Source organism: Hyla sarda, chromosome 4 (assembly GCF_029499605.1).
Source record: "Hyla sarda isolate aHylSar1 chromosome 4, aHylSar1.hap1, whole genome shotgun sequence".
Lineage (NCBI taxonomy): Eukaryota > Metazoa > Chordata > Amphibia > Anura > Hylidae > Hyla > Hyla sarda.
Window position 1 is genome coordinate 63,383,726 of NC_079192.1, and position 72,089 is coordinate 63,455,814.

At 43.3% G+C, this 72,089-nt stretch overlaps 1 protein-coding gene across 1 annotated transcript; it reads left to right on the top strand.

The window, feature by feature from the left end:
• Positions 1 to 4,405: 4,405 nt before the first annotated feature.
• LOC130368023 (all-trans-retinol 13,14-reductase-like) lies at positions 4,406 to 39,751 on the top strand. Its single transcript, XM_056571200.1, has 11 exons — positions 4,406 to 4,636; positions 10,379 to 10,561; positions 12,321 to 12,562; positions 15,118 to 15,319; positions 21,345 to 21,542; positions 25,980 to 26,102; positions 27,601 to 27,739; positions 29,143 to 29,252; positions 30,206 to 30,372; positions 31,894 to 32,053; positions 36,941 to 39,751. Exons 1-11 carry the CDS (start codon positions 4,480 to 4,482, stop codon positions 37,084 to 37,086), a joined length of 1,827 nt encoding a protein of 608 aa, XP_056427175.1. The 5' UTR covers positions 4,406 to 4,479; the 3' UTR covers positions 37,087 to 39,751.
• Positions 39,752 to 72,089: the final 32,338 nt, after the last annotated feature.

Genomic DNA, 72,089 nt, shown 5'->3' on the forward strand with positions numbered 1-72,089 from the left:
AGGAGGATCAAAATGGGCCCGGGGTGATCTGTCAATTAATACAGGATCTACTACTCCCATCATGGAACAGTGTGTTCCATGCTGGGAGTAGTAGTACCTAAAAAAAATTACAAAGTTAACAAAGAAAGTGAAACACACACACTACATTTTTATTATTGTCGTCTACATTTTTAGGTCCCTCCCCGCCCACATAAATTGATCCCTGTTTAAAAATGAATAAAAAATGTGTTATAAAAAAGATACATTTTGTTAAATACTGTTTTTTCCATCACTACTGTATCTTTTTTATTTTAATTTTTTTTAATGGTACCCTACTAAATTTTATTAAAAAAGGTATCTTTAAAAAAGAATAAAAACTGCCTTGCAAAAACGCCAAAGTTAAAACCCACATGGCGTTTTTTTTTTTTTTTTTACTCCTATAGACTTCTATGGGAGAAAAACACCATGATTTCAGGAAAAAAAAAAAGCCAAAATCTCAACATGCTGCGACTGCAGAACTGCCAAGGAGCTGAAAAACGCCCAAAAAAGAGTGAAAAAATGCCAAAAGGATTTTAAAAAATGCCAAACTGAAAAAGGCAAAGTGGAAGAAGAATTTTTCGTTTTTTCATTGAATTACAGCTAACATCTGGCCGCAGCGTTTTTTTCAATGAAAATGCGGCATGGGGCAGTTTTGGAGTTTTTTGGGGGGCAAAACGCCCCCCAAAAAAAAAAAAAATATATATATATATATATATATATATATATATATATATAAAAAGGGGAAACATAGCCACTCTTTGGTATTGAGTTTTATTGATCATTCAGTCGTCATTACAAGTCATACAATCACTGCAGTTGGCACTCATTCCCTCGGTGCCCTTGCCCTAGTTCAGGGTTTCCCAACCAGGGTGTCGCCAGCTGTTGGAAAACTACAGTTGTAGTTTTCCAACAGCTGGAGGCACCCTGGTTGGGAAACACTGCCCTAGTTTGAACTGCACATTTTATTAGGGTGCATGTACACCATGTTTTTGCTATACAGTTCCCGTATACAGTTTCAAGTTAAAAACCGTACAGAACCGTATAGAAAACCGTATGCATTGACTTAACATTGTAAACCGTATGTCAAACGCATCATCCGGTTTAGTCCGTTTTGCATCTTATACGGTTTTGTCTGTTTTTTTTTTTTTTTTTTTACCGTAGTCTACCACGTTTTTTGGTCCGGGTGAAAAACTGTATTAAAGGGGTAGTCCAGTGGTGAAAAACTTATCCCCTATCCTAAGGATAGGGGATAAGTTTGAGATCGCGGGGGGTCCGACCACTGGGGCCCCCTGCGATCTCTCTGTACGGGGGCCAGGCTCTCCAGCCAGATAGCGGGTGTTGACCTCCGCACGAAGCGGCGGCCGACACGCCCCCTCAATACATCTCTATGGCAGAGTCGGAGATTGCTGAAGGCAGCACTTCGGCTCTGCCATAGAGCTGTATTGAGGGGGCGTGTCTTCCGCCGCTTCGTGCGGAGGTCGACACGCCCCCTTCCCGCGGGCTGTCGGGGCTCCGTACAGGAGATCGCAGGGGGCCCCAGCGGTCGGACCCCCCGCGATCTGCAACTTATCCCCTATCCTTAGGATAGGGGATAAGTTGTTCACCACTGGGTCACCACTGGACTACTCCTTTAAACCGTATATGTCTTTTTTAACATGGGAGTCAATGGGAACCGTACAGAACTGTATGTGCGTACGGTTCCATCCGGTTTGCACCATACGGTTTTTGACTTAGCACAGTTTTTTTTCTTGGATTTTCAATCAAACAAGTGAAACTTTATTCAAAATGGAGTGAAAAGTAAAAAACGTATATGTCTTTTTCTTAAAAACGGATGCAACTCGACATCATTTTTCAAACCGTATACGGTTTTCAACCGTATATGGGTTAAAATGTGTACACACTTTTTGATATAGTTAAGGCTGCATTCACATCTCGTTTTTGCAAAACGGTTGCCGTATCCGGTTTCATTGGAAAAAACGCATCGAACCGTATTGCAAACTGTATTGCAAACCATATATATAGACATTTCACTGTAAACATTATGCCAACCGTAGCATCAGGTTGTGTACGTTTTGCATCATTTACGGGTTGATACGGTTTTTAACGGTACACAAAACCGTAGTCTACTACGTTTTTGTGTCCCGGTCAAAAACCGTATCCAACCTGTATACGGTTATTTTAAAATGGAGTTCTATGGTAACCATATTGAATCATATGTGCGTACGGTTACATCCGGTTTGCACAATACTGTTTTTCATTTTTATTTTTGGGAATTTTTTGGGGAAATTCAATATAAAAAATAGAACTTTATTTAAAATGTTGACAAACATAAAACCGTATCCGTTTTTTTTCAAGGAAAACTTATTAAAACGTAGAAAACAGACATCCGTTTTCAAACCGTACAGTAACCCCCCGACATGCGATGGCCCCGACATATGATCAAATCGATATACGATGCTTTTATATGTCGGGGCCATCGCATTAACTGCTATCCGACAGCGCAAAATGCTTAAGCTGCTGTCAGATAGCAGTTTAAGCATCCCGGACAGGTTCACTTACCTATCCCCGCTGCTCCGAGTCCACTTCGCGATCCTCCGGTGTCTTCTGCATCTTCTCCGGGGTCCGGGCTTTGCTTTCCGGCGTCGTTATTACGTCGCTGCGCATGCCGTCCCGGCACCGCAACGTAATAACGTCACCAGAAAGCGAGGCCCGGGCACCGGAGAAGATGCAGAAGAAGCCGGAGGACCATGAAGAAGACACCGGAGCAGCAGGACAGCATCGGGAGCCCCTGGGACAGCATCTGGAGCGGTGAGGACTCGGTCCGGAGCGGCGGGGACAGGTGAGCATTAAATTAACTTTTTACATTGCACCGATCCCTCAACATACGATGTATTCGACAAACGATGGGTCGTTTGGAACGAATTACCATCGTATGTTGAGGGACCACTGTATACGGTTTAAAAACGTGAGGAGGCATATACGGTTGCATATGTTTTGGTCCGGTTTGGAGACATACGTTTTTTGTACAGAAATGGGATACGGGACCCGTATTGCAGAAACAAGATATGAATGCAGCCTTAGTCTGTTTTGCATCTCATACGGTTTTGTCCAGTTTTTTACGCGTACCCAAAACCGTAGTCTACCACGTTTTTCGGTCCGGGTGAAAAACTGTATTAAACCGTATATGTCTTTTTTTTTTTTTATGGGATTCAATGGGAACCGTACAGAATGGTATGTGCGTACGGTTCCATCCGGTTTTCACCATACGATTTTTGACTTTGCACAGTTCTTTTTTCTTGGAATTCCAATCAAACAAGTGAAACTTCATTCAAAATGGAGTGAAAAGTAAAAAACATATACGTTTTTTTCTTAAAAAATGGATGCAACCCGACATCATTTTTCAAACCGTATACGGTTTTCAACCGTATATGGGTTAAAATGTGTACACACTTTTTGATACAGTTTAGTCTGGGTTCACACTACGTTTTTGCCATACTGTTTTCAATCCGTTTTTCTAAAGAAAACCGTATGGCAAAAAAACGGATGAAACTGTATGGAAAAAGTAAACCGTATGCGGTTTTAAACAGTATACTGTTTTTAAAAGTGCATACAGTTCAGTCAGTTTTTATAGAGAAAAAAACCCCATACGTTTTTGAAAATTTTGTCCATTTTTAATGGGAGGGGTCTTGGGTGGGGACTTTAGGATTCAAATGCACATCTGCAAAGTAAAAACTTATACGTTTTTCCCGAATGGAACCGTATACATGTGCGTTTCCCATTGACGTCCATGTTAAAAAAAACGTATGCGGTTGCAGTACGGTTTTTAAACCGGAGTCAAAACTGTGGTTGACCATGATTTTGTCTCCGGTTTAAAAACCGTACTGCAACCGCATACGTTTTTTTTAACATGGACGTCAATGGGAAACGCACATGTATACGCTTTCATACGGGAAAAACGTATACGTTTTTACTTTGCACATGCGCATTTGAATCTTAAAGTCCCCACCCAACACCCCTCCCATTAAAAATGGACAACATTTTCAAAAACGTATGGTTTTTTTTTCTTTAAAAACTGACGCAACTGTATGCACTTTTAAAAACAGTATACTGTTTAAAAACGCACATGGTTTCCTTTTTTCCATACTGTTCCATCCGTTTTTTGCCATACGGTTTTCTTTAGAAAAACTGATTGAAAACAGTATGGCAAAAACGTAGTGTGAACCCAGCCTAAGGTTTTGTGGAATCCGTTTTTCATCAAAAACCTGATACGGGAACTGTATTACAAAAACGTGGTGTGCATGCAGCCTTATCCTCCCTGGTGTGTGGACACTGGAGGAATAGCAGCGAGGACTATGGAATAGGTGGAGCTACAGGTCAGATCCAGCCCATTCTCTGTGTAGAAGAGGAGAACCCTGACAGGCAGCTTCTCATAGCTCCAGCAGCACACAGATAGCCGCAGACATGTGGCTTTATGTTGTAGCCGGGATCATCTTCATCTTCATCGTCCTGAAGTCATGGCTGGGAAACCGGGGTCCTAATCCATTTGCTGTGGACACCAGGAGACCCCCAGGACCTGTCGTGTTCGATAAGGCAATGAAGAGGAAAGTGATTAAGAATGGTAATGAGATGTCACTTGTGTAATGATTGCTATACAGATGTAGCAGAGCTGAATGGGTGATTTACCTTTGGGGGCTTTGCATTGTTTATGTAACTCTTTATACTGATACTGTGTTGTGTAAATATCTTTGCTACATTTGTATATTATTATTTGCTTACATTGCACATACTTCCTCTATAACCCTGGTGCATTGAGGATACATAAGTAAATGAATGCAGAGGACACACTTGTTATGTGTTGCACCTTTTATTAGGCTTTGTTATACATTGTATAAAGGGTAGAACGGTCATGTGACAGATGACTCTGGTGCCAAGTGCATTATGGGTAATGCTTTTAGTTCCTATTAGTTGCAAACACAAGGGGCAATAGAGCTCACAGGTAATACAGCAATGACACATTGTACCTGGTTGTGTAAGTCAGCATAAATCGGTGGTCTCCAACCTGCGGGCCTCCAGATGTTGCAAAACTACAACTCCCAGCATGCCCGGACAGCCGTTGGCTGTCCGGGCATGCTGGGAGTTGTAGTTTTGCAACATCTGGAGGTCCGCAGGTTGGAGACCACTGCGTCATAAATGCTCGCCAGCTGTTGGTGAACTACAACTTCCAGCACGCCCAGAGTGACAGCCGATGGCATGCTGGGAGTTGTAGTTTCGAAACAGCTGGAGAGCCACAAGTGAGACCACTGACTTGCAAGGAATAATGTGATAAAATCAGCTGTAAATATTGACATTAGTTTTTTGAAAACTATTGTCAGCTGTTTCTTAGTTGTATCCAGTTTCTGGGAAAGCTGGGTGCTGATCAATATGGTCACCGTTGGGCTACGAAAAAATATGCCACAAAAAACTGCCCCCTCAGTTTGCACTCCCAAGATGCAGTTTTTGTGACTTTAAAAAAAAAAAAATTTTAATAGTGGATTTAGACTTGGCGTTTTTTTTAACCCCTCCCGTGTTTTTATCATTACAAGTCATGTGATTAACCCCTTAAGGACCCAGCCAATTTTCAGAGTAGGACTCGGCCATTTTTTGCACAGGAAGTCAGGGGCCATGTGCGTTTACAAAGCCCCCCGTGGTTCCAGAACAGTGAACCCCCCCACATGTGACCCCATTTTGGAAACTACACCCCTCACAGAATTTAATAAGGGGTGTAGTGAGTATTTACACCCCACTGGCGTTTGACAGATCTTTGGAACAGTGGGCTGTGCAAATGAAAAATGACATTAGTAGGGATATGAGGGGTGGCACTCCTATCCCTTCAGGGGGATCGTGGGTGTCTTGGACAACCCTGATCCCCCTTATTTTCCGGGTCACCATAGACCCGTAATTACGCAAATCGCCGGTTTGAATTGATCCCGACATGGGATGACCCTCCTGGGCATTTGTGCGGGGTGCCTGCTGATCGATATCAGCAGTCACCCCGGTCGTACACGTACGTCATGGGTCCTTAACTACCAGGGTTCCATGACGTACTGGTACGACATGGGCCCTTAACGGGTTAATTTATCATGTGACTCAAGATTTTCTGTAATAAATTGGAAACAAAGAAAACACACTCACACAAAAAAAAAAAAAACATTTCGTTTTTGTTGGGGGAAAAACACCAAGATTCCCTGAAAAAAAAAAAAAACATAGTCTCAGCATACTGCGATTTATTTATTAAATTTTTTTTTAAAAAGAGAATCTGTCATTACTTTCATGCTGCCTGAGCCAAGAGTCTTTAGGGTGGTCCCTGAACAATCGATCAAGGGGATTGAACGAACCTTAACATCATCATGGCTTCTGTTCCTTTATTTTTTGCAGACATGGCTAATGTTATAGGGCAGGGGTCTCAAACTGGTGGCCCTCCAGATGTTGCAAAACTTCAACTCCCTGGACATGCCATTTGCTGCAACTAACGGCTGTCAGGAATGCTGGGAATTGAAGTTTTGCAACATCTGGAGGGCCACAAGTTTTAGACCCCTGTTAGGCTGCGTTCACGCGGCCGTCTAGACCCGTCCCGTCAAAAATAAAAACGGACTTTAAAAAAACGGACAATAACGGATGCAGACGGATGTTATCTGAATTTTATTAATTTATTAATAAACCCCCCAAAAAAATTTCTTTTGTTCTGAGCATGCTTAGAAGTATAAATGGATCAAAGAACAGATGCAAACGGATGACATTAAAGGCTCATCCGTTTTCCATAGACTTCATTGTTAAATTTACTGTATCCGTTTTTTCTTCCGTTTTTTTGACGGAAGAAAAATACTGCATGTGCCGTTTTTTCTGCCGTCAAAAAATCTTAAATGAGCGCAGACGGGTACAAACGGATGTAAACGGATTGTAAAAAAATCCCAGTGACATGAATGGGATTTTTTTAAAAGCGTTTTTAATCCGTTTACAGCCTGCAAGAACGGAACTGAAACGGGGATTAAAAAATGGGGACAGACGGTTGTGTGAATGCCCTTATAGGGGGAGATTTATCAAAACCTGCGTAGAGGAAAAGTCGACAGTTGCCCATAGCAACCAATCAGATCGCTTTTTTCATTTTTCAGAGGCCCTTTAAAAAATGGATGAAGCGATCTGATTGGTTGCTATGGGCAACTGTGCAACTTTTCCTCTACGCAGGTTTTGATAAATCTCCCCCATAAAGTCTGTAGAGTTATTCATATATACACATAAGGCCCCTTTCACACTACTGTCATGAACTCCTGTCACAAAGCCCATAAAATGTCCGTCAAATCATCTGATTCATTTCAGTGGGATTTTTCGACCATCCTTCATGATCAGTTACGTCCGTTATTTTTGACGGGGCAAATAATGTTACATGCACTAATTTTTGTCCCGTCAAAAATAACAGTGGAATAACGGACGTGAAAATCTTAACATTGAAGTCTATGGGTGACGTATGTTCACAACTGACATCTGTTATGTTCACAACTGACATCTGTTATGTTCACAACTGACATCTGTTATGTTCACAACTGGCATCTGTTATGTTCACAACTGGCATCTGTTATGTTCACAACTGGCATCTGTTATGTTCACAACTGACATCTGTTATGTTCACAACTGACATCTGTTATGTTCACAACTGACATCTGTTATGTTCACAATTGGCATCTGTTATGTTCACAACTGACATCTGTTATGTTCACAACTGACATCTGTTATGTTCACAATTGGCGTCCGTTAATGCCCATTTTTTTTTAACGTCCGTTATGATTCGTTATTTGTACTGCGCATGCTCAGAACAGCATCCCAACCAGGAGGTCACATGGACATAAAATAACGGTGCATGACGGATGAAATAACGGATGATAACAGATGGCCCATGTCCATTATTTTGACAGAATGTCCGTCAAAATTAGTCATCAGTTATCATCCGTTGTATTCAGTTATTTCATCCATTTTTTTCATGACCCGTTATTGATAAATAACGGGTGTCAGAATGCAGGAACATAACGGTAGTGTGAAAGGGGCCTTAAAGGGGTACTCCACTGGAAAACATTTTTTTTTTTAAATCAACTGGTCTCAGAAAGTAAAACAATGTTTAAATTATTTCTAGTAAACAATCTTAATCCTTCCAGTACTTATCAGCTGCTGTTATGATCCACAGGAAGTTCTTTTCTTTTTGAATTTCATTTCTGCCTGACCACAGGGCTCTCTGCTGACACCTCTGTCCATTTTAGGAACTGTCCAGAGCAGGATAGTTTTTTCTATGGGGATTTGCTCCTACTCTGGACAGTTCCTAAAATGGACAGAGGTGTCAGCAGAGAGCACTGTGGTCAGACAGAAAGGAAATTCAAAAAGAACTTTCTGTGGATCATAACAGCAGCTGATAAGTACTGGAAAGATAAATATTTTTTAATAAAAGTAATTTACAAATCTGTTTAACTTTCTAGCACCAGTTGATTAAAAAAATAAATAAATTTCAGTGCGTATTTAGAAAATGCAGCATCTGCTACTTTTATCCGTTTTGTGGATGGATGATACCCATGGGGAGGGAATTTCATCTGTATTGCATCAGTATTTCATCTGTATTTCATCAGTATTGTATCAGTATTTCATCTGTATTGTATCAGTATTTCATCTGTATTGTATCAGTATTGTATGTGTTAAGATGTCTAGCAACAGAGTACCCCTTTACAGTGCCCTGATCATGCACCTTTTTAATGTTTCTTGATACGCCCTTTTGTTCCTGAGATATGAGGGTCCATAGTTTGTATGGTAATTCAGTTTATAGTCAGATGGGCGTGAACTTAATTTTAATAGTGGGAGTGACCATCAGGTAATGGGCCGGATTGCACAGTCAGGGGGTGTGAATGCTGTATATTGAGGGGCAGGAATGCCTAATACACCCCCTGATTATAATCCCGCCCATCACCTGATATTCACTCCTATTTAAAAAATGTAAAGCTTCCGCCCACCTGACTATTAAGCTGATTGTCAGACAAACCATTAACACGAATATCTTGGGATTGGGAGGGCGTATCAAGAAACTGTAAAAAGGTGTGTCAGGGCTGCCTAAGATATATTTAATGATACTAACATCTATTTTTTTTGGAGTGGATACATGTCCTCTTTAAAGAAGTACTCCCCTGTAAAACAATTTTTTTTTAATCAACTGGTGCCAGAAAGTTAAATAGATTTGTAAATCACTTCTATTAAAAAATCTTAATCCTTTCAGTACTTATCAGCTGCTGTATTCTCCACAGGAAGTTCTTTTTCTTTTTGAATTTCCTTTCTGCCTGATCACAGTGCTCTCTGCTGATACCTTTCTCCATTTTAGGAACTGTCCAGAGCAGGAGAGGTTTGCAAGGGGAATTTTCTCCGGCTCTGGACAGTTCCTGAAATGGACAGAGGTGTCAGCAGAGAGCACTGTGTTCAGACAGAAAGGAAATTCAAAAAGAAAAGAACTTCCTCTGGAATATACAGCAGCTGATAAGTACTGGAAGGATTAAAGGGTACCTTTTGATATATTATAGATTAATGTATGCAGAATAACTTTCCAATTGCATGTTATAAAAAAATATATGCTTCTTTCTATTTAATTTTTCCACTTTGAAAAAATGACCACTAGAGGTCTCCCTACCAGTCCTGGCCGCAAGCCCTTTTTATAGATTTCAGACTCATGCTGGAGTCCTAAATCTCAGACTGCAGCCGGGACACAGACAAGCTCAGCTGGCAGCTCTTAATCTTCTCCTCTCTGTTTACAACTGCATGTGCAGAGAGAAGAAAGATCAGAGCTCAGATAGTAAAATGAATGAGGGCATGCAGTAAGGCGGAGTCAGGAGTATGCTCTGATGTGCTATGAGCACAGTGCTGGCTCCTGCCTGTCTGATTGACAGGCAGGGAGCAGTGCTGAGCTTGTCTGTGTCTTGGCTGCAGTCTGAGATTTAGGTCTCCAACATGAGTCTGAAATCTATAAAAAGGGCTTGCGGCCAGGACTAGTAGGGAGACTTCTATTGATCAGTTTTTCAAAGTGGAAAATTAAATAGAAAGAAGCATATTTTTTATTAACATGCACCGGGAAAGTTATTCTGCATACATTAATCTATAATATATCAAAAGGTACCCTTTTAAGATTTTTTAATAGAAGTAATTTACAAATATGTTTAACTTTCTGGCACCAATTGATTTAACAAAAAAAAAAAAAAAAAATGTTTTCTGTGGAGTACCCCTTTAACTCCAAGTAACCTGTCTTGTTTTTTCATTGTGTGCAGCTTTCTTATTTCCATGTCTCTTCTATGTCTTTTTCTTTAAGTTTTCTCTCCTGAAAAAGTTCCGGAAAAGCTGGATGCCATAGTTATCGGTAGTGGAATTGGCGGACAGGGAGTAGCTGCCATCTTGGCCAGAGCTGGAAAACGGGTGCTGGTACTGGAGCAACTGGGAAAACTCGGCGGCTGCTGCCACACCTTCAATGAGAAGGGCTATGAGTTTGATGTGGGTGAGTATGACCATGGAATAGATCAGAGGTCTCAAACTGCGGCCCTCCAGATGTTGCAAAACTTCAACTCCCAGCATGCCCGGACAGCCAACGGCTGTCCAGGCATGCTGGGAGTTGAAGTTTTGCAACATCTGGAGGGCCACAGTTTGAGACCACTGGTATAGATGGTTGTAATTAGAGATGAGCGAACTTACAGTAAATTCGATTCGTCACGAACTTCTCGGCTCGGCAGTTGATGACTTATCCTGCGTAGATTAGTTCAGCCTTCAGGTGCTCCGGTGGGCTGGAAAAGGTGGATACATTCCTAGGAAAGAGTCTCCTAGGACTGTATCCACCTTTTCCAGCCCAACTAATTCATGCAGGAAAAGTCATCAACTGCCGAGCCGAGAAGTTCGTGACAAATCGAATTTACTGTAAGTCCGCTCATCTCTAGTTGTAATGAATGCAATAAATAGTGTTTTGTGTGTACAGTTCTATGCAGCTAAAGTAATACGGCTGCCATTTTCAAGGAAAAGCGCCACTCTTGTCTATGGACAGAGTCCATATTAGAATGGCACTGAGTTGCAATACCAGATACAGTCTATTAACGGGGGTGGCGCTGTTACTAAAAAAAAGACATCCATGATTATAATCTCTCATACTACCCTTCTGATAACAAGGAATATTTGGATAAGGGAGTGTATCTATATTAATATTTGTATTTTTGTGAACACTATATAGGGGGAGATTTATCAAAACCTGTGCAGAGGAAAATTTGCCCAGTTGCCCATAGCAACCAATCAGATTTCTACTTTCATTTTGCAGAGGCCTTGTTAAAAATGAAAGAAACGAGCTGATTGGTTGCTATGGGCAACTGGGCAACTTTTCTTCTGGACAGGTTTTGATAAATCTCCCCCTATGTGTTGTACCCTGTACTCCATTCCACATAATAGAATAGGGAGGGACAGTTTTAGTTAGGTAGGACTAGATTTTATGTTAGAGTAGGGTTGTCACCTGTACCCTTTCCCTATCCCCACCATTTTTTTTTTGTTGGTCAGCACAAACCTTTTCACTCTATGATCACCATTGTCATAGGATTTTTTTTTTTTTTCAGAGTAAAAGTTTAAGGGGTTATCCAGGAAAAAAAATGTGTGTGTGTGTGTATATATATATATATATATATATATATATATATATATATATATATATATATATATATATATATATATATAAATCAACTGGCTCCAGAAAGTTAAACAGATTTGTAAATTACTTCTATTAAAAAATCTTAATCCTTTCAGTACTTATGAGCTGATGAAGTTGAGTTGTTCTTTTCTATCTAAGTGCTCTCTGATGACACGTGTCTCGGGAACCGCCCATTTTAGAAGCAAATCCCCATAGCAAACCTCTTCTACTCTGTGCAGTTCCCGAGACAAGCAGAGATGTCAGCAGAGAGCACTGTTGCCAGACAGAAAACAACAACAACTCAACTTTAGCAGCTGATAATTATTGAAAGGGTTAAGATTTTTTAATAGAAGTCCTTTACAAATCTGTTTAACTTTCTGGAGCCAGTTGATATAAAAAAAAAAGTTTTTCTCTGGAATACCCCTTAAAGTTTTATTTTTTAATCGAGCCTTATTGGTATTATTCTGTGTTGTGTTGTGATTAAAGCAATTACCAAGGGCAACCATATCTAGAAGGTTGTGGATACCCTTGATTATTATCCAGTTCCTGGTGTTTCTTTCTGATGACAAGCATTACCATTATATTTCTCTCCCAGGTATTCATTACATTGGTCAGTTGAATAAAGAGTCTCCATTTCGGATTTTGGTGGACCAGCTGACAGATGGGCAGCTGCAGTGGTCTTTAATGGACAATCCATTTGATGTGGTGGTGCTGGGGGATCCCAAAAATGGCCGTCGGTATAACATGAGAACTGGGGCAGAAGCCTATACTGATGAACTGAAAAAAGCGTTTCCGGGAGAGGAGAAGGCGATAGAAAATTTTATGAAGCTGGTTAAGGTGAGTGCTGTGCTAGAGACCTTGAGTGTCTTACGGTATATTACCAAACGGTATAGATGAGGTACACAAAGCCATCTCACCATTTCAATGAGTTCCTAAATGTTTCAGATGCCATCCATAGCACAAATCCGATAATCCCTTCACTTGTGGCTGGTCACCCAGCTGTAAACTGATGTTCTCTGCTGCCAGGGCTGGTGCAAGGATTTTTGCCACCCTAGGCAAAAGCTAATTTTGCTGCTGCTTGACACGCCCCACCTTACTACTGGGGTGACACACTGTAACAAACGTAATCCTCATGTAATCACCTTATTACTGGGGTGACACACTGTAACAAACGCAATCCTCATGTAATCTCCTTACTACTGGGGTGACACACTGTAACAAACCTCCTCTTCATGTAATTTCCTTACTACTGGGGTGACACACTGTAACAAACCTCCTCCTCATGTAATCTCCTTACTACTGGGATGACACACTGTAACAAACTCAATCCTCATGTAATCTCCTTATTACAGGGGTGACACACTGTAACAAACCTCCTCCTCATGTAATCTCCTTACTACTGGGGTGACACACTGTAACAAACCTCCTCGTCATGTAATCTCCTTAGTACTGGGGTGACACACTGTAACAAACTTCCTCCTCATGTAATCTCCTTACTATTAGGGTGACACACTGTAACAAACCTCCTCTTCCTTGTATTCTCCTTACTACTGGGGTGACACACTGTAACAAACCTCCTCCTCATGTAAGCTCCTTACTACTGGGTGACACATTGTAACAAACCTCCTCCTTATGTTATTTACTTACTACGTGGGTGAAACACTGTAAAATACCTCCTCTCATATAATCTCCTTACTAGTGGGATGACACACTGTAACAAACCTTCTCCCCATGTAATTACCTACTACTGAGGTGACACACTTCAGAGGGGGGTGGGGTTATGGTGGTGCTGTTGGCTGAGCTGGTTAAGAGAGTGGTTCGGATGCTGGCTGTCTAATTTTCTTGTGGGCAAAGCGGTGCCCCTATCAAGAGGGTACTCTAGGCAGCTGCCTATTTTGCCTATAGGCAGAGCCGGCTCTGCCTGCAGCATTGGAATCAATAGGCAGTCAAGGTTCTCAAGCCAAGTCCTCCATTAAGAAAGCCATTACGGGAGGTATGGAAGGAGGTCCAGACTGTTGAGACCCAATTAGCTCCTAGCAGGCTATAACTACCCCTCCCCCTTATTACAATAATTAATTAAATAATAACTGACACAACAATAATTCAACTTTTCCGTGGGTGGGAATCTGCCACAGCTTTATTTCTAAAATTACTTATATAAATAACAATTTAACAGTAACAAAGACACCGATTGGCTTCTTGCCAACCCGAGAGGTGCTGCCACACTGTCCTGTGTGGAGGTCTACCCCGGGTTGACCCCGATTTCACCGTCTTCTTACCGCCAAGCTGTGACTTACAATAAACAGAGATACAAAAAGGGAGGGAGGGAGGGCAAAACTCCGGGTCCTGGGCAGATTGAGGGGGGAAGGGAGGCACCACAGATATAAATACCCAGGGGAGGGCTCCTGAAAGCCCGGGAAACTATTAAGCCCCTGATTGGTGCACTCCTTCCCCCCCACCCATGGGACATACCACTGTAGCCACTGGCAAGTTTTTACAGGCGGGGGAGGGGGCTAAAAAACCTTGCCTGTACATTTCTTCACCCCTTAACTGCTCACCAGTCAGGGGGCAAGCTAGTTATGCACAGCTTGCCCCTCCAAAGCCAATGGTTTTCTTCCTTTCATTATGTACGGATGCTTTCTGGATCTCCAGCAGTCACATAGAAGGTAAATGGAGCAGCAGAGTGCACACTTGGCTGACACTGTATTTCAATGGGAGTCTCAGGACACCCGTGAACTATGAGGATGCGCGCAGGCTCCCTGGCCTCGCACGCCGGCCCCGCCTCGCAGAATTAACACTGCACTTTAGTCTTTTTTCCAGGCGGGCAAAGGAGGGGGGGGGGGGGGGAGCGGGTTGCACGGCAGGGTTCGGGGGAGCAGGATGTGCGACAGCTGCGACCATCGCAGTAAACAGCTGGAGGCACCCTATATAGGCGAACTAAGAGCGGAAGTTGACCCCCCCCAGCAGGCATCAGTGACATTGTGCCTGCTGGGGAAGTCTGCCTGGTAGTGAGCACACTACCAGGCAGACAAAAAGGCATTTTTTAATATAGTGAAAAATTTAAAGGCAGTTAGGGGGTTAGGGGTAGATGGGCAATAGGCAGGGACAGGAAAAAAAAAAAAAGGATGGTGGGAGCAACTCTTTAAGGCAGTGGTCTCTAACTGTGGCCCTCCAGATGTTGCAAAACATCAACTCCCAGCATGCCCGGACAGCCGTTGGCTGTCCGGGCATGCTGGGAGTTGAAGTTTTGCAACATCTGGAGGGCCACAGTTTGAGACCCCTTCTTTAAGGTGTCATTATGAGCACACATTTTATAATATTTAGGGTTGGTGTAAAAAAAAAAAAAATGGATTTCATTGTCTGCTAAAACTAATAGCTTTTTCACCTTTTAGAAAGTATCTGGCCGGACGCAAGACATGGTCATCCTGAAGATGCTCCCTTTGCCAATCTCCCGCTTCTTGTGTCGTACTGGTTTGGTGAATCGGTTCTCCCCGTTTTTCCGCTATGCTTCACGCAGTGTGTCTGAGGTTGTCGGCGAATTCACCAAGAATAAAGAATTACAGACTGTACTCAGCTACATATTCGGGACATACGGTAAGTGTCCGCAAGTCTTTATAGTAAATGTTAATTGGGTGATAAAAAATACACAGATTGGGGAGGATGATCTATCTGCGTGAGTGACACGGACTGTAACAAGTTACAATCTTTTGCGCAATAAAAAAAAAAATCCAAGCACTCACCGAGAAGGATGCAGGAAAGGGGCGTTTCGGCACAGCAGGCATTCCTCAGCCTTTGTTTTGCGCAAAGATTTTGTGAATTTTGTGCAGTTTGGGCCACTCATGTCAAGGGGGCAAAAGCCCTGTGTGGGCCTGTTTTCTTATAGAGGTATTCCTCTGGAAAACATATATATCATTTTTTTTTTTTTAAATCAACTGGAGCCAGAAAGTTAAACAGATTTGTAAATGACTTCTATTTAAAAATCTTAATCCTTCCAGTACTTATCAGCTGCTGTATACTACAGTGTAAGTTCTTTTCTTTTTTAATTTCTTTCCAGTCTGACCACAGTGCTCTCTGCTGACATCTCGTCCATGAGACCTCTGTCCATTTTAGGAACTGTCCAGAGCAGGATTGGTTTGCTATGGGGATTTGCTCCAACTCTGGACAGTTCCTGACATGGACAGAGGTGTCAGCAGAGAGCACTGTGGTCAGACAGAAAGGATATTCAAAAAGAAAAGAACTTCCTGTGGCGCATACAGCAGCTGATAAGTACTGGAAGGGTTAAGATTTTTAAATAGAAGTAATTTACAAATCTGTTTAACATTCTGGCACCAGTTGATTTAAAAAAATGTTTTCCCGCAAAGTACCCCTTTAATCCCACTCCCACTGGATTTCTGACCATTACTGCCCTCTCCCGCAAGGTGTGTGTTTCACTCCTGCCCATTCTCACAACATGTGTCCAATCCCGCTAGCTCCTGCAAACATTTTTTTCACAGCTTTTAGAAATAGTTCCCGCGTGCCATTTTATCACCCCTTTATGCCATTTCATCAGCCCCCTGTGGCATTTCAGAGGTTTGGGGGACTGGGCGTGATTTTGCAGTACCCGCTGTATGTTCTGTGATCACCCACTCCAGCTTGCAACACCCTCATTACCGCCAACTCCCGCAAGTTTTTTTTGGGTCCTGCGGGATTCTAATCCCGATGCAGGGCTCTAAGGAGTGCACAGCCTCAGCACACACCATATTTTTTATAATTCGCACCTGCATGCAGTAAATTGTCACGGAAATCCATGCCAGCTTCCAACTGGCTTACATTTCTGAGCCTGGCGCATGGCCAGCCTCATATCCGACGGATTCGCTGGGAGGCATCTGCTTTTCAGTAAATCCAGCCCAGCCAACACTGGCGGAGCTTTACATAAGACCGGTGTATGAAAATGTTGCACCTACTAAATCTACCCCGTTGTCTATATACAATACTTGTGCACTGAAATATTGTAGGAGCCACAACATTTGTATACCCGTGTGACTGGCAAACACAAAGGACGCCAACTAATCGGTCACCGCATTTGCTAGTTGCACAAGCATATGTGGTGAGGAACTGTGTGGAAAAGCCATGTGGGGTGTAGGTTATTGGGGTGTTGCTGTTTTAGATACTGAAAGGGCGCTGTTAACCCTTGTCACTCGTGACGCCAGGGTGAGGGTTAAATTCTGTAATGTTGCTGGGCCTATCGCCACCCTTCCCAAAAGCGATAGGTGCGTGCGTAATAATTAGATTGTCCACAACCACTGTTGAACTTAAAACTTTTACTGAAGAATTTCTGAAGCAGGCAATATCAATAACAGTCCAGATAACAAAGTCCATTTATAACTGGGCAGCGATTGACAGTTGGTTGGGATCAGATAAGCCTAATGTAGCTTCTCATAGATTCTGTAGCATAGATCCGCTGGATTTAGGGGTGCGTTTAGGTCCAGTGATTTTGCAGAGATAACAAGGAATTATAAAGTCTAATAGTCTCTAGCATAGGCCACGGCTGCAAGGCTTTGGGCTAGTTCTTATCTTTGTAAGTTGCGGAGATCCTACCTCATCCAAAGTCAGCAACCCAAGAGCAATGATGCTGCTTGCTTGGCAGCACAGGAACAAGAGAGGGACAAAATGGCTGCAGCTCCCTTATATGGGCAGGGGTTGAGCAGTTTTGGATTGGTCCAATCAGCTGTCACTCACCATTGCATTGTGGATGATCACATGTCATGAGAACCACCAAAGGTCCTTCAGCAAACCATAGAGTTCTGAACTAAGTCACATGACCTGCAGGTCCTGCGACACTGACAAGGTAAGAATCTTTAATAGACATATTTACATGTTTATTAACATACATATTAACTAACTATGGGGTGACGAGGGGCTAGCTAAGGTAGAGGACCCCCACTGTTCCTAGGGACTCTGTCTTTGGGGACCTCACTACAAGGTAACGTATGAAATACAGTACTGGGACACCCACATACAAATGTGAAATCCAGGAGCCCAGTGTTATAAATCAGGACCACTAGGACATTGTGGCAATGCAGAACAGCAAATTGGGATGTTACACGAACATTGATTTTATTTATAGGAGTTATATAAAGTTTAAAAAGTAATTATTTTTTCCCTTAAAACAGCACCACCCTTGCCCACAGACTATGTATGGTTTTGCATCTACACAGCTAAGAAAGAAAAGGGGGGGCTCAATCCATACAAATATCAAAGTATATGGGGAAAAAAAAGAAGAACAAGGAACACTGGAATAATATCAGCACACCATTAATCATAATACAATTATACAAATCTCTATTTTATACTAACAACCTCCTGCAGACATTACAATTGATGCACTTAAGAGGGAAACAAAGATAAAAAACAATAAAAAATGGTCTCACTTGGAGACTGAGCACTACCCTAGGGAGGGACCATGAACCCCCTCTCCTAGAAACTGGTACTCGTCCTATAAATAATGACCAGTGTTCCCCTCCATCCAGACAATACACTAGTATAGAAATATAGACACAGAATAGGTACAGTGCAACACAGGGAATAAATATTAACACAATTCTGGTAAATAATTGCAATAATTGTGGCAGTATATAAATTACACCTCCAACTCCCAATTGTATTGTCATAATCCCATTGTTATACTTACAACCATATAAAGTGGATAGGAAGCAAGTGTCTCAGACTGGATGGAGACTCCAAATAAACCATGGTGAAAAATAAGGACGAGGCCACCAAGGCTCCCACGCGTTCCGTCGCTGCCAGGGCGACTTCCTCAGGGGTTGTTCTTGCTGCTCAACTTTATTGAACTGATGCCAAACTACAGTACAAAGAATGAGCCCATGGACAAGAGTACATACAACGTATGACCTTTGTGTATGGAATTATGAATGGTGGCATTATTAGGATTTTGCTGATATAGGTAAGGGTGTGTTCATGGGGCACAATGTAATGAAACAGCCATTGTGCACTATAAATCATTACAGATCATTGTTATCTATAATAAATACAGGTGTGATAATATACAGTATAATAAATACAGGTGTGCTGAATATACAGTATAATAAATACAGGTGTGCGTAACATATCTGCCAGTGTACTGATTTCTGTTCTTGGCGCAGGCAGGAGCAACTAATGATGCATAACTGTTCATAGTACACACGAAAGTTGCCATGGTATCAATGTGTATTTTACACTTCTAACAATTTGTGTTATCGCTATTTGCTGGTGGAAGAAATTTGAAGGTTGTAAATCTATTTGGCTTTCTCTTTCTGTAAAGCCCGTATTAGGCAGGGAAAATAAAATAGTACGGTGCTCAAAGTTACATGGAATCAAAATCTCATTTAGATTATGTATATTTATTGGTATAATATGCAAGGGTAGAAATGGCTTTCTAGTGTGTCACAGGGCCCTTGTAAATCACTTTGGGCTAAAAATCTATGTAAGAAACAGTACACAAATACACATAAATACATAAAACATTAAAGGAATAATGCAGTGAAAGATAACTTATCCCCTATCCAAAGGATAGGGGAGAAGTTATAGATCACAGGGGTCTGACCGCTGGGACCCCCCGCGATCTCCTGAACAGGGCCTGGCAGTCTACTGGAAGGGGTTGTTCCGACCGCCCGCAGGAAGCCGCGGCTGACATGCCCCGTCCATGTATCTCTATGGGATACATGGAGGGGGCGTGTTGGTCGCCACTCCTTGCGGGGGGTCGGCACACCCCCTTCCAGCAGACTTATCCCCTAGGATAGGGGATAAGTTATCTTTCACTGTGCTACTTCTTTAATACTGCTGTTATAGAAATACAATAAAAACTGCATTGCAGAAGAATAAAATTAATATAATGACCACACAATCCAAAAAACAGTATTGGACTTATAGTCTTCTCAATTTGGTAATCACTTTTGTCCTTCACAGTAGATAATCACAATTTTAGATAGTCTTTGCCCAAAGAGATGACACCAATAGCTCAAATTAATGTCTCTTTAATTATATCAATATTGTACATTTACAATGTAAATCCATGTTAGTTTAGGCCATTATAGTAAAAATAGAGAGTCCGATGCACTGCACCTCTCACTACTTCCATGAGAACGGCACCCAGGCCGAAAAACAGAGATTTAATACAGTGAGATAGCACCTTATTATCGGCTTGTGCAACCTCACCAGCGCAGCCTGGATGCTTCGGCAGCTCGCCGCTCCGGTCAAAATTACATGTGTGAGATAGTGGTCAACAATTGTATACAGGCTAATAATATATAGTCTGGACACGTTTCAGGACCCCTTCAGGTCCATTCTTATGCAGTGAATCACATAAATATGGCAATTTGAATGGTAATACCACATGTATATGATTCACTGCATAAGAATGGGCCTGAAGGGGTCCTGAAACGTGTCCAGCCTATATATTAATAGCCTGTATACAATTGTTGACCTCTATCTGCTGCTATTATAAACCTAATTTTATGGTTCTTATTAGTAAGTAAAAAAATATATAGAAAATATGACAACTTATTATAACACAGGGTGTATTTAATTTAATTGGCATTATTTCTGGTGGGGTTTGTTCCACAGTTCATCAAAACAACAAAAAACACAGGGAAAAAATGCCAAAGAATAAAGATGCCTATACTAATACATACTGACTATTATCAAAAGGTGTGAGAGAAAAAAATGGAGAAATTTTTCCCTCAGCAACCAATCACAGCTAAGCTATCATATGTTAAGCTGTGGTAAAGTGAAAGCTGAGCTGTGATTGGTTGCTGTGGGAAAAATCTCTCCGTTTTTTTTTCTCTCACACATTTTGACAAATCAGGGCCAATATGTTTGGAGGGAAAAAAAAACGCAAAAACTGTATTTTGTGAGTGAAAAATTAGAGAGTAGTTTTTTTTTTGTTTGTTTTTTCTGGCCAAATAAAAATGGCAAACAAAATTATTTGTGTGTAATCCCGGCCTTACATCCACAAAAAGTTGTAACCCAGCTTCCCCAGACTTGTAAACAACAAACATGTTCTGCTCTGACAGAAATGCCAGTCAGCGATATTGAATCATTAAATGTTAGCAGAAAAACTCCAAGTGGGCCAAAGGCTGCCGGGGCATGCTGGAAGCTGTGGTTTTGCAACAGCTGGAGAGCCACAAATTGGGGAACATGTGTATTTTTCTACCCATTGACTTCAAAGTGTAGGAAGAAACGCGGCAGCACAGCAAAATACGGTTTGTGTGACGTTACCCTTAGATATTTGGGCGACCTCACCGACTATACTTAGTCACTTTTTAACTACATCGTCTACCGAGACAGAGGAAGAGGACTTTTGAACTACAGGTTTTTGTTTTGTTTTTGTTCATTTTCGCTTGAGATGCCTTTTAAGGTGTGGTTGTGACAAGTAGAGCATTCTGATCAGATTTGACAGTAGGTTGGGTGTAGATCCTGAGCTATCAGACTCTGTTATGTCAGAACACAATGAAATGATTATTTTAGGTTATGAAGACATGAGGAGATTTTATTTTTTAGCATCTGTTTAACTCCGTATGTGACTAGTTACTGGTGTTCATGCCCAAGAGAGTCAAATACAGTGTACCTTCTGTCTCCGCAGGTGTGTTCCCAAACAAGGCCAGCTTTTCCCTACATTCCATTCTGATCGAACATTACCTGCGTGGAGCCTGGTATCCAACTGGTGGTGCCAGTGAAATCACTTACCACCTCGTGCCCACAATTGTGAAGGCTGGAGGAGCTGTTCTATCAAGAGCAACTGTGGAGCAGATCCTGGTAAATGGTGACAAAAGAGCTTGTGGTAAGTACAGGCCAAAGATACCAAAAAATATTATATACTGCAGAGGTCCCCAATTGGGTCCTTCAGACCCACCAGTAGACCTGGATTAGAATTTTCCCTGTTCTATTCCAATGGAGTAACAAAAAATTGTTGATGGACATTGAGGACAGAGTTGGAGACCTCCTGATATACTGTTTTAAAATGTTAGTATTTCTTGATGCCTCGACAGCCTCTGTTGTGTGAGAGGAAACTGAATTATTAGTTGCATATCATTTATGAAGCCTGAAAACCCAGTGTTTTGAAATATTTCCACCATTACAGCTCCCAAGAGCCAACCAGAGGTTCAGAGGTAGTAGGCACACTGGGGCCCTGGTACCTAAGGGGGCCACAAGGCACATTGACTCCATAAGAGATCAGTATTATAGATGGCACATGGGGCATTGTTGCAGATTTTGCACTTGGACCCAGAAGCCCCAAGTTACGCCTCTGCAGCAAACTTTATGACACAGTGACGTGACTGGTGGTGGGGTATTTTTCAAAGGTACCTGTCATATGTGTCCACCAGGTTTCAAGAAGTGCATATCTAATCCAAGGAAAGCTGAGATGTGATAAATCCAGAAAAAACTTTGAAATCCCGAGCAGACCAGAGCTGCTTGGGAACCTGGATAAAGTCTATTTTCGGCCCTGGATTTTTATGGAATGACAGGTAGGTAGGAAGTGGAGCCTCTCATTCCCTTCCTGGCCAGTCCAGGTTTGCAGTTTGGCCCAAGTCAGCACAGGTGCTAAAGACAGCTGGTTACTGGTGTGATGTCAGGTGAGGGTAATGTGCAATTAACCTTTTCGTGATGCCAGGGCATGGTTGACCTATACACCACCCAAGGTTGAGCCAGCTTCTACTGGGCCAGGCACGGAACAATAAGTACGGAACAATAAGTACTCCTATGCAAGGTTACGGAAGAACTGACTTTACTGAGGCTGGATAAGTGGTACAATCCGTTACAGCTCAGATTGGTTTAAAGAAAGGTGCAAGATGAACCTTGGAAGCTTATCGACTTGCTGGGACTTATAGTTGATTCTGCTGTATATGACTGACTTTCTGTATGGCAACCCACGCTTGACTTTAGTGACTTGAATTTGACTGACTTGACTTGAATTGAATCCCCAAGACTTAAGTGCTTATCACTAGGCTTGACATTCACCTGGGTGCAGGGGTTATTCTTTAGCAGATGAGTGGTTGCAGAATTAGACTTGAGGCCTCCTCAGAACACCTCACAGACTCACTTCAGACTTCTCCAAACTGTACCTCAGCATAAACTGAACTCCTACCACACTAAGGGGCAGATTCAGAGCATTCCCATTGGGCAGATAAGTCACATGGTTCACCTTAGGACACACTCCCCTAACAACAAGGTTTCTAAGGTTGAACAGGCTTAAAGCAACAGGTACACAGAAAATGAACTAACCATAGCATAATATTGAGGTATATTGAGTCCTGAGTAGTGTGGGCCCAAGACAGACACTGAAGGCAACATCTGCCACACAGCATATTCTGTACTGGGTCACCACACTGGGCTTTTAAAAAGGTGTAACTCAGTCTGCAAAAGAGGCTGTGAGGAAACTTGATCTCTGCTATCCTCTTGTGGGTCACTTGAATATTGTATGATTAACACGTTTTAATGTCTACAGTTTGTTCAGGTGACTGGTAGGAAGTCACCTGTATAGTCAAGGAACATTTATGTATAGTTAGTGTGGTGACCCAAGGTTATATGTTAAGAGGCCTGATGAAGCGCAAGTGCGAGAAATAGCCGGTTATCTCCTCTGAGCGCACAAAGCGATGTCGTCTCTCTGATCCCATGGATATCCCCACGTAGGAACGTCTGATGCCGAACCCTTTTTTCTTTTCCGTACACAGGTTATAGGTTAAGCTGGTGCTCTCTGGGTAATACCATGTGACAACATAACATGTGACACTCCACAGGTCCTTTTAGAACGCTCACAGGTCCTGTAGACTAACTATACAGGGTGGGCCATTTACATGGATACACCTTAATAAAATGGGAATAGTTGGTGATATTAACTTCCTGTTTGTGGCACATTAGTATATGTGAGGGGGGGAAACCTTTCAAGATGGGTGATAACCATGGCAGCCATTTTGAAGTCGGCCATTTTGAATCCAAATTTTGTTTTTTCAATAGAAAGAGGGTCATGTGACACATCAAACTTATTGGGAATTTCACAAGAAAAACAATGATGTTCTTGGTTTTAACATAACTTTATTCTTTCATGAGTTATTTGCAAGTTTCTGACCACTTATAAAATGTGTTCAATGTGCTGCCCATTGTGTTGGATTGTCAATGCAACCCTCTTCTTCCACTCTTCACACACTGATAGCAACACTGCAGGAGAAATGCTAGCACAGGCTTCCAGTATCCATATACACTGCTATATACTACTATATACACCGCAGGAGAAATGCTAGCACAGGCTTCCAGTATCCGTAGTTTCAGGTGCTGCACATCTCGTAGCTTCACAGCATAGACAATTGCCCTCAGATGACCCCAAAGATAAAAGTCTAAGGGGGTCAGATCGGTAGACCTTGGGGGCCATTCAACTGGCCCACAATGACCAATCCACTTTCCAGGAAACTGTTCATCTAGGAATGCTTGGACCTGAAACCTGACAAGATGGTGCACCACCACATTATGGGTGTCAGGTCCGAGCATTCCTAGATGAACAGTTTCCTGGAAAGTGGATTGGTCATTGTGGGCCAGTTGAATGGCCCCCAAGGTCTCCCGATCTGACCCCCTTAGACTTTTATCTTTGGGGTCATCTGAGGGCAATTGTCTATGCTGTGAAGCTACGAGATGTGCAGCACCTGAAACTACGGATACTGGAAGCCTGTGCTAGCATTTCTCCTGCAGTGTATATAGTAGTATATAGCAGTGTATAAGGATACTGGAAGCCTGTGCTAGCATTTCTCCTGCGGTGTATATAGTAGTATATAGCAGTGTATACGGATACTGGAAGCCTGTGCTAGCATTTCTCCTGCGGTGTTGCTATCAGTGTGTGAAGAGTGGGAGAAGAGGGTTGCATTGACAATCCAACACAATGGGCAGCACATTGAACACATTTTATAAGTGGTCAGAAACTTGTAAATAACTCATGAAAGAATAAAGTTACGTTAAAACCAAGCACATCATTGTTTTTCTTGTGAAATTCCCAATAAGTTTGATGTGTCACATGACCCTCTTCCTATTGAAAAAACTAAAGTTGGATTCAAAATGGCTGACTTCAAAATGGCCACCATGGTCACCACCCATCTTGAAAAGTTTCCCCCCTCACATATACTAATGTGCCACAAACAGGAAGTTAATATTGCCACCATTCCCATTTTATTAAGGTGTATCCATATAAATGGCCCACCCTGTACATTGATGTACTGACTATAATAATATGACAACAAATGACAGTCTATAAACAGCAGGAGTGACACTGCAGGAGAACCCCCAGGTCACTGAGGGACTCAGCCAGACAAGGCCTAAGTGTAGTGCAGGACCATGTCCTGTACTGGGAAATGCAAGATTTGTTTTGTATTTTCAAAAAAAAAAAAATTTGGATCCTGTTAAACCATACTTATGGTCCTGTTTTAAACCATACATATGTGTCTCTGTCCCTGACTGCTGTTTTACACCGTTTGTTTGGCTCTACAGAGTTAATGTCCCACACCTACTAGACTTTGCAGCAAATCCTAGTTATGTCATAATGTGGCAGTCATTGGGCATACAAAAGCCGGGTGACTGGAGTCTCCTTCTTTCTTCCAGAATCCAAGTTCTGAGGTTAATTTAAAGGGGTTCTCCACCATAAGGTGATTTTAGTATGTACCTGGCAGGCAGTAATGGACATGCTTAGGAAGGATCTGCACTTGTCTTGGAGCTAAATGGCTATGTCATGAGATTACCATAATACTGTGGACAGCTTTTTGTGAACTGGTATTTCCTGTTTGAGTTTTTCTTTTTTGCCTACAAATCCCAGAATTCCATTTTCCTCCCTCCCACACATCAGCCATCCCACCCATTGAAACATAAATGAGCTGCATCCATTCAAAAGACCTGTGGTTTTCAATCAGGGTGCCTACAGCTGTTGCATTAGATACAGATTGATCTCTCTCCCACCAAGTGATCCCTCCACCCATTGAAGCAGACAGGCTCCCTGTCATCAGCTGACTAGGTCAGGTCTCGGCCGCATTGCAAGCTGAGAAAAATCTGAGACAACAGTAATTTTGTATGCTGTAAAAAAAAATGTATATCTTGGTGAAAATCACATAAGAATTGTGAGAAAACCATCACACACAGGTACAGACACTATATTATGAACTACACTAACTTTTCAGCCCATGCAGCATAGTCAAATAAAAAAAATTCCTGGAATACTCCTTTAACTCATTTTTTTTCCCTGTAGGTGTCAGTGTCAGAGGGAAGGGTATGGACCCCATGAATATTTTTGCACCTATTGTAATTACCGATGCTGGGATCTTTAACACATACGAGAAGCTTCTACCTCCTGAGATTAAGTCAATGCCAGGTAAGTACAATCTGATAAGTGACATTACCTATACTGACCAATCAGAAAGCAGCACTCTTGGAAGACATTGTCCTGATCGGTTGCTGAGGATCACACTTTAGCTTGGCAGAATGGTGTGGAACAATACTGCAAAGACATTTCTTAGTCTACAGACCCCAGTAGTAGTCCACATTAAATTAAGGGGGGACTGATTGATGGACAGACACCAGTCTAAGACACCAGACGGTCTGTGCCTACAGTAAATCCTCTTTTTTTTCTATGTAATCTATGCTGGATATAGACCAGGTAATATGAATATAGATCATGTGTCATATATGATACTTCCCTGTCTATTAATTTTTTCCCACTTCCACATTTGCAAAAATTCTTACTAAGGTCACCTCACTGTTAAATATCATACTCTTTATATAAATTATAAAAAGGGAACAATGTTTGCCATTTAGTGAACTGTTATGACATTTACGTACCTAGTATAGCGCCATCTGGTGTTCAAAGTGTGTAGCGATGTACACGTCCACCTACAAAACTGACACACATGCTCAGTTAGTCTCTCCATAATGCCATTAAAGGGGTACTCCCCTGGCAATTTTTTTTTTTTTTTTTAAATCAACTGGTGCCAGAAAGTTAAACAGACTTTTAAATTACTTCTATTTAAAAATCTTAACCTTCCAGTACTTAGCTGCTGTATGTTCCAGAGGAAGTTCTTTTTTTTTTTCCCTTTCTGCCTGACTGTTTAACTTTCTGGAGCCAGTTGATATAAAAAAAAAAAAAGTTTTTTTCCTGGAATACCCCTTTAAGGCGTTGTGGTGTAGAGATGCCCATGGTCTGTGTGTAACAGGGGTCATATATTTTATCACCATGGTTTTCTTGCAGCCTGTCTTGTCAATCTTTACTTGAATTGAAGACTGCCTAGGACTGTGGACTTCCAGCTGTTGCAAAACTACAACTCCCAGCATGCCCGGACAGCCGCTGGCTGTCCGGGCATGCTGGGAGTTGTAGTTTTGCAACAGCTGGCGGTCTACAGTTTGGTAACCATTGGTCTTTATAAGAACACACTGGTAATATCCTGTATTCCTCCATTATTATAGTGCCCATACAAAGCAAATCCATCTGATCCTGAGCGTTACCTTAAAGGGGGTACTTCACTGGAAAACATTTCTTTTTTTTTTTAAATCAACTGGTGGCAGAAAGTTAAACAGATTTGTAAATGACTTCTATTAACAAATCTTAACCCTTCCAGTACTTATCAGCTGCTGTATACTACAGAGGAAGTTCTTTTCTTTTTTGAATTTCTTTTCTGTCTGACCACAGTGCTCTCTGGTGACACCTCTTTCCATGTCAGGAACTGTCCAGAGCAGGATAGGTTTGCTATGGGGATTTTCTCCTTTTTAAATAGGAGTAATTTACATATCTGTTTAACTTTCTGGCACCAGTTGATTTATAAAACATTTATTTTTCCAGTGGAGTACCCCTTTTAATGTTGTATTCTCCTCCTTAGAGATCCAGTCTCAGCTGGGCATGTTTCAACATGGAAAAGGGGGATTCAGTCTCTTTGTTGGGCTTAAAGGCAATAAAGAAGAACTCAACCTTCCTGCCTCAAACTACATCTACATTCCGGACACAGACCTGCAGAAACTGTGAGTAGAAGCCTTGGTAACGTCTGTGTAACAACATGGTGCAAGTCTTGGGGTATACATGCCGCAAGTTCTACAATAAAGCAGTATTTCCCAACCAGTGTGCCTCCAGCTGTTGCAAAACTATAACTCTCAGCATCCGGGAGGCATCCTGGTTGGGAAACACTGACATAAAGGATTGGGGTACATGATGATGCAGCCATTTGGGATGTTCCTGGGTGAAATGTTGCACGTTTTCAGATTCAGATGTTGGCAAATGGTATTAGGTGTAACTCCCTGAATAAAATGAGTGCATCCACAAGATGATTAAGACCCTAATAAACATATTGTCTTAGGTAGAATAATAAAGAGTAATGGACTTTTGGTGTCCCAGCACCAAAAGCCTGTCCTGTGGGCTAGAGATTACCTCGGATACCCTTACTGACTATTTACAGGGCCCACTATTTCATTATTTCACTTTGATATGATATTGCTATGTTGTGTGTTTAATTATGCACTGTACCCTTAAGAGATCGAGGCAGTGTGATCAGGTGATGCTGACGCCCCAATGGGAGACCACCAAACCTAGCCCTTAATGTATTGTAGGTGGGTGGAGAGTTTAATCCAGTGAGAGTCAGTGAGGAGCTGCCATTCAGTGCAGTTTGGTTGTCGGTGAGGAGAAGGAGTCAGAGAGAGAGTGAAGGAGAGTGTGTTCCAGATAGTAAGCTGAAGAGACGCCTAAGGGAGAAGAATCTACTAAATTCCTAAGCCGTGCAAAATCTCAGGAAAAGACCCCAGTTCGCAGGTGAATTTTCAAAGCCTGGCGGTAAGCAAAAGCTCCGTGGGGAAAATCTCTACTTTAGTCAGTCAGTCAAGTTAAGTCTTTAAGTCAGCGTGTGCTGCTACTAATCTTAAAGCTGCATTCAACAGCAACTACAGCTCCCAGCAAGCCGACAGGCTCCCCGGGTTCCACTCTGCCCATCCCTCTGCACAAGAGACTGTATTGTTTGAGATCTTCTGAAAGTAACGAGACAGTTATCCACAACTTGGCATCAGTGTATTTATTATCCTGCGCCTGACCCAGGGGAAGCTGTCGTATCCTAGGAATGTGTAGGTTAACGGTGCCCTGGCATCATAAAGTGATACATCTCACCACCCCGAGTAACAAACAGGATCTATACACCCTGTACCCCAGTCAGTAGCACTAGTGTGTCACAGAGTGCCTACCTTTCCTACTAAAGGCTTCACTTACCATGGCCATACATACCAATGAAGATGGTCTGTGTTGGGTGGCCATAACATGTAGTGCATGTACTGTACATACAGGTTTATTTTAGGTACTACTCTTGTCAACCAATATTTTTTCATAGCATTATTGCCTTATTTGTGTCTACATCTCCTAATTGATGTACTCATTTCCTGTACAGGGAGAAAAACTATTACAATGCTTCTGTTGACGATGCTCCACAGCATCTTCCAATGTTATATATTTCCTCCCCTTCTGCTAAAGATCCGACCCATGAGGAACGATGTCCAGGTAGGTTACTGTCAAGGCCTATGTGGGCTGTGCATGCCAAAATCTAGGCTAGGTTATGCACCTTCCATAAGGCAAGTAATTCACCTTAGGTGGAGTTATATTATACCCTTGACATTTGTTTGAGGTTTGGTCTGAATTTATTCTGGGGTCTGTTTTTGGGTAATGAGTCTGTAGGTAATTCCAAGGTGCTCTCTGGGTCTCAGGTTTTAGTTATTCTTTAATGGGCTGGTATGGGGACTTTATTTATTCTAGGGTCTCTAGTTGAGCTCTGTTTTGCAATAGATCAGTAAGCCTATATTTATCTTGGGCCCTGGTCTGGGTTTGTATTTATTTTGGGACCTGGGCTGGGGTCTGTAAGGGTCTTTTTGGGGCTATATTTACTTTTGAGTGTTGTCTGGGGTCTGGTTATGTTTCGGGAAGTGCTATCTTTGATTGTCCTCCTCTCAGAATCCCTGCACCATATCTGGGGCCTGGGAGGCTTTTTTTGAAGATGTCACCTGCCCTTTCTAAAGTCTTAAATAGCAAACCGTAAACAGTGCTGCAGAAAAATCAATCATATGTAGGAAGATTTATAATTCAGGAGTCTAATAAGCTTGAGAGAGAACCCATGTGGAATTTGTTGACTATGTTGGTTGTCATTCACGGTTACATGACAGGTGAATTTTTGTATGGGGAGATCACAGTAAACTGGACTTGGGGAGTCATGGGGGAGTCGAAACTTCTCCCAGAACCTGGCCTACAATGCTTGTGCACCTCAGTTTTAAAACTATATGATTTCTGTAAAATCTAGCTTAACAGGATTGTATTTTTATTTTATTATTTTATTATTATTAATTTTTATTTTTTGTCTTCAGTGTTAAATCTTTTCATAAAATGGTCACCACTAAATAATTAATTGGTCATTGCTTTTATGCACTGATTGAGAATGCCAAAACCTTGACATTATTTTCTAGGAAAATCCACTCTGACCGCACTGACATTCACACCTTACGAGTGGTTTGAGGAGTGGAAGAATAAGAAGGTACAGAAACGAGGACAAGACTATGAGAGTGTGAAGAATGCATTTGCTGAGGCCATGTTGGAGACCACCATCCAGCTCTTCCCTCAAATTAAAGACAAGGTGAGTGGAGCAGGAGAAAGAAAAAAGATCTGATGGGGCAAATATCTGGTTAAAAAAAGGCTCAGATGAAATGGCAGAATGCTGGAAACAACTATGTTAAGGTGTGTAATATGCATCATTAAGTAGACTTCTGCTTATGAAGTTGTACCAAAATAGACACTATTACCTAGGCACAGGACTGAGCGCTAGGTGTCTAACCGCCAATCATACAAACTGGGATCCACTGACCCCCATTTAAATAAAGTGGTAGCACACATGCTCGAAATGCAGCTTCATTTTAATCAGACCCAATTCTCATGATCAGTGGGGGTCCCCCGAAGTGGGACTTTAAGCAAATAGACGCTTATCACCTAACCCGGGCATAGTGGATAAGTGTTTATCTTGGGACAACCCCTTATTGAATCCTTTTTGTTAAAAGTTTTAAGTTGATCTTCATTTATCTGGCTGCTGGATCACCTCCCAAGGAATCAGCTATAATCTGTTATGGAACCTGGTGTAAGTGTACAGCCCTCTGCAGTGCCACAATATGGAAAATGAAAACAACAAACATAACTGGGAATGGTACAGACTGTACTTGAAGATTAAAAGGGTTATCCAGGAAAAAAGCAGATTTGTAAATCACTTCTATTAAAAAATCTTAATCCTTGCAGTTTTTATGAGCTGCTGAAGTTGAGTTTTTCTTTTCTGTCTTAGTGCTCTCTGATGACACCTGTCTCTGGAACTGTCCAGAGTAGAAGCAAATCCCCATAGCAAACCTCTTCTACTCTGTGCAGTTCCCGAGACAAACAGAGATGTCAGTAGAGAGCACTGTTTGCCAGGCAGAAAAGAACAACTCAACTTCAGCAGCTGATAATTATTGGAAGGAATAAGATTTTTTAATAGAAGTAATTTACAAATCTGTTTAACTTTCTGGAGCCAGTTGATTATATATATATTATATAAGTTTTTTCCTGGAATTCCCCTTTAAAGATGTATTCTTCTGCAGAGAGTGTAGCCTTTATTCTGCCTATTGCTACATGCCTTGTTACTATGCTGAGCACCACCTGAGCGGACCATAGGTGCTGGTCAAGTGCAGTTTCCAATTACTCTGCTTAGTGTGACCCAAGACCTATCACACAGTGCCGGACCACGTTTCGTAGTTGCTCTGGCTAATAGATGATAAGGGATTCTTTGATCTCATAATTTATTTACAAAGGATTATTTTTCTAAATTACACAGCTCTTAATATTTTTTCCTTTATTTATGCAGTAAAATATTAAACCGAAACCATATTGACTGATTTAGAGTTTCTACACATTCTTCCTTTCTTGGACACTATATGGTGAACCAGCCACATTCAATGGCAGTGAATATGTTTCCAAGCATAGGGTACTGGGGATAGGTTTTTTACGCACCTTTTTGGAAGCAAATGTCATCAAATTATGGGTTGACTTTTTGCCTCTTTTAGATATTAGTTCATTCATTGCTGTACTCTATAAATCAAAGGGAGGAAGCCATTATTCATTTCTCCTTCTTTTGTAGATTGACTGCTACACCAGCGGATCTCCTCTAACTAATGAACATTACCTTGGTGCCCCACGAGGAGAGTTTTATGGAGCAGAACATGATATTGCCAGGATGAGCCCTGAAACTGCGCTCGCCATTAGACCTGAAACTCCCATCAAGGGCCTTTACCTGACAGGTGAGATGTGGTGGCGGCTAATGCTAACCTGTAGCATTTATTTAGCTGTAAATATTGTGTATTATGGCTTTACTATTAGGAAAAAATGTATTATGAAAAAATTCACCATTTAGTGCATTATTTTTACAGTTTCCTGCTATAGGATCTCATTGCAGGCACTGCTAGACCAGTGACGGGTGTATGCTCTGCTGTTGTGCTTTGTTGGATTGTAGTATTTACTCTCTTCCATTTGTAAAAAAAAAACTGTGGAAAAAAAACATAAAAAATATATTTGACCTAAATCTGAAGTAAAAAGAGAACAGTGAATTAAACATGGAAAATAGATCAGAGATATAAGCGATGTTTCCTATGAACCCATAACCCTAATGAGTCCCTACTGAATTGATCCAGAGGAAGGCAAAAAACCCTCATACTAGAGGTAAAAATACCTTCGACTCCAAATATGGCATCAGAATAAATCCCTGGATCAACCTTCTGTCACTGTAATGTTATTATTCTCCAAAAATGCATCCAGACCCCTTTTAAATTCTTTTACAGAGTTCCCCATGACCACCTCCTCCGGGAGAGAATTCCACAGTCTCACTGCTCTTACAGTAAAGAACTCTTGTCTGTGCTGGTGTAGAAACCTTCTTTCCTGAAGACATAGATGATGCCCCCTTGTTATAGATACAGTCCTGGGTATAAATAGATCATGGGTGAGATCTCTGTACTGTCCCCTGATATATTTATACATAGTTATTAGGTCTCCCCTAAGCCTTCTTTTTTCTAAACTAAATAACCCTAATTCTGATAATCTTTCTGGGTACTGTAGTCCTCCCATTCCCAGTATTACACTGGTTTCCCGTCTTTGAACCCTCTCCAGCTCCCCTATATCTTTCTTGTACACTGGTGCCCAGTACTGTACACAGTATTCTGTGTGGTCTTACTAGAGATTTGTACAGCGGTAGAGTTATTTCCTTGTCGTTGGCATCTATGGCCCTATTGAAGCACCCCTTTGCCTTGGCAGCAGCTGCCTGACACTGGTCACTACAGCTAAATGTACTGTTAACTAAGATTCCCAAGTCCTTTTCCATGTCAGTTGTCCCATGTGTTCTCCCATTTAATACATAATCCCAGCCCAGATTTTTCCTCCCCATGTGCATTACCTCACATTTATCAGTGTTGAACCTCATCTGCCACTTCTCAGCCCAAACCTCCAACCTATCCAGATCCATTTGTAACAGTGCACTGTCCTCTATTGTGTTTACTGCTTTACAGAGTTTAGTATCATCTGCAAAGATTGCCACTTTACTGTTCAACCCCTATACAAGTTCATTAATAAATATATTAACTAGAACAGGACCCAAGACTGACCCCATGTGGTACCCCACTAGTAACAGTCACCCAATCAGAATAAGTACCATTAATAACCACCCTCTGTTTCCTATGACTGAGCCAATTACTTACCCACTTGCACACATTCTCCCCCAGCCCAATCCTTCTCATTTTATGCACCAACCTTTTGTGTGGCACCGTATCAAATGCTTTGGAAAAATCCAGCAATACGACATCCAGCGATTGCCCCTGGTCCAGTCTGGAGCTCACCTCCTCATAAAAGCTGATCAGGTTAGTTTGGACTGATCCCTCATTAACCGATGCCGATATGGGGTCATACATTTATTTTTATCAAGATATTCCAAAAGAGCATCTCTTAGAAAACCCTCAAACAATATACATACAACGGAGGTTAAACTAACAGGTCTATAATTCCCGGGGTCACCTTTTTGACCCCTTTTTAAATATTGGCACCACATTTGCCATGCGCCAGTCATGGGGAACAGTCCCTGTTACTATAGAGTCCCTGAATATTAAAAATAGGGGTCTGTCTATTACATTACTTAATTCCTTTAGAACACAGGGGTGAATGCCATCTGGACCTGGTGATTTGTCTATTTAGATTTTTTGTATGCGGCACTGTACTTCTTCCTGGGTTAGACAGGTGACCTGTACTAGGGAGTTTACCTTATCTCGCTGTATTTCACCTGGCATTTCATTTTCTTCGGCGAATACAGTGGAGAAGAATTTGTTTAATATATTTGCTTTTTCCTAATCCCCGTTTATAATTTCTTCCTCATCATTTTTATAAAGGGACAACATTTTCATTTTTAACCTAGTTGCTATTTATATAGTTAACAAACATTTTGGGGTTGGCTTTACTCTTTTTGGCAATGAGTCTTTCTGTCTCAATTTTTGCGGCTTTTATCAGTTTTTTACATAATTTTAATTTTTCTCTATATCTTTTTAATGCTTCTTCACTGCCGTCCTCTTTTAGTAGTTTATATGCTTTATTTTTGTCATTTATTGCCCCTTTAACATTTTTATTCATCCATATTGGTTTTCTTTTATTTCTGACCCTTTTATTTCCATAGGGTATATACATCTTACAGTGAGAATTTACCATTTAGTGTCAGTATTCATGTTTTTGAGAACACTATCCCAATTTATATTGTTATGGGCTTCTCTGAGTTTTCAAACTTTGCCTTCCTAAAGTTCATTGTTTTTGTGGCCCCTCGCGAGATTCCCTTATTTAAGAACAAGTTATAATGTATTATATTATGGTCACTATTTCCTAGGTGTCCTTCTACTTGCACATTAGTTACTCTATCAGGTCTGCTGGTTAATATTAAGTCTAGTAGGGCGCCCCCTCTGGTTTGGCCCTGCACCATTTGGGACAGATAATTGTCTTTAGCTATAGTCAGAAACCTGTTTCCTTTATGAGATTCACAGGTCTCAGTCTCCCAGTTTATATCAGGATAGTTAAAGTCCCCATTATTATCACATCATTCTGATTTGCTGTCTTGTTTATTTGCCTCAATAATTCATCTTCCGCCTTCATCTTCCATTATGTTTGGTGGCTTATAACAAACCCCTATCAGAATTTTTTTTTATTTTTATCTCCATATATTTCGACCCATAATGCCTCCACATTATCGTTTCCCTCCCTTGTATCCTCCAGCAGTGCGGCCTTCAGACTCGATTTCACATAAAGGCAAACTCCTCCCCCTTTCCATTTTGTCCAATCCTTCCTGAATAGACTATAACCCTGTATGTTGACCGCCCAGTCATAGCTATCATCCAACCAAGTCTCAATCAACCATTCCAGTTCCTCTTCTTTTTTATTTTTTTTGGACAGACTTCTGGCATTAGTCAACGTACAATTTAAAGGTGTATGTTTTTTCTTCCTGTGAAGCCTATCTATTAACTATTCTAACCCCTCCCTCCGCTCCACCCCCAGGTACATTAATAAGTCCCCACCTCTCTATCTACACTATCTTCCCCCTCTATGCTGTAGGTTCCCTCCCCCCGAGTCCCTAGTTTAAACATTCCTCCACCCTTCTAGCCATCTTCTCCCCAAGCACAGCTGCCCCCTCCCCATTGAGGTGCAGCCTGTCCCTGCGGTAGACCCGGTATCCGACAGCGAAGTCGGACCAGCTCTCCATGAACCCAAACCCCTCCTTCCTTCACCAGCTTCTGAGCCACTTGTTTACCTCCCTAATCGTGGTACAGGTAATATTTCAGAAAATATTACCTTGGAGGTCCTTGCCTTAAGCTTGTGGCCTAAGTCCCTGAAATCATTTTTAAGGACCCTCCACCTACCTCTTACTTTGTCATTGGTGCCGATATGTACCATGCCTGCTGGGTCCTCTCCAGCCCTACCCAGCAACCTGTCAACCCGATCCGTGATGTGCCGTAGTCGAGCACCAGGCAGACAACACATTGTTCGGCGATCCTGGTCTTTGTGACAGATCGCCCTGTCTGTCCCCCTAATAATTGAGTCCCCCAATACCAGTACCTGTCTGGCCTGCCCTGCACTTCTCCCTTTTTACTGAAGCAAACACCCCCTTGGTGGTCAGTTGTGAATGGTTACAATCTCTGCACAGTGCTGCTGTGAATGGTTACAATTTAATGGTTACAATCTCTGTACAGTGCTGCTGAATATGATGGTGCAATAAAAGTAAAGAAACTATTATTATTAATAATAATAATAATAAAGAAGAAATGCTATTACAATAGTGTTGCATGTTTGCACTGAACCCTGTAGTTTGCCACAGCATATTCCTCAAGAATAAAGGATGGGCAGCTCCCGAAAAATGTCCAACGTGTAGATCAGATTGACTGTTATAGACAACAAGATCTCAAGTATATTGTCAGCTTCAGAGATCCCGTCACTAGACAGAAAAAAAGCCCATTGATATTTCTCATCCCATTAAATATCCGAACAGCAGTTCAAGGGGCTGTACCAGGGCGTGCTATAATATGGTTGTCCCCACACCTCCTTTCTTGTACAGGTTCTTTGGAGCTAGCCACATCATCCATTTTGTTTCGTTTGCTCACAAAGCAAAGAGCATTCTTGTGCAGCATTGAGCTACCAATAGGCCATTCCCTGTTGGGTGGTCGACATCTCCCCATGCAATATATCATTATGGGGATTGGTCATGAGCTGATTCTATTACAGCTCCATTTTGGGTTCAGTGTACTGGTTGTCTTTGGGGTTTGCACCCAGTTATATCTGCAGGCCAGACAGGGGAACTCCGCAAGGCACATTCACCGTCTGGCATATCGAAGAGGCCCGACTGAGATGCCGGACAAATGTCAACAGTTTGATCAAGTGTGCCGGAGGGAAATTAATCAGGATATCCGTATATATGGAAAGGGAGGCCTTGCTCTCCTTTGTAACTTTGTAAGGGATATCTGGAAATTTTAAATGGAGCTTTGACCCCTGAATAAAGATATTAATTTTGTTTTGGTAATGAGGAGTAAAGTCATCAAACCCATCATTACCAAAGCTAATTTGATTAAAATAACAGTTCTTTGGATTAATGTATTTTTCTTTTCCATCTCTGGTAGGTCAAGATCTTCTTCTATGTGGATTTGCTGGGGCTCTAAATGCAGCAGTTATATGCGCCTCTGAAATCTTAGGACGCAACCTCTTTATAGATCTCATGAAACTACGACGACAGGTCTTGCAAAACAAGTCTAAAAAGGCTGAATAGTTGATGGGACCCCAAAACTGCTGCAAAGGGAAATGTTAAAAGGGACCTTGAAAATAGGACTGACTAAAAAAAAAATGGGCATAAACTGGACATGTCCATTGGGAGTTACATGAAGGGGCTTGTGCTACCTATGCTATGGTAAAATCCCAATCTTTCTTGAGCTGTAGACTGTATGGGCTGTAAATCCATACAAAAGAAAAGGGACAGTGTTATGGAGCTTCAGAACAAGAGGTGTCATTTGGAAGCCATTATAATTGTTAGCTTTTTGCACTGGATATGTTTATCAGACTTTACAATACTACTATATTGATTACAGCCATCTGTATTATATGACTTTATGCCGATAAATATGGTGACTTGACTGCTCTGGGTTTGGCATAGTCTTCTAAAGACCCAGCTAGGCCTATATTAGATGACACAATGCACTTCAGTGTAAGTCTGTAGGGACTTGCACATTTCAAGACCTTCTGCTCAGAATGACTGTAACTTCTGTCATCTCATGTTCTTTTAGTAAATCATTTCATTAAATATAACATAACAATGCTGGCTGTGTCCCCACAGTCCATTGTGCATTATGTGCCCTCAGTGCTAAATGATATAGAGATAGGAACTGCTTATGTAAAATATATTCATTTATTAATTTCCAGGATGAATAACAGAGGAACAATACAATAATAGAACAGTAGAATTCTAAGACTAAGATGACCCAGATTTGTTGTATGGGGAATGCAAAGATTTACTAAAACAGACATGTCATGGAGCTGAAGGCTCCTCTTTAGGACAGCGGAAGCCATCATACATTTTGGGTTAATGTGCCTTGACCATGGTCTAAATCTCTTGGCCATAATCACTATCCACCCCAGGTCTTAGTGCTTTATAAATGTAAACCCTTCCTACACAGTCATACATGCTGCTAGCAGGGTCTAGTAGGCTTCCGGTCAATTTTACACTGACATAGACCTAATATACTGTAATACAGATCACATAGCTAGTTGTACTAAAAAAAAATGGATAGAAAATATAAAAAAAGGTTAAAAAGAATGTTACCACAATATTTTAATAGGAGGAAAAGTAAAAATAATAAGAAATAATAAAAATCTATACACAATTGGTATCTCTACATAATGTGAATGCCATAAACAAAACAAAAAATAGATACTGGAATAAAATCTTCATTAAGAAGTCCTATATACCTGAAAATGGAACAAATAAAAACTACAAAGCTTTGCAAAAACAGTAAAACCTAAAGATTGTATAAGGCCATGTTCAAATATAGGGGAGATTTATCAAAATCTGTTCGGAGGAAAAGTTGCCCATAGCAACCAATCAGATCGCTTCTTATAGTTTGCAGATGCCTTTTAAAAAAATGAAAGAAGCGATCTGATTGGTTTCTATGGGCAACTCAGCAACTTTTCCTCTAATCAGGTTTTGATAAATCTCCCCCATTGTATTTTGGTCACCAAAAGACAGCAGAGGAACTAACATGTTTCCAAAGACCACTGATGGTGGCTGGACACGTTTAGTGGAAATGTCCCCCAATATATTCCTTTTGGAGTAAAGTCATTGATATGGAGTAAAGTCAAGACTACAAGCAAGGCAATTCCTAAGCCCCCCTTCTCCCGTCTATACTTCCGGTTTCCTCAATCTCTTTATAGATTACACTTAGGAGTGGTAAGAACTAGTATATTAAGACTATGAAAGAATGTTGTAAACCCCCCCCCCCCCCCCCTCTGTTTTCTTTAATGGTTTTAGGAAATTAACCATTTACATAGAATGGAGAATCAGTAATTGATGGCCGTCAATAATATTTGCCCAGAAAAACCCTTTTACTAGCCAAACTAGATAATTTCCCTAAAGGGTTAATTTATTCAAAGTGCCTTACTGTCCCTGGCGATGTCCCGGCACATATCATTGTTGGTTTTCATTGACTTTTATGGATCCCAGCAGTCACGATTGTATTAGATTGCCCAAAACTTGCAACTAGTTTCAACTTCCGGACCGCTGGTGTATTGCTGAGTGAAAAATGATGTAAATAGAAAAACATTTTATAACAGTTGTTTAAATGGTCACAATGGGAAATTTCTTATTTACATATAATTATTTACTAATGAAAATCTCACTCAAAATTCTTTATATTAATAAAAATGATAATAATAATGGACATTGTTAGATTGTGTGTTCCTTCTTGTATACATGATGCTCCTCAGAAAGGCCCTTAGGCCTATTGTTGTGCTGCGGCTTTGTGCTAAAAAAAAATCTCCCATTATTTTACACTCAATACCCATAATGAGAATGTAAAAACAGAAATATTTGCAAATAAACAGATTTAAACAGATATAACTTCCTATGGTCTATAAGTATTCAGACCCTTTGCTACGACACTTGAAATTTAGCTCTGGCTCCTCCTATTTCTCTTGATCATCTCTGAGATGTTTCTTCACACTGATCGGAGTCTCCTGTGGTAAATTCAGGTGATTGGACATGAATTGAGAAGACACAGCCCTGTCTATAGGGTCTCACAGCTGACAATGTATATCAGAGCAAAGTCCAAGCCATGAGGGAGAAAGAACTGCCGGTAGAGCTCAGAGACAAGATTGCGTGGAGACAGATCTAGAGAAGGGGACAAAACATTTCTGCTGCACTGAAAGTTCCCAGAAGCACAGTGGCCTCTATAATTATTAAAAGGATAGGGGATAAGATGCCTGATCGCGGGTGTCCCGCTGCTGGGGATCCCTGTGATCTTGCACGCAGCACCCCGTTACAATCAGTCCCTGGAGCATGTTCACTCCGGGTCTGATTACTGGCGAGAATTGTGATGTCACATCTTCGCCCCCCCGTGTGATGTCACGCTCCACCCGCTCAATGCAAGCCTATAGGAGGGGGCGTGACAGCTGTCGCGCCCCCTCCCATAGGCTTTCATTGAGGGGGCGGAGCCGTGACGTCACAATGCTCCGGCCCCGTGATCGCCAGTAATCAGACCCAGAGCAAACATGCTCAGGGGACTGATTGTAACAGGGTGTTGCGTGCAAGATCACGGGGGTCCCCAGCGGCGGGACCCCCGCGATCAGGCATCTTATCCCCTATCCTTTGGATAGGGGATAAGATGTCTTAGTGCCGGAGTACCCCTTTAAATGGAAGAAGTTTGGAACAAGCAGGACTCTACTTAGTTTGGCGGGGTGGCCAGCTCTAGGAAATTAGAGGAGAAGGGCCTTAGTAAGAGAGGTGACCAAGAACCCAATAATCACTCTTGCTGATCTCTATAGATCTTGTGTGCAGATGGGAGAAACTTCCAGAGGGTCATCATCACTACAGCCTCCACCAATCTAAGCTTTATAGCAGAGTGAGCAGAAAGAAGCCTCTTCTCAGTAAAAGACACACAAAAGCCCAACTGGAGTTGGAATGAAAACATTAACTAAAAGACTCTCAGATTGTGAGAAACAAGATTCTCTGGTCTGATAAAATAAAGATTAAACTTTTTGGCTTCAATTCTAAGCCTCATGTCTGGATGAAACCAGGCCCTGCTCATCACCTGCCCAATACCATCTCTACCGTACAGCATGGTGGGGGGGGGGTGCAGCATCATGCTGTGGGGGTGTTTCACATTCTCATTTTGAAGATTAATGGGAGAAAACTTTTTTTTTATTTTATCACAAGGTTGTAACATAACAAAATGTGAAAAGGTTTTAAAGTTCTTGTTCTTTTTTTATGTAAATGTACCTAGGTTGCATTGGATTTATATACCTCCCTGACTTAGGGGGAACTGTCATTTTGTAAATCTGTTATTAGATAATTGCTTGTACTTATGTCATGGTGGTGGTCAGTGGATGTTGAACTCGGGTAACACCCCTTGTTGATGAATATGAAATATTGTTCTATAATCAAACATAAACCTTGTCAAATTTAATTTGAATAGTGTGTCAAATTTTAACTTAAAGTGTACCTGTCATCAGCAAAAACATTTTAGTTAATTTACAGGGTGGGCCTTTTATATGGATACACCTTAATAAAATGGGAATAGTTGGTGATATTAACTTCCTGTTAGTGGCACATTAGTATATGTGAGGGGGGAAACTTTTCAAGATGGGTGGTGACCATGGCGGCCATTTTGAAGTCGGCCCTTTTGAATCCAACTTTTGTTTTTTCAATAGGAAGAGGGTCATGTGACACATCAAACATATAGGGAATTTCACAAGAAAAACAATGATGTGCTTGGTTTTAACGTAACTTTATTCTTTCATGAGTTATTTACAAGTTTCTGACCACTTATAAAATGTGTTCAATGTGCTGCCCATTGTGTTGGATTGTCAATGCAACCCTCTCCTCCCACTCTTCACACACTGATAGCAACACCGCAGGAGAAATGCTAGCACAGGCTTCCAGTATCCGTATACACTGCTATATACTACTATATACACTGCAGGAGAAATGCTAGCACAGGCTTCCAGTATCCGTAGTTTCAGGTGCTGCACATCTCGTAGCTTCACAGCATAGACAATTGCCTTCAGAAGACCCCAAAGATAAAAGTCTAAGGGGGTAAGATCCGGAGACCTTGGGGGCCATTCAACTGGCCCACGATGACCAATCCACTTTCCAGGAAACTGTTCATCTAGGAATGCTCGGACCTGACACCCATAATGTGGTGGTGCACCATCTTGCTGGAAAAACTCTGGGAACGTGCCAGCTTCAGTGCATAAAGAGGGAAACACCTCATCATGTAGCAATTTCGCATATCCAGTGGCCTTGAGGTCTCCATTGATGAAGAATGGCCCCACTATCTTTGTACCCCATATACCACACCATACCATCTATTTTTGTGTTCCAACAGTCTTGGAGGGATCTATCCAATGTGGGTTTGTGTCAGACCAATAGCGGTGGTTTTGTTTGTTAACTTTACCATTCACATAAAAGTTTGCCTCATCACTGAACAAAATCTTCTGTGTAAACTGAGGGTCCTGTTCCAATTTTTGTTTTGCCCATTCTGCAGCACCTGAAACTACGGATACTGGAAGCCTGTGCTAGCATTTCTCCTGCGGTGTTGCTATCAGTGTGTGAAGAGGGGGAGAAGAGGGTTGTATTGACAATCTAACACAATGGGCAGCACATTGAACAACACATTTTATAAGTGGTTAGAAACTTGTAAATAACTCATGAAAGAATAAAGTTACGTTAAAACCAAGCACATCATTGTATTTCTTGTGAAATTCCCAATAAGTTTGATCCATATAAATGACCCTCTTCCTATTGAAAAAACAAAAGTTGGATCCAAAATGGCCGACTTCAAAATGGCCGCCATGGTCACCACCCATCTTGAAATGTTTCTCCCCTCACATATACTAATGTGCCACAAACAGTAAGTTAATATCACCAACCATTCCCATTTTATTAAGGTGTATCCATATAAATGGCCCACCCTGTAGATAATACCATTATATGTATATTTGTAATATACATTGGTTAAAAAATAAGTATATTTTTGTCCCTGCAGCTATTGCCTGTGAGGAGTCCAAATACAGGAAGTGAGGGTGGACAAGCAGGGCTCTGTGACATGCTAGGCAGGCTCACACATGAGGATGATTGACAAGCCTAGAGCCTGCACAGAGCCCTACTTGTCCTGTCCTCACTTCCTGTATTTGGACTCCTCACAGGTAATAGCTGCAGAGACAGCACTTTTTCACCCATAAATATACACATTTTTTAACCAATGTATATTACAAATATACTGTACATATAATTGTATTATCTACATTTTATATAAAAAAAAGTTTTTATTGAAGACAGGTACACTTTAACCTCTTGGGGACACGCCTTGCATCCCTGGTCCTTTAACCCCTTAACGACCATGGACGTAAATGTACATCCTGGTTTGGTGGTACTTCGTGCACCAGGACATACATTTATGTTCTGTGTATGACCGCGAGCATCGGAGCGGTGCTTGCGTCATAAATGGCAGGTTCCAGCTGCTATAAGCAGCTGGGGACCTGCCGGTAATGGCCGACATCCGCGATCGCGCGGATGTCCGCCATTAACCCCTCAGATCTGTACAGATCACGGCATCTGCAGCAATGCGCATGATAAAATTGATGATCGGATCACCCACAGTGTTGCCGCGGGGATCTGATCATCTGTAATGGCGGACGGAGGTTCCCTCACCTGCCTCCGTCCGTCTCCCAGCGTCTCCTGCTCTGGTCTGAGATCTAGCAGACCAGAGCATGAGATAGCTGATAATACTGATCAGTGCTATGTCCTATGATTATAGCAATCAAATGATTGCTATACATAGTCCCCTATGGGGACATAAAAAGTGTTTAAAAAAAAAGTTTAAAAATGTAAATATAAAAAGTTTTTAAAAAAGTGAAAAATCCCCTCCCCCGATAAAAATAAAAATTGTCAGTTTTTCCCATTTTACCCCCAAAAAGCGTTTTTTTTTTTTTTTTTTTTTAATAAACATATTTGGTATCGCCGTGTGCATAAATGTCCAAACTATCAAAATATAATGTTAATGATACCATACGGTGAACGGCGTAAAAGTAAAAAAATAAAATAAAGTCCAAAAATGCAGCTTTTTTGTCACATTTTATTTAAAAAAAATTATAAAAAATGATATAAAAGTTTTATATAGGCAAATGTGGTATCGATAAAAAGTACAGATGACGACGCAAAAAATGAGCCCTCATATTGCCCTATATACAGAAAAATGAAAAAGTTATAGGTGGTCAAAATAGGGCAATTTTAGATTACTGATTTTGTACAAAAAGTTTTAGATTTTTTTTAAGTGGTACAAAAATATAAAAGTATATAGCCATGGCTATCATTTTAATCATATTGACCCACAGAATAAAGAACACGTCATTTTTACTGTAAATTGTACAGTGTGAAAACGAAACCCTCCAAAATGTGCAAAATTGTGGTTTTCATTTGGGTATTTTTTTGTTTTCAACGTACATTTTATGGTAAAATGAGAGGTTTCATTACAAAGTACAATTGGTCACGCAGAAAACAAGCCCTTATAGAGTTCTGTAGATGGAAATATAAAAGAGTTATGGATGATAGAAGGCGAGGAGGAAAAAAACGAAAACGCAAAAATAAAATTGGCCTGGTCCTTTAAAGGGGTACTCTGGCGCTAAGACATCTTATCCCACATCCAAAGGATAGGGGATAAGATGCCTGATCACGGGGGTCCCGCCGCTGTCATGCCCCGTCCCATAGGCTTGCATTGAGGGGGCGGAGAGTGACATCACACGGAGGCGGGACCTTGACGTCACAATGCTCCGGCCCCCCATGATCGCCAGTAATCAGACCCGGAGGGAACATGCTCCGGGGACTGATTATAACGGGACCCCCGTGATCAGGCATCTTATCCCCTATCCTTTGGATAGGGGATAAGATGTCTTAGTGCCGGAGTACCCCTTTAAGGTGAAAATGGGCTTGGTCCTTAAGGGGTTAAGGACCCAGGACGTACCTGTACGCCCGTGGGAATTCCGGGCCCCGCCGCTCGCCGGGCTGGAACCGGACTGGGATGCCTGCTGAAATCATTCAACAGGCATCCCGTGGCATCCCCGAGGGAGGTCCTGAGACCCCCCATATCGGCGATCACTGCAAATCGCTGGTTAATTCAGACCAGGGATTTGTGGCGATTGCGGGTCATATGGGTCTCCAGTGACCAGGAAAATAATGATGATTGGGTGTGTTGAGCGGCATAGGCCATATTCGAATTCGCGAATATTCGCAAATATATGGACGAATATTCGTCATATATTCGCGAATATTCGCGTTTTATTTTCGCATATGCAAATATTCGCGTGTGGGAAAATTAACATATGCGAAAATTTGCATATACAAAAACCCGTACAAGCAAAAATTTGCATCTGCGAAAATTAGCATATGCAAATGATCACTGTGATGTGTACTGTGAAAAAATTAAAATTAAAAAAACGAATATTCGTAATTACGAATATATAGTGCTATATTCGCGAATATTCGTGAATTCGCGAATATGCAATATTCGCGAATAAAATTCGTATTGCGAATATTCGCGAGCAACACTAGTGTCCAACACAGTCCTGATTCCCCTGAAGGGATAGGAGTGAGGTGGCAGGGGTGCCACCCCTCCTATTCCTGCGATTGATCTGTCAGAAGCGACCAACCAATTGCAGAAGGGAGGGGGGGGGTTAAAGGGAGGGGCGGGGGGGGGGGGGGGGGTTAAAGTTCAGTTCCCCCACTCTGCCCACCCATGGGTGTCCAGGCAGAGCGGGGGAACGGTGGAGCTCACCCGATCCAGGTAGCAGCGATGACATCATCCGGCGGTGTCGGCGATCATGGCTGGTCATGGCGACTGCGGCCCAGAAATTCAGCAGCTGCGATCTGGGTAAGTAGCCTGGAGGTCTGGAGGACACAGTTTAGAGTCTCTAAGCTGTGGCCCTTCAGATCTTGCAAAACTACAACTCCCAGTATGCCCACACAGCCATTTGCTGCCTGGGCATGCTGGGATTTGTAGTTTTGAAACATCTGGAGGGCCACAGTTTGAAGATCATTGTGCAGTGGTCTCTAAACTGTGGCCCTCCAGATGTTGCATAACTACAACCCCCAGCATGCACAAACAGCTAACTGCTGTCTCAGCATGCTGGGAGTTGTAGTTGAGTGCCTCCAGCTGTTGCATAACTACAACTTGCAGCATGCCCCTTGGCTGTCAGTGCATGCTGGGAGTTGTAGATTTGTAACAGATGGAGGCACGCTGGTGGGGAAGCACTGAGTTTGTCTGTCACCTAACTCAGTGTTTCCTCACCAGTATGCCTCCAGCTGTGGCAAAACTATAACTCCCAGCATGCACAGCCTGTCAGTCCATGCTGAGAGTTTATAGTTTTTCAACAGCTGGAGAGGTTTGTGCAACCGCTCCCCTGCCCCATATGAATGTACAGGGTACATTCAGACAGACGGGGGTTTACAGCAAGTTTACACCTGCAAGCTTGAGCTGTGTGGCTCAAACTCCCAGCGGGAAACTCACTGTGAACCCCCGCCCGTGTGACTGTACCCTAAAAACACTACACTACACAAAATAAAGAGTAAAATGTTACATACTACACACACCCTTACACAGGTCCCCCCCCCCATAAAAAATTTTAAACGTCTCGTACGGCAGTGTTTCTAAAAAGGAGCCTCCAGCTGTTGCAAAACAACAATTCCAAGCATTGCCGGACAGCCATTGACTGTCCAGGCATGCTGGCAGTTTTACAACAGCTTGAGAGAAATTGGGTTACAAGTTTGGGGCTTTTTCTCCTTATAACCCTTTTAAAAATTATAAAAAATTTATAAAAACCACCACTTTGCTGCTATTCCTGTGAAACACCTAAAGGGTTAGAAAAATGATTGAATGTCATTTTGAATACTTTGAGGGGTGTAATTTGATGTCATGGCCACGCCCCCTCTGTTCATGTCTATGGGAGGGGGGTATCAGCTGACACGCCCCCTCCCATAGAATGAATAGAGGGGGCATGATGTTACATCACCAGGGGCATGGCCATGACGTCACAATCACGGCCTCCAGCTCCGAGCATTCCAAACAAAATGTTGAGAGTACCCCTTTAAAAACTGCAATTCTGACCACTGTCACTTTATGAATTAATAACTCTGGGATGCTTTTACCTTTTATTCTGAATCCGAGATTGTTTTTTTCGTGACATATTCTACTTTAATATAGTGGTAAATTTTCGTTGTTACTTGCATCCTTTCTTGGTGAAAAATCTAAAAATTTCATGAACATTTTGAAACTCTGCTTGTAAGGAAAATAGACATCTTAAATAAATTATATATGGATTCACATATACAATATGTCTACTTTATAACAGCATAATAAAGTTGACATGTTTTTACTTTTTGAGGCTTCAAAGTATAGCAGCAATTTTCTATATTTTCACGAAAAATTCTAAATCTGAATTTTTCAGGTACCATTTAAGTTAGAAGTGGATTTGAGGGGCCTTTCTATGAGAAATACCCTATTATAGAAAGACCACTGCTGCAAGAACCCAGTGTTTGTTTAGCAGGACCCCCATGATTAGACATCTTATCCCCTATCCTTTGGATAGGGGATAAGATGTCTAGCAGTGGAGTACCCCTTTAAGGTGTAAATGGGCTGAGTGCCTAAGTGTTAAAAAATGTCTTAATTTACCAAATATCATGCGGAATTCCTAAAACCATGTGGTGTTTTCCAGCAGGTGACAGTTCATGATACGTGCGCTCCTTACTGCAGTGAACACCTGTAGTGCTGAAATAGAGGATTCCTGAAGAGCAGTGAAGCATGCGGCTCCTTGGGCTACCTCTGATTTTATCATTATGAACGTTCTCAGAAATGTCTATGTAATTTCTATGCATCTGTCATATAGTTTATGCATATGAAACCACAGGCGCAGTCAAATAGATATCAGTGTAAGGAAACATTCCATACCTTTATATAAGCTGTTGGTGCCTTTTATTTAGCTAAAAAAAACCACACTTTTATGGGGGCACAGAGGGTCAATGAGGTGTGGCTGGGGGTACACTGTGCCTCCATACTGCCATGCCCCTCCCCTGTGATGTCACACCCGCTCCTTCTTTGATCGGCTTCAGCTGGTGCATGTAGATCTGTCACTAGAGGCCGGGAGCGAGTGTCTCTTTTGTGCCAAATGCGCAGTGAGTCTGACAGGATAGGAATGGGACTCAACTTGCATGCGCCACAGTCCCCACTCACAGGCATGGGATTTCAATAGTGTTGCTTGCGAATATTCGCAATGCGAATTTTATTCGCGAACATTGCATATTTGCGAATTCGAGAGTATTCGCAAATATAGCACTATATATATATATATATATATATATATATATAATATATATATTTTCACAGTACACATCACAGTGATCATCCCTCTCTGCTTCCAGCTTGTGTGATGTAAAGAAGGCTCTAATACTACTGTGTGAGACTGGTGTGCGAATTTTCGCATATGGGAATTTTCGCTTATGATAATTTTCGTATATGCGTATTTTCACATATGCAAATCTTCACATATACGAAAATAAACGTGAATATTACAAATATGCGAATTTAGCGAGTAAATGAAGAATATTCATCCATATATTCGCGAAATATCACGAATGTGAATATGGCCTATGCCGCTCTACACTAGATTTCAACACTGCAGGTGTCTGTGTAAATCGAACATGAAGTGATGTCACAGGGGAGAGGTGTTGCAGCCCGGGGGCACAGCAGACCCCCAGCCACACCTTTTTGACTAACTGGACCCCCATTTTTTCTGCAAAATAAAGTCTCCGACAGCTTATGTAAGGGTAAGGAATGTATCCTTACACTAACATCTATATGACTGTGCTGGCTGTTTCATATACATAAACCATGTGACAGATTCACTTTAATGCTGATCCTGTCAACTGGACAATGTGAGAACGGGACTAGTAGCATTGCAGGGCCGCCATAGCAAGTACCATATTTGCTCCTCTTTGTCAGCGGGTCGTCTCCTGGCTCTGGTGCGGGCCTCCCAGTATTGCCTAGCCCGGGGAGGAGGTGATCTTTTACTGGATAATATCACCTCCTCCCAGCGCTCTACAGAACAGCAGTAAAGCTGCATGGAAGAGAAGAGAAGCTCCCATTGTATTGGACATGAAATGGGGGAATGGACATACAGAAGTCTTACTTTCAGGCCTTTTTTTTTTTTTTTTTTATTGTTCTCTTTGTTTTAAATAAGATTGAAAGTTGTTTTTTTTGTTGGGGGGGGGGGGGGGTCATCAAGCAGATTTGATACATAACAGGTTATACAAAACACGTATTTTTCAATTGGAATCAGAATCCTCCTGTGTCTAGATATTGCTAGGAGAACAGTACTGTTCTTACACCGTATTATGAGCCATAAATTACCATTTGGTCAGTTGAGTTTTTTTGGGGGGTAAATTTTCCTGCCGAAAACACTGTGTGGGAACATAGCCTAACTCTGCAGAGACTTTTCCAAATATCTCTGCTTTGTCTGCACCTGCACAGGAATTGTGTAAGGGCTGGAGAATGGTGCCAGTTGTAGAGCTGGTTCCCCCTATGGATGGGTTATTACCGCCCCTATTTCCTGACTGCTGTATACATCATTTACAATGAGCACTGTATGTACAATATGGCATCAGAATAAATTCCTGGATCAACATTCTATCCCCATAAATCTAGTATCCATAACTTGTAATATTATATTTTTCCAGAAAAACATCCAGGCCCCCCTTAAACTTCTTTATTGAGTCAGATATCACAACATCATGTGGCAGAGAGTTCTATAGTCTCACTGCTCTTACTGTGAATCTGTCTGTGATGATGGTGGATCCTTCTTTCCTCTAGACCAGTGTTTCTCAAGCGCGGTCCTCAAGATGATATAACTGTAGTGATGCCTGATTCAATTACTATAATTATATAATCTGTGAAAGACTAAGGAAATCCAGAAAATATGAACTGTTGGGGGTCTTGAGGTCCGCGCATTAGAAACACTGTCCTAAACGTGGAGGTCTTGGTTACAGATATGGAGGGGCAAGCTGTGCATAACTAGCTTGCCCCCTGACTGGTGAGCAGTTAAGGGGTTAATAAATATACAGGCAAGGTTTTTAGCCCCCTCCCCTGTCTGTAAAAACTTGTTGGTAACTATAGTGGTATGTCCCATGGGTGGGGGGGAAGGAGTGCACCAATCAGGGGTCTAATAGTTTCCCGGGCTTTCAGGGGCCCTCCCCATGGTATTTATAGCTGTGGTGCCTCCCTTCCCCCCTCAATCTGCCCAGGACCCGGAGTTTTGCCCTCCCTCCCTTTTTGTATCTCTGTTTATTGTAAGTCACAGCTTGGCGGTAAGAAGACGGTGAAAGCGGGGTCAACCAGGGGTAGACCTCCACACAGGACAGTGTGGCAGCACCTCTCGGGTTGGCAAGAAGCCAATCGGTGTCTTTGTTACAGTTAAATTGTTATTTATATAAGTAATTTTATAAATAAAGCTGTGGCCGATCCCCACCCATAAAAAGGTGAATTGTTGTTGTGTCAGTTATTATTTAATTAATTATTGTAATAAGGGGGAGGGGTAGTTATAGCCTGCTAGGAGCTAATTGGGTCTCAACAGTCTACAACATCCACAGCCCAACCACACCCCTAACCAGGCCCTCAGCCATGCCCCTAACCACACCAATCTCCTTCTCTATTACTCTCCCACTACAGTACACTGCATGTACGCAACCAAAACTTAAAATTTTGGGAATACCTCTAAGAGCAATAACATTATCAGCCTGTCACCTGAGCTTAGGAGGATCTACTATACTGACAGACTGACAACAACCACCATTATTACCACCACAGACCATATACAGCATATGTATGCACATACCCAGCCAGCACTAGTATAATATACACACACCCAGCTAGCACTACAATAGTATTGTGGTGTCCCAGTACCGTATTGCATACCGTACCTAGTGTAGAGGTCCCCAAAGTCAGAGTAACTACGCTCAGGTAGGGTCCCCCAGGTGGGACAGCCCCTAGTCGCCTCTTCTCAACTCTAATTCTATACTGTTAATACATGTATATATTTTATAATAATGTATATTTAATATAATGTATAGCATAGGCGTGCGCACGGGGTGTGCCGGGTGTGCCCAGGCACAGCCTAATCCAGTGGCATTGCGACCCGGGTGCGGGGGGTGCGTCCCGCATCGGGTGACACCAACCTAATGGGGTGACACCAAGACGCTCCGCAGCACCCTCCATCTGTGCCCGACCGTCCTTCACCAGCCCAGACCCCCGCCCCCCCCGCTGTGCGGTGCGCCTGTCCGTCAGGCGCACCGCACAGCGCTGCCTCCTGCTCCTTTTTGTGCCCCGCCCCGCTCCGCTCTGGCTCACCTTCCGTTGGCCCGGGATTTGTATTTCCGCGCGTCACTGCCGTCACATAACCATCAGGACGTCACGCTGTATTCAAGGACGCCGGCCCCAGAGCATGACGTGACATGTCACTTGACGGTACGCGGCTCGCAGGATTACCGCGCTGAGTGAGTGAATGTTATTTCAACCTACCTACTTGGTCTGGGGGACGGGGGTTAATCTGGGGCACCGTACTATCTTCCTACAGGGGGGGAGGGGGTTAATCAGGGGGGTACTACCTTCTAACAGGGTGGGGGGATAGGGTTAATCTGGGGGGTACTGCATTCCTAAAGGGGGGGAGAGGGGGTTAAACTGGGGGGTACTACCATCCTACTGGGGGGGGGTTAATCTGGGGCTACTACCTGCCTGCTGGAGGGAGGGGGTTAATCTGGGGGTTACTACCTGCCTGCTGAGGGGAGAGGGTTAATCTGGGGGTACTACCTGCCTGCTGGGGGGAGGGGGTTAATCTTGGGTACTACCAGCCTACCGGGGGGGGGGGGTACCCAGCAGGCAGGTAGTACCCCCAGATTAACCCTCTCCCCTCAGCAGGTAGTACCCCCAGATTAACCCCCTCCCCCCAGTAGGCTGGTAGTACCCCAGATTACTCCCCCCCCCCAGTAAGAAGGTAGTACCCTCAAATTAACCCCCTCTTCCTGCCAGTAGGAAGGTAGCACCCCCAGATGCTGGTGGCCTCCATGTCTATTTTGCTTTTGTAGGGAACTGTACTGCACCTAATGTGGGGAATTATACTGCACCTAATGTGGGGGAACTATACTGCACCTAATGTGGGGAACTGTACTGCACCTAATGTGGGGGAACTATACTGCACCTAATGTGGGGGAACTATACTGCACCTAATGTGGGGAATTATAGTGCACCTAATGTGGGGGAACTATTCTGCACCTAATGTGGGGGAACTATACTGCACCTAATGTGGGGGAACTATACTGCACCTAATGTGGGGGAACTATACTGCACCTAATGTGGGGGAACTATACTGCACCTAATGTGGGGAATTATACTGCACCTAATGTGGGGGAATTATACTGCACCTAATGTGGGGGAACTATACTGCACCTAATGTGGGGGAACTATACTGCACCTAATGTGGGGAATTATACTGCACCTAATGTGGGGGAACTATACTGCACCTAATGTGGGAACTATACTGCACCTAATGTGGGGAATTGTACTGCACCTAATGTGGGGGAACTATACTGCACCTAATGTGGGGGAACTATACTGCACCAAATGTGGGAACTATACTGCCAACCTAATGTGGGGGAACTGTACTGCACCTAATGTGGGGGACTATATTGCACCTAATGTGGGGGAACTATACTGCACCTAATGTGGGGGAACTGTACTGTACCTAATGTGGGGAACTGTACTGCACCTAATGTGGGGAACTGTACTGCACCCAATGTGGGGAACTGTACTGCACCTAATGTGGGGAACTGTACTGCACCCAATGTGGGGGAACTATACGGCACCTAATGTGGGGGAACTATACTGCACCTAATGTGAGGGAACTATACTGCACCTAATGTGGGGAACTATACTGCACCTAATGTGGGGGAACTATATTGCCAACCTAATGTGGGGGAACTGTACTGCACCTAATGTGGGGAACTATACTGCACCTAATTTGGGGAACTATACTGCCAACCTAATGTGGGGAACTATACTGCCAACCTAATGTGGGGGAACTGTACTGCCAACCTAATGTGGGGGAACTGTACTGCCAACCTAATGTGGGGGAACTATGCTGCACCTAATGTGGGGAACTATACTGCACCTAATGTGGGGAACTATACTGCACCTAATGTGGGGAACTATACTGCACCTAATGTGGGGGAACTATACTGCACCTAATGTGGGGAACTATACTGCACCTAATGTGGGGGAACTATACTGCACCTAATGTGGGGAACTATACTGCACCTAATGTGGGGGAACTATACTGCACCTAATGTGAGGGAACTATACTGCACCTAATGTGGGGAACTATACTGCACCTAATGTGGGGAACTATACTGCCAACCTAATGTGGGGAACTATACTGCCAACCTAATGTGGGGGAACTGTACTGCACCTAATGTGGGGGAACTATACTGCACCTAATGTGGGGGGAACTATACTGCACCTAATGTGGGGAACTATACTGCACCTAATGTGGGGAACTATACTGCACCTAATGTGGGGAACTATACTGCCAACCTAATGTGGGGAACTATACTGCCAACCTAATGTGGGGAACTATACTGCCAACCTAATGTGGGGGAACTATACTGCACCTAATGTGGGGAACTATACTGCACCTAGTGTGGGGAACTATACTGCAGCTAATGTGGGGGAACTATACTGCACCTAATGTAGGGGAACTGTACTGCACCTAATGTGGGGGAACTATACTACACCTAATGTAGGGGAACTGTACTGCACATAATGTGGGGGAACTATACTACACCTAATGTGGGGGAACTGTACTGCACTTAATGTAGGGGAACTGTACTGGTGCAGTACAGTTCCCCCACATTAGGTGCAGTACAGTTCCCCCACATTAGGTGCAGTGCAGTTCCCCCACATTAGGTGCAGTACAGTTCCCCCTCATTAGATGCAGTACAGTTCCCCTTCATTAGGTGCAGTACAGTTCCCCCACATTAGGTGCAGTACAGTTCCCCCACATTAGGTGGCACCTAATGTGGGGGAACTGAACTGCACCTCATGTGGGGGAACTGTACTGCCAACCTAATGTGGAGGAACTGTACTGCCAACCTAATGTGGGGGAACTGTACTGCAAACCTAATGTGGGGGAACTGTACTGCCAACCTAATGTGATGGGACTTATACTGCACCTAATGTGGGGGAACTATACTGCACCTAATGTGGCGGGCCTTATACTGCACCTAATGTGGGGGAACTATACTGCACCTAATGTGGCGGGCTTTATACTGCACCTAATGTGGGGGAACTATACTGCACCTAATGTGGGGGAACTTATACTGCACCTAATGTGGGGGAACTATACTGCACCTAATGTGGGGGAACTATACTAACTGTGTGTATGTGTGCGTATATATATATATACATATATATGCACGCGCGCAGTGTGAGTTCGTGCTTTAGGGTGCACACCCTAATGCAATAGGCTGCGCATGCCTATGATGTATAGTACTTATATTGGTTAGCTTCGCAGGACCTTCGGTCATGTGACCATGTTAATATCCTCTATGGTATGTTGGAGGCCCTTTGGAAGTCCTTGGGTCACGTGTTACCCACAATCCTTTGTAATGGTGATTGACTCAAGTATTGGACCAATTAGCACTAGTCCAGCCCCTGCCCATATGAAGGAGCTGTAGCCAATTATCGCTCTCTTGGGTTGCTGCTCTCCTGGATGCCGGCCTGCGCAACTTGCAAAGACACGCTAGGCCTGAAAACCTGCCGGCCTCAGTGGAACTTAAACCATGAGTTCTAAACTACCCCTGCTAAGGCTAGCGTGACTACTGGACCGCAACTAATCCCCTAAATCCAGTTGAACAGCGCATATTATCCTAAGACTCTAAACTGCTAAAGTCCCAACCTTTGTCAATCTCCAAAGAAAGCTTGCATGTATAACAACTATTCCGCTGATGAAGCCTGCATAAAATCTTCAGTAAAAGTTACAACTGTTTCAGAAAACTCTCCGGTTGTGGACATTCCATTATTATCTACCTCCCTATCGCTCTTAGGAAGGGTCACGAATAGCAAGGGTTAACAAGCACCCTTTAGTCACTGCACAGCTACACTCCCCATACCCTACTCCCCCAGGCTATCACAGTATAATGAGGATCTATCATTCATACATCATACTTACATCTATTATACATACTCACATCTATCATACATACATACATACATACATACAAACATATATAGATCTATCATACATACATATATCTATTATACATACAAACATATATCATACACACATCTATCATGCATACATCTATTATACATACACACATCTGTCATACATACATGCATACTTCTATTATATATACACACATCTATCAAATGTACACACATCTATCATACATGCATACATTTATTATACATACATACATCTAACATGCATGCATACATCTATTATACATACACACATCACACATCTATCATGCAATAACCCCTACCCCCCCCCCCCCCCAGTACACTCACCCTCCTGACCTGGATATCACCACCGCTCATCAGGTCCCGGGGATTGGGTCAGAGGCAACGCCGACTATGCCGGCCATCACTCCTTGCTCCCACTCGGTGCTGGTGTGATTTGTTCAGGGCGCAAGGAATTTTATTACAACTACAGCTGCAGGCTGGGAGCTGCAGCTGCCCAATCTCATGGGACTTGGGGGGCGGTGTAATGGCCCACAGGGAGGCTCCTGCACAGCATCTGACATGCCTATGTGCAGCACTTCATGCCATGCCTCATCCCAGAAGTCACTGCTGTCTTAAAGCAGTGGTGGTAATAATTATGAACAAAAATAAAGTTCCAGCCTGAGACCTTGGGCTATTGGCATGACACCCAGGGCTATAGCCCCATTAGCCCCCCTAGCAATGCCCCTGCCCTGTTACAATCTATAACTGACCTCCTCACAGAAGCTGGTCAGATTTGTCTGACAGGACCGATCATTAAGAAATTCCATAGAAAACTAATCAGCACAGTGGGACTCCTGGTGGAAGTAATATAAAACTGACCCTGACTTTGTATATACTTTTTAAACATTGTTTACATTTATAATAGATGTGACTTGTGTTTACTATTTGGGAAACGCGTACGCAGATTTGATGCGCAGGATTTTCTGCTGCAGATTTCAATGTAAACTAAATGACTGACCACAGATTCTAATCTGCAGTTACAAATCCTCCGCATCAAATCTGCGCAGGATCCTGTATGTGTGAATGTACCCTTAGGCTGAAAACATACATGGCATTTTTGAAAAAATAAGTAAATAAAAATGCTGAAGGAAAAAAAATACCATACTAATTTCACATTACCCTTTTGGGGGAAAATATGAAACGCCATATGAATATGGCATAATTTTTTGGGAAGCATTTTTTTATGTTCAGAGGCAGTCTTTCAGAGTTGATGCCTGCTCAGGGTATGGCTTTGGTAGCGTTTTTCCTTACATACATTTCTATAGGTAGAAAAAACCTATGTTGTTTTTTTCCCCCCAATTCTGATGTTGTCCCAGACTCTTTAGGGGAATTAGTAAATATGGTGTTTAGCTTGGATGTCTTTCTTTCATCAATGTAAGTTGCTCCATACAACTTTCTCACTTGCATAGATGTATACATCCCATAATGTTTGCTGCAGGGGTGTTGTTCTCAGCCATACCAAAAATGGCAGAGCTGGCTTATGCATAAATTCAGTCTAATTGACCTTGGAATAAAATTGTGCAATTACGGTCTAATACTTACCTTTACATTATCTACAATGTCCGATCCATAGATGTGTGTAAGGCTAGGTTCACTTGTGGCATATTTTCTGGTATGTGCGCATTTGCATGTGTAACCGGGAAAAATAGGCATCATTTTTTACACTCTTTTTACAGATTACAACCAAAAATATGTGCGTAAAATTTTGCTAAGTGTTAACTCAGCCTAAGCGTGTAGCTGCTGGAAATACAGTGCAAGACCAAACAAACTGCTGGCAATTCCTGATGATGTCACATGGTGTCATGCCCGGGATTTCCTAGCAGGGGCAGTGTAAAATCACAAGAAACCTCCTCCCAGGCCATATCTTTCACATGTTGTGCGAATACAAAGGCTTTCACTATTTAGGAAAAGCAAGAAGTGTTGTCAAATCATTTGTCTCTGAACACCCTGCAACAAAAGTCCTTTGGAATAAAGGTTAAAGACACACATCACTGCTTCCTTGTGTATAACATGTCACTCGTGCCCCCTTACCATGATGGGCAATCATAGTTAAGATGACAAGACATCAATTTGTGGTGTCCCGATACCGTATAGTATACTGTACCTTGTATGCTGGTCCCCAAAGTCAGAGTTACTTCGTTCCAGTAGGGTCCTCCTGGTGGGATAGCCCCTGGTCACCTCTTCCTTCTTCAATTTTGTGATGTTTGTATGTATATTTCATTGTATATTTAATTGTGTATATAGTGTCGCAGGACCTTAAATGGGTACTCTCATTAAACATTACTTTTAATATAATATAGATTATGTATAAATAACAATCTTTGTAATATATTTTGCTTAAAAAAAATGTACCTTTCATACTTTTTTTTTTACATTTGAAATCCTGGCCACTAGGTGTCACCCTACATGGTCCAGGAAACATTCCCCCCCCCCCCCCCCCCCTCACGCAGGGCACGTTCGGACCACTGCTGGCCAGGCAGCGTGGTCCAGCGTGGTCCGAAAAGCGCGTCCTCGGCTATGAAACAGGCAGACAGCGAGAACAGTGCTCGTGTGCGCGCGGCACGCCTAATTTACATATCCCCGCCCCTGCACCTCCCCTTCTACTCATTGCAGCTCGAGCTGCAGTATAGATTGTGAGAGAGAGAGGGGATGGAGAGAGGAGAAATCTGCACCACACCCCCATCAGAGGAAGAATCATATTTAGGTAAGTATAATGTCATATATATATATATGTGTGTGTAGCTATCTATCTCTATCTATATCTATCTATATCTATCTATCTCTATCTATCTATCTCTTATCTATCTATCTCTATATCTATCTATCTATCTCTATATCTATCTCTATCTCTATCTATCTATATCTATCTATCTATCTCATATCTATCATATCTATCTATCTCCTATCTATCTCATATCTATCTATCTATCTCATATCTCTATCTATCTATCTATCTATCTATCTCATATCTCTATCTATCTATCTATCTATCTCATATCTGTCTATCTATCTATCTCATATCTGTCTATCTATCTATCTATCTATCTATCTATCTCATATCTGTCTATCTATCTATATCTACATCTATCTGTAGACAGCAAACAAAATGTAGAGCAGCGCCCAAGTGGATAGTAGATGGTGCAGGCAGCGATGAAAAGATCCTAGGTCAAGGTAGGTTACACATCCAAGAAGAGGCTGCAGCACTCAAGGTTATGAGTGTAAAAAAGGTGTTTATTCCATATCAATACAAAAAGTGCAACGTTTCTGCTGCCAATGCAGCCTTTTTCAAGCAACAAACAGTGATCACATGGGTGCTATATATATGTAAATGCACAAACAAATCAATAAAGAAACTAATCAAAAAATTAAGAGGTATATACCATGTAAAGTGCAATAAGATATAGGGTAAAAGCTACCACTATAATGATAAAGTGCATAGTGGACCATGTATGTTAAAAACACAATAAAACTTTACAAAGGCCACATTTTACAGACAAAAATGTCATAATACAGTAATTGCATCATTAAGTTCAAACATGTGTTACATAATTAATGACCATACGGGAGGCGGGATGGTTCAGTTGCACTCACCCTATATGTTATATTCGGATCATGCATACAGTGTAACCAGCGATGCAGCATGGGCGTCCGCGCGCGGCCACGTGACACGCCAAGTCACATGATCATCCTCCACCGCGTCACGTGTCCGCGCGCACTTCCGGTCATGCGCACCGACATGTAAACAATGAACGGCTACATTGGAACAAATGCGCGTGTGCGCATGTCCAACAATGTGACTCTAGGTGCGGTTCGCAACGGCCGCAAAAAAGGTCAGAATAGAGTCTGAGAAGTAACGAGTATAAGAAAAATTGGAATAAGATAAATACAACAGAAAAAATATGTGGAGTAATAGGGTAAAGTATAAGTGAAATAGAGAAAAATAAAGAAGTATAGATAAAATAAAATGAAATTAAAGAATAACTAGATGAATAAATAATACAAGTAGAATAAGGAAAATTAAATAAATATAAAGGTAGAATAAAAGAAAATAAAGCTAAATATAGAAAAATAAAAATTAATAAAAATTAATAGAAAAATATATATAAAAAAATATATATAAAAAAATATATAAATAATAATAAATAAAATAAAAATAATAATATAAAAATAAAATAAAATAAAATAAAAATAATATAAAATAAATAGAAATGGACAAAGATGCACATTGCTGTCTGTAAATCAGGCATGTATATCAATCACTCAGGGCCAAAATTTTTTTTTTATATATATAGTAATACCTCTGTGCCTATTATAGGGCCACCCAGAAAGGTGGTATATCCTCACCCAGGTGAGCCCTACCACAGGAGACGTGAAGGCGTAATTAAACGTCATCTCGCCAACTATGGAAGGCCAAATCATGAGGTTGGGTCACCCCCTTTAGTGGCCACTGCATCCATAAAGACATCCGTACTTTGTCAGACTAGTGCTCAATGTGTCCAAAAGAAAATGAATAAAATAAAATAAAATAAAGTAAAATAAAATAAAATGAAATAAAATGAAAAAGAATAAATGAAAAAAATGAAAAAAAATTTTTTTTTTTGAAAAAATGAAAAAAATGGAAAAAATGAAAAAAAATATGAAAAAAATAAGAATAAAGAATAAAAGATAATAATAAAAATAATAGAGGTAATGAAAAAAGGGATAAGAAAAACAATAAAAATAAAATGAGTCAGAGAAGAAGAATGAAATGAAAAGATCATTTATTAAAAGAAAGAGTCACCATAATAATAGCATAGTAGAGTTAAATATAGGTCACACTGAGCTAAATAATAATATGTCAAGATAACAAAATTTATAGGGTGGCTGCAACATTCTCCTCTCGCCAACCTGAAAAACATAACAAAAACATAACAAAAAAATAAGATCAATACAAAGTATTGTAATGTTTGGTAAGTGATCACATTTCTTATACGTTCGTGATGCTTAGGTCCTCAGTGAAGTGGGGTTTATGCACTATATATTTGGGGTGTTAAAGTAAAATCCACATTGAGGCCCTTTGGGCGAAGTGACTGTAGTTCAAAGATCCATTTCAGTTCTATTTTTTTCAATTTACTGATCCGATCACCTCCCCTCTTTTGTTGGGGTACGTGGTCGATCAGAGTGAAATGCAAATCCCGTTCGGTATGACCATGTTCAGTGCAATGTTTTGCCACTGGCAGGTCTAGCCGTTTTTTCCTAACCGTATACCGGTTGTCACGATGCCGGCTGGCAGGTAGTGGATCCTCTGTGCCAGAGAGGGATTGGCGTGGACCGTGCTAGTGGATCGGTTCTAAGTCACTATTGGTTTTCACCAGAGCCCGCCGCAAAGCGGGATGGTCTTGCTGCGGCGGTAGTGACCAGGTCGTATCCACTAGCAACGGCTCAACCTCTCTGGCTGCTGAAGATAGGCGCGGTACAAGGGAGTAGACAGAAGCAAGGTCGGACGTAGCAGAAGGTCGGGGCAGGCAGCAAGGATCGTAGTCAGGGGCAACGGCAGGAGGTCTGGAACACAGGCTAGGAACACACAAGGAACGCTTTCACTGGCACGATGGCAACAAGATCCGGCAAGGGAGTGCAGGGGAAGTGAGGTGATATAGGGAAGTGCACAGGTGAAAACACTAATTGGAACCACTGCGCCAATCAGCGGCGCAGTGGCCCTTTAAATCGCAAAGACCCGGCGCGCGCGCCCTAGGGAGCGGGGCCGCGCGCGCCGGGACAGGACCGACGGAGAGCGAGTCAGGTACGGGAGCCGGGGTGCGCATCGCGAGCGGGCGCTACCCGCATCGCGAATCGCATCCCGGCTGGAGGTGGTATCGCAGCGCCCCGGGTCAGTGGATCTGACCGGAGCGCTGCAGTGAGGAGAGTGTAGCGAGCGCTCCGGGGAGGAGCGGGGACCCGGAGCGCTCGGCGTAACAGTACCCCCCCCCTTGGGTCTCCCCCTCTTCTTAGATCCTGAGAACCTGAGGAGCAGACTTTTGTCTAGGATATTGTCCTCAGGTTCCCAGGATCTCTCTTCTGGACCACAACCCTCCCAATCGACTAAAAAAAAGGTTTTGCCTCTGACCTTTTTAGATGCCAGAATCTCTTTGACGGAGAAGATGTCCGAGGAGCCGGAAACAGGAGTGGGGGGAACAGATTTGGGAGAGAAACGGTTGATGATAAGTGGTTTAAGAAGAGAAACGTGAAAGGCATTAGGAATACGAAGAGAAGGAGGAAGAAGAAGTTTGTAAGAGACAGGATTAACCTGGCACAAAATTTTGAAAGGACCAAGATAGCGTGGTCCCAACTTGTAGCTAGGGACACGGAAGCGGACATATTTAGCGGAGAGCCATACCTTGTCTCCAGGGGAAAAAATGGGAGGAGCTCTTCTTTTCTTATCCGCAAATTTCTTCATGCGTGATGAAGCCTGTAAGAGAGAATTTTGGGTCTCTCTCCATATGATGGAAAGATCACGAGAAATTTCATCCACAGCGGGCAGACCAGAGGGCAAGGGGGTAGGGAGGGGGGGAAGAGGGTGACGGCCGTACACCACGAAAAATGGGGATTTGGAGGAAGATTCAGAGACTCTGAAGTTATACGAGAATTCGGCCCATGGTAGAAGATCTGCCCAGTCATCCTGGCGGGAGGAAACAAAATGTCGTAAATAATCACCCAAGACCTGGTTAATTCTTTCTACTTGTCCATTGGATTGAGGATGATATGCAGAAGAAAAATTTAATTTAATCTTGAGTTGTTTACAGAGAGCCCTCCAGAATTTAGACACGAATTGGACGCCTCTATCCGAGACGATCTGCGTAGGCAACCCGTGAAGACGAAAAATGTGTACAAAAAATTGTTTAGCCAACTGAGGCGCTGAAGGAAGACCAGGAAGAGGGATGAAATGTGCCATTTTGGAGAATCGATCAACGACCACCCAAATAACAGTGTTGCCACGGGAAGGGGGTAAGTCAGTAATAAAATCCATACCAATCAGAGACCAAGGCTGTTCGGGGACAGGCAGAGGATGAAGAAAACCAGCGGGCTTCTGGCGAGGAGTCTTATCCCGGGCACAGATAGTGCAGGCTCGCACAAAGTCCACAACATCCGTCTCCAGAGTCGGCCACCAATAGAAGCGAGAGATGAGTTGCACAGATTTCTTGATGCCCGCATGACCTGCGAGATGGGAGGAGTGACCCCATTTGAGGATTCAGAGGCGTTGGCGTGGAGAAACGAAGGTCTTTCCTGGAGGAGTTTGCCTGATGGAGGCTGGAGAAGTGGAAATCAGGCAGTCAGGAGGAATGATGTGTTGCGGAGAGAGTTCAACTTCAGAAGCATCCGAGGAACGAGAGAGAGCATCGGCCCTAATGTTCTTATCGGCAGGCCGAAAGTGGATTTCAAAATTAAATCGGGCAAAGAACAGAGACCACCTGGCCTGGCGAGGATTCAGCCGTTGGGCAGACTGGAGGTAGGAGAGGTTCTTGTGATCGGTGTAAATAATAACTGGAAATCTTGATCCCTCCAGCAGATGCCTCCATTCCTCAAGTGCTAATTTAATGGCTAGAAGCTCTCGATCCCCGATGGAGTAGTTCCTCTCCGCCGGAGAGAAGGTCCTAGAAAAAAAACCACAAGTAACAGCATGCCCGGAAGAATTTTTTTGTAGAAGGACAGCTCCAGCTCCCACTGAGGAGGCATCAACCTCCAATAGGAAGGGTTTAGATGGGTCAGGTCTGGAGAGCACAGGAGCCGAAGAAAAGGCAGACTTGAGCCGTTTAAAGGCGTCTTCCGCTTGAGGAGGCCAAGACTTGGGATCAGCATTTTTTTTGGTTAAAGCCACGATAGGAGCCACCACGGTAGAAAAATGTGGAATAAATTGCCTGTAATAATTGGCGAACCCCAAAAAACGTTGGATAGCACGGAGTCCGGAGGGGCGTGGCCAATCTAAGACGGCAGAGAGTTTGTCTGGATCCATTTGTAGTCCCTGGCCAGAGACCAAGTATCCTAGGAAAGGAAGAGATTGGCATTCAAACAGACATTTCTCTATTTTGGCATAGAGTTGATTGTCACGAAGTCTCTGAAGAACCATACGGACATGCTGGCGGTGTTCTTCTAGATTGGCAGAAAAAATCAGGATATCGTCTAGATATACAACAACACAGGAGTATAAGAGATCACGAAAAATTTCATTAACAAAGTCTTGGAAGACGGCAGGGGCGTTGCACAGGCCAAAGGGCATGACCAGATACTCAAAGTGTCCATCTCTAGTGTTAAATGCCGTCTTCCATTCATCCCCCTCTCTGATGCGGATGAGATTATAAGCACCTCTTAAGTCCAGTTTGGTAAAGATGTGGGCACCTTGGAGGCGATCAAAGAGTTCAGAGATGAGGGGTAGGGGGTAGCGGTTCTTAACCGTGATTTTATTAAGACCGCGGTAGTCAATGCAAGGACGTAGAGAGCCATCTTTTTTGGACACAAAGAAAAATCCGGCTCCGGCAGGAGAGGAGGATTTACGGATAAAGCCCTTTTTTAAATTTTCCTGGACGTATTCAGACATGGCAAGAGTCTCTGGGGCGGACAGAGGATAAATTCTGCCCCGGGGTGGAGTAGTGCCCGGGAGGAGGTCGATAGGACAATCATAAGGCCTGTGAGGAGGTAGAGTCTCAGCTTGTTTTTTGCAAAAAACATCCGCAAAGTCCATATAGGCCTTAGGGAGACCGGTTACAGGAGGAACCACAGAGTCACGGCAAGGGTTACTGGGAACCGGTTTTAGGCAGTCCTTGGAACAAGAGGGCCCCCAACTCTTGATCTCCCCAGTGGACCAATCCAGGGTTGGGGAATGAAGTTGAAGCCAGGGAAGTCCAAGGAGAATTTCAGAAGTGCAATTGGGGAGGACCAAAAGTTCAATCCTCTCGTGATGAGATCCGATGCACATTAGAAGGGGCTCCGTGCGGAAACGTATGGTACAGTCCAATCTTTCATTGTTTACACAATTGATATAGAGGGGTCTGGCGAGACTGGTCACCGGGATGTTGAACCTGTTGACGAGGGAGGCCAAAATAAAATTTCCTGCAGATCCGGAGTCCAAGAAGGCCATAGTAGAGAAGGAGAAGGCAGGGGCAGATATCCGCACAGGCACAGTAAGACGTGGAGAAGCAGAGTAGACATCAAGGACTGTCTCACCTTTGTGCGGAGTCAGCGTACGTCTTTCCAGGCGAGGAGGACGGATAGGACAATCCTTCAGGAAGTGTTCGGTACTGGCACAGTACAGGCAGAGATTCTCCATGCGGCGTCGTGTCCTCTCTTGAGGTGTCAGGCGAGACCGGTCGACCTGCATAGCCTCCTCGGCGGGAGGCACAGGAACAGATTGCAGGGGACCAGAGGAGAGAGGAGCCGGGGAGAAGAAACGCCTCGTGCGAACAGAGTCCATATCCTGGCGGAGCTCCTGACGCCTTTCGGAAAAACGCATGTCAATGCGAGTGGCAAGGTGAATGAGTTCATGTAGGTTAGCAGGGATTTCTCGTGCGGCCAGAACATCTTTAATGTTGCTGGATAGGCCTTTTTTAAAGGTCGCGCAGAGGGCCTCATTATTCCAGGATAATTCTGAAGCAAGAGTACGGAATTGTACGGCATACTCGCCAACGGAAGAATTACCCTGGACCAGGTTCAACAGGGCAGTCTCAGCAGAAGAGGCTCGGGCAGGTTCCTCAAAGACACTTCGAATTTCCGAGAAGAAGGAGTGTACAGAGGCAGTGACGGGGTCATTGCGGTCCCAGAGCGGTGTGGCCCAAGACAGGGCTTTTCCAGACAGAAGGCTGACCACGAAAGCCACCTTAGACCTTTCAGTGGGAAACTGGTCCGACATCATCTCCAAGTGCAGGGAACATTGGGAAAGAAAGCCACGGCAAAACTTAGAGTCCCCATCAAATTTATCCGGCAAGGATAGTCGTAGACCAGAAGCGGCCACTCGCTGCGGAGGAGGTGCAGGAGCTGGCGGAGGAGATGATTGCTGAAGCTGTGGTAGTAACTGCTGTAGCATAACGGTCAGTTGAGACAGCTGTTGGCCTTGTTGCGCTATCTGTTGTGACTGCTGGGCGACCACCGTGGTGAGGTCAGCGACAACTGGCAGAGGAACTTCAGCGGGATCCATGGCCGGATCTACTGTCACGATGCCGGCTGGCAGGTAGTGGATCCTCTGTGCCAGAGAGGGATTGGCGTGGACCGTGCTAGTGGATCGGTTGTAAGTCACTACTGGAAAGATCACGAGAAATTTCATCCACAGCGGGCAGACCAGAGGGCAAGGGGGTAGGGAGGGGGGGAAGAGGGTGACGGCCGTACACCACGAAAAATGGGGATTTGGAGGAAGATTCAGAGACTCTGAAGTTATACGAGAATTCGGCCCATGGTAGAAGATCTGCCCAGTCATCCTGGCGGGAGGAAACAAAATGTCGTAAATAATCACCCAAGACCTGGTTAATTCTTTCTACTTGTCCATTGGATTGAGGATGATATGCAGAAGAAAAATTTAATTTAATCTTGAGTTGTTTACAGAGAGCCCTCCAGAATTTAGACACGAATTGGACGCCTCTATCCGAGACGATCTGCGTAGGCAACCCGTGAAGACGAAAAATGTGTACAAAAAATTGTTTAGCCAACTGAGGCGCTGAAGGAAGACCAGGAAGAGGGATGAAATGTGCCATTTTGGAGAATCGATCAACGACCACCCAAATAACAGTGTTGCCACGGGAAGGGGGTAAGTCAGTAATAAAATCCATACCAATCAGAGACCAAGGCTGTTCGGGGACAGGCAGAGGATGAAGAAAACCAGCGGGCTTCTGGCGAGGAGTCTTATCCCGGGCACAGATAGTGCAGGCTCGCACAAAGTCCACAACATCCGTCTCCAGAGTCGGCCACCAATAGAAGCGAGAGATGAGTTGCACAGATTTCTTGATGCCCGCATGACCTGCGAGATGGGAGGAGTGACCCCATTTGAGGATTCAGAGGCGTTGGCATGGAGAAACGAAGGTCTTTCCTGGAGGAGTTTGCCTGATGGAGGCTGGAGAAGTGGAAATCAGGCAGTCAGGAGGAATGATGTGTTGCGGAGAGAGTTCAACTTCAGAAGCATCCGAGGAACGAGAGAGAGCATCGGCCCTAATGTTCTTATCGGCAGGCCGAAAGTGGATTTCAAAATTAAATCGGGCAAAGAACAGAGACCACCTGGCCTGGCGAGGATTCAGCCGTTGGGCAGACTGGAGGTAGGAGAGGTTCTTGTGATCGGTGTAAATAATAACTGGAAATCTTGATCCCTCCAGCAGATGCCTCCATTCCTCAAGTGCTAATTTAATGGCTAGAAGCTCTCGATCCCCGATGGAGTAGTTCCTCTCCGCCGGAGAGAAGGTCCTAGAAAAAAAACCACAAGTAACAGCATGCCCGGAAGAATTTTTTTGTAGAAGGACAGCTCCAGCTCCCACTGAGGAGGCATCAACCTCCAATAGGAAGGGTTTAGATGGGTCAGGTCTGGAGAGCACAGGAGCCGAAGAAAAGGCAGACTTGAGCCGTTTAAAGGCGTCTTCCGCTTGAGGAGGCCAAGACTTGGGATCAGCATTTTTTTTGGTTAAAGCCACGATAGGAGCCACCACGGTAGAAAAATGTGGAATAAATTGCCTGTAATAATTGGCGAACCCCAAAAAACGTTGGATAGCACGGAGTCCGGAGGGGCGTGGCCAATCTAAGACGGCAGAGAGTTTGTCTGGATCCATTTGTAGTCCCTGGCCAGAGACCAAGTATCCTAGGAAAGGAAGAGATTGGCATTCAAACAGACATTTCTCTATTTTGGCATAGAGTTGATTGTCACGAAGTCTCTGAAGAACCATACGGACATGCTGGCGGTGTTCTTCTAGATTGGCAGAAAAAATCAGGATATCGTCTAGATATACAACAACACAGGAGTATAAGAGATCACGAAAAATTTCATTAACAAAGTCTTGGAAGACGGCAGGGGCGTTGCACAGGCCAAAGGGCATGACCAGATACTCAAAGTGTCCATCTCTAGTGTTAAATGCCGTCTTCCATTCATCCCCCTCTCTGATGCGGATGAGATTATAAGCACCTCTTAAGTCCAGTTTGGTAAAGATGTGGGCACCTTGGAGGCGATCAAAGAGTTCAGAGATGAGGGGTAGGGGGGTAGCGGTTCTTAACCGTGATTTTATTAAGACCGCGGTAGTCAATGCAAGGACGTAGAGAGCCATCTTTTTTGGACACAAAGAAAAATCCGGCTCCGGCAGGAGAGGAGGATTTACGGATAAAGCCCTTTTTTAAATTTTCCTGGACGTATTCAGACATGGCAAGAGTCTCTGGGGCGGACAGAGGATAAATTCTGCCCCGGGGTGGAGTAGTGCCCGGGAGGAGGTCGATAGGACAATCATAAGGCCTGTGAGGAGGTAGAGTCTCAGCTTGTTTTTTGCAAAAAACATCCGCAAAGTCCATATAGGCCTTAGGGAGACCGGTTACAGGAGGAACCACAGAGTCACGGCAAGGGTTACTGGGAACCGGTTTTAGGCAGTCCTTGGAACAAGAGGGCCCCCAACTCTTGATCTCCCCAGTGGACCAATCCAGGGTTGGGGAATGAAGTTGAAGCCAGGGAAGTCCAAGGAGAATTTCAGAAGTGCAATTGGGGAGGACCAAAAGTTCAATCCTCTCGTGATGAGATCCGATGCACATTAGAAGGGGCTCCGTGCGGAAACGTATGGTACAGTCCAATCTTTCATTGTTTACACAATTGATATAGAGGGGTCTGGCGAGACTGGTCACCGGGATGTTGAACCTGTTGACGAGGGAGGCCAAAATAAAATTTCCTGCAGATCCGGAGTCCAAGAAGGCCATAGTAGAGAAGGAGAAGGCAGGGGCAGATATCCGCACAGGCACAGTAAGACGTGGAGAAGCAGAGTAGACATCAAGGACTGTCTCACCTTTGTGCGGAGTCAGCGTACGTCTTTCCAGGCGAGGAGGACGGATAGGACAATCCTTCAGGAAGTGTTCGGTACTGGCACAGTACAGGCAGAGATTCTCCATGCGGCGTCGTGTCCTCTCTTGAGGTGTCAGGCGAGACCGGTCGACCTGCATAGCCTCCTCGGCGGGAGGCACAGGAACAGATTGCAGGGGACCAGAGGAGAGAGGAGCCGGGGAGAAGAAACGCCTCGTGCGAACAGAGTCCATATCCTGGCGGAGCTCCTGACGCCTTTCGGAAAAACGCATGTCAATGCGAGTGGCAAGGTGAATGAGTTCATGTAGGTTAGCAGGGATTTCTCGTGCGGCCAGAACATCTTTAATGTTGCTGGATAGGCCTTTTTTAAAGGTCGCGCAGAGGGCCTCATTATTCCAGGATAATTCTGAAGCAAGAGTACGGAATTGTACGGCATACTCGCCAACGGAAGAATTACCCTGGACCAGGTTCAACAGGGCAGTCTCAGCAGAAGAGGCTCGGGCAGGTTCCTCAAAGACACTTCGAATTTCCGAGAAGAAGGAGTGTACAGAGGCAGTGACGGGGTCATTGCGGTCCCAGAGCGGTGTGGCCCAAGACAGGGCTTTTCCAGACAGAAGGCTGACCACGAAAGCCACCTTAGACCTTTCAGTGGGAAACTGGTCCGACATCATCTCCAAGTGCAGGGAACATTGGGAAAGAAAGCCACGGCAAAACTTAGAGTCCCCATCAAATTTATCCGGCAAGGATAGTCGTAGACCAGAAGCGGCCACTCGCTGCGGAGGAGGTGCAGGAGCTGGCGGAGGAGATGATTGCTGAAGCTGTGGTAGTAACTGCTGTAGCATAACGGTCAGTTGAGACAGCTGTTGGCCTTGTTGCGCTATCTGTTGTGACTGCTGGGCGACCACCGTGGTGAGGTCAGCGACAACTGGCAGAGGAACTTCAGCGGGATCCATGGCCGGATCTACTGTCACGATGCCGGCTGGCAGGTAGTGGATCCTCTGTGCCAGAGAGGGATTGGCGTGGACCGTGCTAGTGGATCGGTTGTAAGTCACTACTGGTTTTCACCAGAGCCCGCCGCAAAGCGGGATGGTCTTGCTGCGGCGGTAGTGACCAGGTCGTATCCACTAGCAACGGCTCAACCTCTCTGGCTGCTGAAGATAGGCGCGGTACAAGGGAGTAGACAGAAGCAAGGTCGGACGTAGCAGAAGGTCGGGGCAGGCAGCAAGGATCGTAGTCAGGGGCAACGGCAGGAGGTCTGGAACACAGGCTAGGAACACACAAGGAACGCTTTCACTGGCACGATGGCAACAAGATCCGGCAAGGGAGTGCAGGGGAAGTGAGGTGATATAGGGAAGTGCACAGGTGAAAACACTAATTGGAACCACTGCGCCAATCAGCGGCGCAGTGGCCCTTTAAATCGCAAAGACCCGGCGCGCGCGCGCCCTAGGGAGCGGGGCCGCGCGCGCCGGGACAGGACCGACGGAGAGCGAGTCAGGTACGGGAGCCGGGGTGCGCATCGCGAGCGGGCGCTACCCGCATCGCGAATCGCATCCCGGCTGGAGGTGGTATCGCAGCGCCCCGGGTCAGTGAATCTGACCGGAGCGCTGCAGTGAGGAGAGTGTAGCGAGCGCTCCGGGGAGGAGCGGGGACCCGGAGCGCTCGGCGTAACACCGGTGGTGATTAAACCGAGTTTTAAAATCCCATGTGGTCTCACCTACATAGATGAGACCACATGGGCAAACCAAGGCATACACAACAAATGTGGAAGTACAGGTCAAGTAGTGCTTGAGGTCATACACCTTGCCGCTAGTAGGGTGCGTAAACTGTGGACCCTTGACCATCTGGGAACAGTTAACGCACCGGCAGCAAGGGTATGAACCCTTGTTTTGTACTGTAAGGTAACGCTGGGTAGAGGTCTGGCGAGACACATCAGCTTTGATCAATCTATCCTTGAGGTTGCGAGGTCGCCGATAAGACATAAGGGGCGGACTCGCAAACTCAGGGATTTGCGGAAAAGATTCACCCAGTAATCTCCAATGTTTGTTGACCACTCTGGAGATTAATCCCGAGTGATCACCAAATGTGGATACAAAAGGGACACGGGGCACAGAAGACTTAGTTCTAGATTCATGAATCAGTTTTGTTCTGTCCATCTGCATGACATGCTGTTTGCTCTCCTCCAAAAGTTTGGAGGGGTAGCCACGTTGAGAAAAATTTCTAATCATTTTGTCCAGGGCTGGTTCCAATTCATCCTCTCTCTCGATGATCCGTCTTGCCCTCATCATTTGACTTGTGGGCAAGGATCGGACCATCGGGCGAGGATGGTTACTTTTATAATGTAACATAGAGTTACAGTCTGTAGGTTTTATAAACAGGCTTGTAACTAAACGATGTTCATTAATAGAGACAATAGTATCCAGAAAATTAACTGAATTATGTGATGCTGTTAAAGTAAATTTAATGTGTGTATTAATAGAATTCAAAAAGTGATGAAAATCATAAAGTGAATCTAACGTACCCTTCCAGACCAAGAAGACATCGTCTATGTATCTCCACCACCCCAACAGATTGTCAGAGTGGTGGGACACATAGATAGATGTCTCCTCCAGCACCGCCATGTACACGTTGGCATACGTAGGCGCCACGTTCGTGCCCATGGCGGTGCCGGTGGTCTGGAGGTAAAAAACATCATTAAAGAGAAAATAATTGTTTTGTAAAACTGTGTACAATAAATTAATCACAAATTCGGTTTGTTCTGGTGAGTAATCGCGTTCAATCATGGACCTGACAGCCTGCACACCCCCATCATGTGGGATGGAGGTGTACAGGCTAGTCACGTCCAGAGTAGCCACAATGGTATCGTCAGGTATATACATATCTATCACAAGTGGCTTGTCTATTTTTACAGATCAGATCTTGCGCGCATGGCATATCTTACCTGAGAGACACATCGGATTTTCTTAAAAAAATATCGGATATGTATATACCTGACGATACCATTGTGGCTACTCTGGACGTGACTAGCCTGTACACCTCCATCCCACATGATGGGGGTGTGCAGGCTGTCAGGTCCATGATTGAACGCGATTACTCACCAGAACAAACCAAATTTGTGATTAATTTGTTGTACACAATTTTACAAAACAATTATTTTCTCTTTAATGATGTTTTTTACCTCCAGACCACCGGCACCGCCATGGGCACGAACGTGGCGCCTACGTATGCCAACGTGTACATGGCGGTGCTGGAGGAGACATCTATCTATGTGTCCCACCACTCTGACAATCTGTTGGGGTGGTGGAGATACATAGACGATGTCTTCTTGGTCTGGAAGGGTACGTTAGATTCACTTTATGATTTTCATCACTTTTTGAATTCTATTAATACACACATTAAATTTACTTTAACAGCATCACATAATTCGGTTAATTTTCTGGATACTATTGTCTCTATTAATGAACATCGTTTAGTTACAAGTCTGTATATAAAACCTACAGACTGTAACTCTATGTTACATTATAAAAGTAACCATCCTCGCCCGATGGTCCGATCCTTGCCCACAAGTCAAATGATGAGGGCAAGACGGATCATCGAGAGAGAGGATGAATTGGAACCAGCCCTGGACAAAATGATTAGAAATTTTTCTCAACGTGGCTACCCCTCCAAACTTTTGGAGGAGAGCAAACAGCATGTCATGCAGATGGACAGAACAAAACTGATTCATGAATCTAGAACTAAGTCTTCTGTGCCCCGTGTCCCTTTTGTATCCACATTTGGTGATCACTCGGGATTAATCTCCAGAGTGGTCAACAAACATTGGAGATTACTGGGTGAATCTTTTCCGCAAATCCCTGAGTTTGCGAGTCCGCCCCTTATGTCTTATCGGCGACCTCGCAACCTCAAGGATAGATTGATCAAAGCTGATGTGTCTCGCCAGACCTCTACCCAGCGTTACCTTACAGTACAAAACAAGGGTTCATACCCTTGCTGCCGGTGCGTTAACTGTTCCCAGATGGTCAAGGGTCCACAGTTTACGCACCCTACTAGCGGCAAGGTGTATGACCTCAAGCACTACTTGACCTGTACTTCCACATTTGTTGTGTATGCCTTGGTTTGCCCATGTGGTCTCATCTATGTAGGTGAGACCACTTGGGATTTTAAAACTCGGTTTAATCACCACCGGTATACGGT

Bases quoted from the DNA above. Each gene is read 5' to 3' on its own strand.
- LOC130368023 (XM_056571200.1), top strand. From the start codon at position 4,480: ATGTGGCTTTATGTTGTAGCCGGGATCATCTTCATCTTCATCGTCCTG. The intron at 10,562-12,320 runs GTGAGTATGACC...TTTCTCTCCCAG, and splicing joins GGGCTATGAGTTTGATGTGG to GTATTCATTACATTGGTCAG. The intron at 27,740-29,142 runs GTGAGTAGAAGC...TTTCCTGTACAG, and splicing joins GACACAGACCTGCAGAAACT to GGAGAAAAACTATTACAATG.